This window comes from Carassius carassius, chromosome 7 (assembly GCF_963082965.1).
Source record: "Carassius carassius chromosome 7, fCarCar2.1, whole genome shotgun sequence".
Lineage (NCBI taxonomy): Eukaryota > Metazoa > Chordata > Actinopteri > Cypriniformes > Cyprinidae > Carassius > Carassius carassius.
The window spans coordinates 28,973,172-29,045,260 of NC_081761.1; the positions used below are offsets into that span (position 1 = coordinate 28,973,172).

General features: G+C 38.5%; 2 protein-coding genes and 1 pseudogene across 2 annotated transcripts in view; 2 read left to right on the forward strand and 1 right to left on the reverse strand.

The window, feature by feature from the left end:
* Positions 1 to 23,042: 23,042 nt before the first annotated feature.
* On the forward strand, positions 23,043 to 25,112 carry LOC132144236 (uncharacterized). The gene is made up of 7 exons (XM_059555019.1): positions 23,043 to 23,276; positions 24,181 to 24,251; positions 24,339 to 24,515; positions 24,606 to 24,661; positions 24,745 to 24,831; positions 24,919 to 24,960; positions 25,029 to 25,112. The coding sequence occupies exons 1-7, from the start codon at positions 23,119 to 23,121 to the stop codon at positions 25,110 to 25,112; spliced, it is 675 nt and encodes a 224-aa protein (XP_059411002.1). The 5' UTR covers positions 23,043 to 23,118.
* Positions 25,113 to 25,198: 86 nt separating this feature from the next.
* LOC132143144 (putative nuclease HARBI1) lies at positions 25,199 to 26,922 on the forward strand (annotated as a pseudogene).
* Positions 26,923 to 63,109: 36,187 nt separating this feature from the next.
* The window catches only part of LOC132143875 (catenin alpha-2-like), a 491,992-nt gene continuing 483,012 nt past the window's right edge, over positions 63,110 to 72,089 (reverse strand). Inside the window, exons 17-18 of the mRNA XM_059554471.1 lie at positions 65,261 to 65,395; positions 63,110 to 64,032 (exon numbers count right to left, since the gene is read on the reverse strand). Coding sequence (XP_059410454.1) covers positions 63,745 to 64,032; positions 65,261 to 65,395 — 423 coding nt within the window. The 3' untranslated portion in view covers positions 63,110 to 63,744. The remainder of the gene's footprint in view (positions 64,033 to 65,260; positions 65,396 to 72,089) is intronic.

The following is a 72,089-nucleotide window of genomic DNA, read 5'->3' on the forward strand; positions in this document are numbered from 1 at the left end:
CTCACGCAATGTACCCATTATAGTAGTGGGGTACAGCACTACATCGATAGTGCCAACATTCACTACCGGTACATAAACTGTACCCCCAGCTACTCGCACCAACGAAGAGGAGGCTAATAAACCCCCGGGCAACCCCGTCTCTAGGGGCTCAAAAAGCACTGTACTGCTCATATACTGGGAAGAGCACGTAGCTGCTACAAATTTAATAGTGCCAGCTGGAACTCGAAATGCACTATGTCCTCTTACTCTCACATTACTGCCCTGCTTTGTAGTGCGAATAGCAAGTTGGCATTCTTGAAAGGCCTGAATAATTGTAGAATCCTGCATTACGGACGGTAGCGTGTATAGCATAGACCCATAATGTCCGAAAAGCTCCTGGTAATAGCGACTAAGCACATTCATCCCCAGAACACCCGGGATATCAGCGCTGCCCCCAGGAGGATCACGGACTACTAACACGCCACAACTCTGAATGAGATTACCACAAAGTTCAACGTCTACTTCCATATAACCAATATAAGGAATCTCCAGCCCATTAGCTGCTCGGAGCTGCAGCCAATGACATGACCGCAAACCCTGGCCCCATGGTTCAAACCTGAGCCGAAAACAGCTCTCGGTAATGGTTGAAACCATGGAGCCAGTATTGACCAGACAAGACACAGGTATCCCTCCAATATTAGCAACCAAGTGTGGACATGAGGAAACCAAACTGATTACCATTAAAAACACATAAGCCACACGTTTCCCCTACCGGACTGTGGCTCCGCAGCCCGGCGGGAATTAGTTTTCCGGCAGTTGAGGGTCAGACACTGGCCTAAACCTGCCAGAAGCAGAAGCAAATGCTTGTGACAGAGGGCGAGGGGGATGACGTCCACCATCACAATTTCGAGCAATATGACCGGGTTGTTGGCACCTTCTACAAATTATGGGATTTAGACGAGGGGAGCGATCGCACACATTTTGATTACGCGTCACCACTCGGATGAGCTGATCAATCTGATGTTGCTGCGGACGCAGCAAATCCCGCAGTTCGGCCCTCGTAACACCTGGCATTCCCTCTCGCTCCCAACGAATGGCCTTGCCCCGAATATCCAACAACGTTGCAGTGGGTTGTCGTCGAATCAATTGTTTCAGTTCTCGACAGAGCGTACTATCAGACACATATTGAACAAACTGATCACATACAACAATATCAGAATTTGGAATAGCATGTGGCGCTTGACTTTTCACTTGGTTCAACAAACTCATCAGGCTCAGGGAAAACTCTAATAATGTTTCTCCCTCGTGTTGCCTTCGAGAAATAAAAGCTTACTCCAGTGCAACGTACGAGTCTGCACACCCGTACAATTCACGAAGGGCAGAAATAATACGATCCGGATCGCTCCTATCTGCGCTTGACCGATATTTAATTTCATCACGGGCCTCTCCTTCTAGATTATCATATAGAAAGAAGGCCCGTTCGGTAAGTGACATATTACGAGAGCGCATACATGCTTGGGCCTCTTCGACCCACTCGTCAATGCTAATACCAGCTCTACCATTAAATCTCGGACAACGTCATTCCCTTGGAACAAACATGAATCGTTCAGGTGCGCTACCACTCCTATCTGCCAACTGAGGCGCAATCAGTGGCGCCGTGCTAGTAGAGGCAGGACCAGGGTCAGGGACATCAGCAGGTGCCCTCTCCCGCCGCAGCCTCTCATTATCTGCCCGTAATCGGGTCACCAAATCTCGCAGCTCCCGCAACTCCTCTTCCATGATGAACCACTACAAAAAGGTCAATTACCCAAAATGGAAGGCCCGATCAAACAGTCACCAATGCTTTGAGAAAAAATGATAATAATAAAAAAAAAACACTCCCCAATGTCTCAGTCTCCCAAACAGCCGTAATCCTGCCGACTACACCAAAATGTGGCAAGATGCTAGTGGGCAAAGATATACAATTGACAGTTCGCACCAGGGAGGGAACTGCCTATACCTTTTTTAGACTCTACCCCTCTAAAATACCCGACTACGCCACCCCAGAGGCAAATTTACTGGGGAATCGCATTATAAGATTTTATTCAAGGCACACAGATTCGATTACAGCTGAGGTTGAGACCAGAGACAAAAGGTGGAATGTAAATAAAAAATTTTATTTGTAATACCCGATACACATAAATCTACAGATAAGGAAAATACATACACGCACACACTCACTGTTCAGCCTCCACCCCAGGGCTGAGACTATTCACCCATTCTTTTGTAAATGACACAACAAACACTCGTGCACTGCACCCACACCTCAAACCACACACGTGGAACACAGCACTCAGAAGGGACCACCACCAAGCAGAGAGTGAGGCTCACCACACAGACATGAGTCCTGGTCACCCCAACCGCTGGAGAGGAAGCAGAATTACAATTTTAGACAAATTATCATCTATATCCACATACACGTAGACACATCATTATAAAACTAGGCATTCAATAGAATGGCAGAGACATAGATCTGCTAGTCTCAGTATACCAATCCACAGAAACAATGGATGGCACGAAAACTACCACATCCCACACCTGATCAAAAGAAAAATATAATAGTCGGTCAACAAGTTCAAAGAAACAACGTTGACAAAAAAAATAAAAATAAATAATAATAATAAATTCAACACTGATCTGCAACAAAAGAAAAATACATTGTTTTTAAAGTAATAGGTTCACATCAACAAAGAAACCAAAAATAAACAAACAAATAAACTAGTTCAATGTACACAGGGATTCGATCATAAAGAGAGACCAGATAACGATGGTGACTGCTGGATGGTCAAGCCACTGGATGCGTCGGAGAGAGAGCAGGGCACCGTAATAGACCAGGCAGCTGATGTTATAAGTGCCCAGCGTTGAAATAAAACCATAGCGTAAAGCAAGCAACACCCCAGCAGTACGCCAATATAGTTCACAGATATTACACCTCCCCTCTTGCGGTCAAGTCAGCGCCGCCCCGCATAATGAAACCGTGTGCAGCACAACACTAATCCAAAGTTAGTAGTGAACGTCAGCATACGAGAATACGGCCAAAAACATCCCCGATGAGAAACCCACTGCAACGTCTCTCAATCTGTCTGTGAACTAGAAAAATAAAACTCTTAGAATGAATGATCGATCCCAACCCTTAGGGCAACTAACAATGAATTAAAACAACCTACCGGTTTAACTTGCTTGCCGTACACAGGGAATTAAACTCCAGGATATAAACTGACAATCTGGTATGACACGTGTTGTACCGCAGGATTCCTCAGTCCACACTAGTGAGACATGCGAGCCAAGTCAATACATAAAACCCCGTTAAATACAGACGTTCAAAAATACAGCCGCGACTGCAGCTCCTTACCGGACAAACACTCCCGCGAACACACCGGAAATGGATGATGTCACCCGGGACTACGAGACGCACCTTCGCACTACCACTTAAACGGTCTTTTTAAAGGCCATGTAAAATAAGGCACGCCTTATGATGATGATTACAATTGGCTACATAAATAAAATAAAGAGTCATGGAATATGTTTTAAAAGACTTTCTAATTTAAAACGTCATGTTTTATTTAAGTTTAAACTTACTGTTTCTCTGCAATTATGAAACTGACTAGCAATTTCTAAGATCAAATAATTTCTAAGTCAGTAGTTTTTCAGTGTAGATGATACCACACTGATATTGTAAAAAAAAAAAAAAAAAAAAAATATATATATATATATATATCATATTTTTGAGCTATGACTAAAATAGGGTTTATGCACAACAAGTGTCTGTACTCTGAAACATGTTGCATTGTTTTTGGTTCAGGTCTGTTGTATGTTCTTTGTTATATATGGAGCTGTTTTACTCAAGATGCCTTCAAAGGCAGTTCTAACGGTTTTTTATTTTTATTTTTTGGCTGCTCATTTATATTAGTATATTAAAATTAAATATAATCCCAAAAACAATTTACTAGGTTAGATAATTCCCTTAACATCCAGCTCTTTTTGTGGATATAAACCAACTTCTACCAATCAAAGCAGTGATTGACAAAATTCAAAGATTTGATGCTACCAACCTTTTTCTAATTAAAGTATGGACATTTTTGTTTTTAATTGGAAAAGGTGACTTAGTGTGTCCTTACTTTTAGAAGCAGTTTAAATCTAGCCAATTTCAGGCTGAGACACTATGGAAAATTGTAGATGTTTGGCTGCTGAAATACTCAGAAAAAAAAAAATCTGATATAGTTTTGTAGTTTTGTAAGGATAGCTGTCTCGAGTTGTTAGGCTTGCTCTAAGCAGGTCGAGGTTATGGAACAGTAATTTGCTCTGTAGGAGCTTAAATCTGGACTTTCTCACCTGTTTCCAGCTTTAATTATTGTGTGCTACACCTCTGGGGAATAGTGAAAGGACTCTGTGTTGGTCTGGTCATTTTAATGATATTAAAAGATGTCATGCTTTTTTCCACATCAGTAGTACCTGCTAGTGAGGTCTCTGGCTCTCGGAACTATTTTTTTTTCTTCTCTCTTTCTGAATGTGAATAAGTATATTCATTTTAATAAAGAATAAGAATCCTGTTTCCACATGTTATTAACCTATGAAACATTGCCTTGACGTGCTCTGTTTTCCTTACCACATATTCAGATTTCCTTTTTTCTTGAAATTTGCAACTTAAAATAGCACATTGAAATCAAAACCACCAAGATGCAGTTTAATTTATAACTCGCGTCTAATCGTAGCAAATGAGTCATATTTCATTTCACATCATACACTCACCTCTTTATGAACTTTTCACGAGACAAAGAATGCAAATGGTGCCTAAAGAAGTGCATTCAACATTAGCAGTAACATACTGCATTTCCACTTATCTCTTCTGCAGCTCTGCCCCAAGTTATGTAGAGCTGTTAGATAATGTAGGGAGATGACTATACTGTCTGCCTTCTGATTTAATGAAGACACTTTTTAACAGCTGTGCACAACGTCTGATTGGTAAATGGAATGAATATGCATAGGCGTTCCCATCTGCGCTTCGTGATTGCTTTGCCTCGATAATAATCTATGGATGTAACACTCCATAAACATGCTTTTAGCATCAGTCATTGTTACCATGCCTGAGTATATAACTTAATTTACCTCTCTGTCAGAATAAATATAATATAATATAATATAATATAATATAATATAATATAATATAATATAATATAATATAATATAATATCTGTAACAATAAATTTTGCTGTATGTAAAAATAGAAAATATAATATAAAATGATCTCATACAAGCCTGTTACAAGCTTGAAGTTTTATATATTTGACTTTCTTTGTGAAGCACTGTTTGTTCTCTTATGTTCTCTTTTGTCTGATTGAAGTTCTGTCTGGTGGAATCCTTCGGCGATAGTAAATGGCTTGGTTTCCTAAAAGCATTACCAAATCAAAACAAGAAGCTGGAACTAACCCCCTTAAGAGAATTGTGGCAGAGTTTTTTTTTTTTTTCACTTTAAAATCCACGCATATAGAATAACAAGCCTAGGAACTGTGCACACCCCCATTTCTCTACACTCTGGTTAACAGCCATACAAACTAGAGGACTTAAGCAATCCTTTGCAATAAAAAAAAATTATAATAATAACAAAATAAAAAAGAAGAAAGAAAGAAAGAAAGAAAGAAAGAAAGAAAGAAAGAAAGAAAGAAAGAAAGACTTCAGTCAGTCTCTGTGTCATCTCATTAACCTTAGATATTTCCCCTGTGCTAACTAGATGGAGAGCATGTTTGAACTCCACTTTGACCTCACTTATTACAATCGCTAATCAGCCAGTAAACTAGGCTTTTGTGAGAATGGCCATCTACTCTGGTGACCTCCATGTGTTTCAGCTGTTGCCTGGAAATATCTTGCTGCATAATGCATAATGTGCTTCTATAAATGCAAATCTTAATATAGTCAGAATCTGAATCAGAATTCCCTTTATGCACCAGGTGTGCACAAACACACTAGGATTATTATTATTTTTTTTAAAGGTACGTCTGGTACATAAAAAATAAAAAAATAAAGTGGATGTAATATGAATCTGGAACAGTAGATTGATGTATGTACAGATTTGTGCATTTTTACTCTATATGGAACTTTATAAGTAATAGAGATATGCATATGTATTTACAAAATACTTGAGAAAGGCAATAATTAAAGATGTACTGTAGACTGATTTACGGAAATTAATTACAGAACACAGGTAATGATTCATATGTTCATATGTTCATATGGCATGGGGAAAACTGTTTTTATGTCTAGATGTTCTAGATGTCAACGTTTCAACATAAATATATCTTTACTATTAGGCATATCAATAGGCAGATATTCTTGCTTTTTAATTATTTTCATTATAACTGTTTATCATATTCTGCTGCAATTGTTTCTACTCACACCAATCACATATGATGTTGTTGAAAATTTCCCTAGCCCTCTCAGCCACGTTGAACTGTGTAGAAAAGATGGATTTAAGCATTGTTACTGACTGTGAGGACCTTTTGGCCCACAGCCAAATACATATATATACATATACATATACAGTATATATATATATATATATATATATATATATATATATATATATATATATATATATATATATCACATCAATATATTGTCATAGTGTCTGGTCTGTGTATCCCTGGGTGTCCACTAGAGGTCTTACTTCCCCATTTCTTCACCTCACTTCAGTACTGCATTTCACACTAGCCTTAATCTGGACTAATCACTTCATTTCACACAGCTGTTCCCAGTCACATTGTTTGCACCTCTCTATATATACCCTGTTTGTTTCTTTCATTGTCATGGAGTCCTTGGTTTATGTCACCCTGCTTTTTCGTGTTCCCTGGTGTTTGACATGTTTCTTGTTTTGGACTGCTTTTCTGGATTTTTGACCTTTGCCTGGCTGATTTATAATTCTGGATTACCCAAATAAAACACTGCTTTTGGATCTTCTCGTTTGTGTGCATTTTGTGACAGAAGGACTCCATCATGCCCAGATCCAGCAGTGTGGGATTTTGAATCCGTTCCCCAGCCACCATGGAGGAGCGGAGGGGGAGACTCTTGAACTTAACCACCCTTTGTCAAAGGGGGAGTGAGGTGGGTGGTCTGGCTCAAGTATTTTGGACCATGGCAATAGGGCTGGGGTATAATGATGAGGAACTAAAGGACTTGTTTATCGACTGCCTGGATGACCCTTTGCCTCGTTGGGAGATGAAGGGGCTGGAGGTCCAGGACTTTTGGGGATTCGCCCGGTACCTACACTATCGTGGTCTATGGGATACACCAGCCACACCTGTGTCTCCAGACAAGATGGCCGAATCTACGCCTGTGTCTCCAAACAAGATGGCCTCCAGCCCAGCGCCACTGCACAAGATGGCCGAATTTGGTGTCCTCAGCGTAGCAGTGATAAGAAAAGCCATGCTTCTGAATGACAGATCCTAATGATGTCATGTAGATGGAGAAGAGATGTGGTCCAAGTACTGAGCCTTGAGGAGCCCCAGTAGCAAGTTGTTGTGACTTACAGTAGAAACATCACCCCTCCAAGACACGCTGAAGGATCTATCAGAGAGGTAGGACTTAACCCACAGGAGTGCGGTTCCAGAGATGCCCATCTTTCTTAGGGTGGACAGAAGAATCTGGTGATTAATGGTGTCAAAAGCAGCAGACAGGTCCAGTAAGATGAGTACTGAGGATTTTGAAGCTGCTCTTGCCAGTCACAGGGCTTCAGTAACCGAGAGCAGAGCAGTCTCAGTTCAGTGGCCACATTTGAAGCCAGATTGGTTGCTGTCCAGGAGGTTGTTCTGTACAAGGAACATAGAAAGCTGGTTGAACACAGCTCGCTCAAGAGTCTTTGCAATGAATGGAAGAAGTGATACCGGTCTGTAGTTTTCTAGAAGAGCTGGATTAAGAGATGATTTCTTAAGCAGTGGGCTTACCCGAGCCTGCTTAAATGCTGAGGGAAATGTTCCAGAGTGAAGAGAGGAGTTGATAATGTGAGTAAGTGAAGTTATGGCTGAAGAAGAGATAGCTTGAAGGAGGTGAGTGGGGATCGGATCAAGTGGACAAGTAGTAGGATGATTGGACAGGAGAAGTTTGGAAACATCCATCTCTGAGAGTGGAGAGAAGGAGGAGAAAGAGTGTGCGTCGGTCATTGTGAAGTTATCCTCAGTCTGCGGTGTGGAGAATTGGTCACTGGTGGTTCTTGTCTCATTTGTGAAGAAAACTGCAAAGTCATCCGCTGATGAATATCATTATGGATGAGATGTTCAAAACATCAATGTTTTTTTCCCCAATGAAAATAATAATATAGACCATAAGAATAGAGCAAAAGGAACCAAAATAACCTTGAAGAACTATATGGCTCCTATTTTTAGGTCTTTTTTATTTATTGTCAATGCTATTGCATTAGTCATATAGTAAATCAGCCAGCTAGAAGCTTTTCTTTTGGGATTTCATTCATTTTTTTTCTTTCTTAGAAGCAGAAATATATTCTTAGCCGAGAAGTGGAAATTGTGTATTAAGAGGTGTCTCTAACCTGACACTTGGATTGGAACATCTAAAAAAGAAAAAAGAAAAAATAAAAAAATAAAAAAAAATAATCAAAAGTAATCAAGCTACTATGAAATCTCACCATAAGAGCAAATGACCATAATATTTATAAACTGTGATTGCTGCTATAAGACATCAAATTAGAATTTTTTTTTCCCTTTGGAACCATATTGGAATTGAGTGGTATGCAATGAAGCAAAAGGTGATTTCCATCAGTGACACACTTTGATTAAACTCGCCTGGATGTCAGGCTTTAATATCGCCATTGGGTCTTGCCAATTGAACCAAGTTAGATAGCATAATATTCCTTGTGAAATTAATCCTCAGGCAATATTTTACCATGTTCTTTAGTTAAGCATACTTTAAGGACCTATATATATATATATATATATATATATATATATATATATATATAACACACCAAAAGGATTGATGAGCCATGCTTAATGTAATAGAATCAATAACCAGCATTGGTGAACACACACAGACCCAAACAGGTCTAATAGGAGGCTATGATAGAAGCGACCAACCTCAGTGGAGTAGCATAACACAATTAATCCTCTATTAGGTTATTTTGTGATGAGAAAACGCGAATATTTTATTTACTTGGGCAAGTAGTGACAGTGGTGAGTCATCTCGAGGAATTCTAACTGGCTTGCTTAAGTCATGCTTAAGGTAGAGTGGTTTGTAGGCCAGTAAGAGACAGAATGCCTTATGGAAATAGTCTAACTATGCAAATTAACCTCGTCTCTTTTTCTTCTCTTGTGTTTTCAATGGGCTTTATTGGAATGAGAGCAGAGAACTCTATAACCATTTTGTGTTTCCTTTGTGAATGGTAAATTTTAATGCAATGCCGTGAGGTATATTAACAATTATGCAAATATATGGGGACATGCGATATGGGAATGCTGATTGCTTGGCCACTGTTGGAAGATTAGAAGAGAGCTTTGTGGTGGTACATCAAGGTTGTAAAGGTAGTAAAACTTGTTTTAATATATATATATATATATATATATATATATTGCTCTTATTTTTAATGTTTCTATAAGAAGTCTGACATGCCATATATTAAAATCACATTACTATTTTCGTGTATCATTAACAGTGCCCATGAAAAAATATATAATAAATATATAAAATATATAATAAATAAATAAAATAAAAATGCTGACAACAAGCTAATCTGTTTATAATACACATAACAATTAGGTAACAACAGTTTAACAGTTAACAAATGTGAGTTGTCCAAAACTTTAGAAGTGTACGTTGGATGATTTTTGTCTTTTATGAGTAGTCCCAAGGTATCATAATGATAAAATACCTAAAATAAATAATAATAATAATAATAAAAGTAGTATAAAACTTTGTCTTTACTACACCGATGTTAAAATACAATTTGAAACAATACAATTTAACTGACCTAAATATTTACCAAAATATTGATGTGATGTAAAAAATAGTACAAAAATAGTTATCACCACACACTTACAGAAGAACACAATAATAATAATAATAACATTAATATATATATTTTTTTTTCATAGTTTGGCTGGTCCTGCGACTTATAGTCAGGTGCGACTTATTTATCAAAATTAATTTGACATGAACCAAGAGAAATGAACCAAGAGAAATGAACCAATAGAATACATTACCATCTCCAGCCGCGAGAGGCCGCTCTAATGCTGCTTGGTGCTCCTGTAGTCTACCCTGAAGACAAAGAGCGCCCTCTCGCGGCTGTAGACGGTAATGTTTTCTCTTGGTTCTTGGTTCTAAATAAATGCGACTTATAGTCCAGTGCAACTTGTTTTTTTCCTCATCATATATATATATATATATATATATATATATATATATATATATATATATATATACAACAATGAAATAAGCTTACGCAATTTTGCACTTTGAGCCACTATACTATATGGCAGTTTACTTTACAACTGACCGCCAAACCATACTGCAAAAAAAAAAAAAAAAAAAAAAAAAACTTTTGTGAGGATTGTGGGCTTTCCTAGAGTTATTGGAGACATTGATAGAACTCACACAGGAGACATACCAATAGAAAACAAAGCATCAGTAATAATTTGTGATAATTTTGCCCAATGCAAAGCATTTAAAAAAATAAAATATTTTTTATAATTATTATTTCAGTGTCTTAATTTAATGATTTTATTTTAGTTACATTAAATGATTGTTGTTGTGCTGCTGTGACATATGCAGGCTCACTACTGGCTGATTCAGGGGTCGAGGTCAGCCATTTTGTGTTGACATCAATGTGGTCCACAAGTGTCACCTCAGTCAACACTTAAGAATCAGTCTTAGACTTTACTGAAAGTTGCTTTTAGCTTCTTTATAAAAGTCTCACACTCTTAGAAAAGTACTGACACTCAAGTCAAAGCTTATTCTTAAGAGCATTTCTGAGAAGTTTTATATATACGGGCCCAGATCATGTAACAACAAAGCTACAGTCACCCACATGGTCCCTTCAACTTGACTTTATTCACATCAACTTTAGGTAAAAGTCACTTTATTGAGAAGTTTGTATAAACTTACTCTGGGTCCAGTGAGCCTTGCTTCACTCGATGTGAGAAGTTAAAAATATCCTCATGTCCCTCTGAAATTAAATGAAATGTTGTCAGGGGAGGATGTGTTTGCATGCCCTTTAAGACGTCCTCTTCCATTAATTTCCTGAGCCAACACCTTTCCAGTCCACTTAATGTAGAGCTAATTCCATGACCTTAACATTGATTTGCAGTTCTCCTCCTTATCAAGTTAATCAATTTGTACTGGAGGCTTCTGCAGATCAATATCAGCTTCAGATACAAAGTGGCATCTGCTAGTTATGGCGCACGCTCTGCATTTTGATGCTAAGTGATTCTGACAGTTTGACCAACTTCAAAAAGATATTAAGCCATCAAAAGGGAATCTGACACTCACAGAGGAATGTGTGAGAACTTGCATGTGTGCGGAAGAGCAATTTGAATGTTTGGTGCGATAAATGGTTTTGTCTATGTTTTCACACTGTATGCGTTTGCTTGGAAAATATGATTAGCTGAGAATAAAAACAATTATGGCTAAGGGGAGTGCCAATAAACCATATACAATTTGTTAACATATTTGTATATAAAACAGTCCGTGTGTATTCAAAGATAATAAAATGTGAAATAATTCAGATTGTGGGTATCTGGAGTTTCCATTTTGCATGAATGACAGCAGCACTTGAGCATGGGTTTGATTGATTGATTGATTGATTGATTGATTGATTGATTGATTGATTGATTGATTGATTGATTGTGCTAAAAAGTGTGTTGTGTGTAACTAATAATGGTTACACTTTATTTAAATTTTAAACTTTATTATAAGGTCAAATTCTCGCTATTAACAAACCATTAAATACAACTTTCACCTCAATAAACTCCTAATTTGATGCTTATTAATGGTTAATATGGTAGGTGTTAAGTTTAGGTATATGTTCTTTATAAGTGCTAAATAAACAGGCAATATGTTAGGTTTGCTAATAAGGAACTAGTTAAAAGTGAAAATTGGAACCTATACTAAAATGCTATAATAAAATGCTAACTCTGAAACAACATACAGAACTACCAAATTTTGCTATAAGTTTGATTGCAACATATAATAATTGCTGTTAATAGTGTTCATCATCTGTTTGATTATGTCTTTTGATTGATTTTTCATTAAATTTCTGCCATATGTACATTAACTGACAGTCACCACCGATAAGCTTATACTAAATATATAGTAAAAACTGTCGGGTTACGTATGTAACCATAGTTCCCTGAGTAGGGAACGAGACAGTGCGTCCTCTAGGGGCCGCTTTGGGGAACACTTGTTGGCCGGCGACAGCCTCCGACGTCACTACCGGCGCAACTATGAATAAACACCGGGATAGCACGTCACTATCTTCTTCATCTGAAGCTTGCGTCCGAAGCATGGCAGGGAGTTAGAGGACGCAGTGTCTCGTTCCCTACTCAGGGAACTATGGTTACATACGTAACCTGAGACAGTTCCCTTTCGAGGGAACTTCGAACTGTATCCTCTAGGGGCCGCTTTGGGGAACAGTATACCCACGCCATGCTGAGGGGAGTGCAGGCCAGAATCATGGCGAGCACTAAGTACCAACTCTACCATTTCCATGGGAGTTGCCCCTGGGACGTTCAGACGGCTGTCTGTGACAGTACCCCTTATGGCCAAAAGGCCTAAGCTACATACCCAACTTAATTGATAGGGCCTCGGCCCAGGGTAGAGCTGAAGGCTTGGAATCAGGAAAGATTCCTTTCAAGGGATATGGCTAAGAACCTAGCATTTCTACCAAGTCTTGCCTGTCACACAGGGGCTACCGCTAGCTTACGCATAAGCATGCTGAAAGAGCTGTCTCGACAGTTCTCTAGGTTTCAGAAAGATTTCAGAAAGTTTGCAGAGTCTTGCGTGCAAACTTACCACTTGTGGATTTTTAGAAAGTGCTCAAAGTGTTCACGTGCACACTGACCACCATGTGGTTTTGAGAAAGTACACAAAGCTTAGCGTGTGTACTTAAAGGTTCCTAAGCATAGCAGAGGTGCTGAATCTCACGGGAGAGGCAAGCTCAATTTTACAAACCTCGGGTGAGGGCAGCATCACCTGAGGCTGCATATACAAGAAGACTTCTGTAACTGCCACCTCCACTTCCCGCTAGATGCGACAGCACCTTTAAGCGGCCAGGAGACCCCTCGGGGTGACCTGGCTGGACATCCAATTAAATACACATAAGTATATACAGAGAGGTTACATTTACTCACCCACCCTCCTGCGGTGGAGCCCCACTCAAGGGGCGCCTCCTTTTAGTCTGGAGCATCAGTCAGGTGGTTGCTATGAACATAGAACCATAAAAACTTTATAGGCCCAGCATAGGAGACTGTTATGTGAGAGGTTTCCACCTAACCTCGATCAGGTGGAGAGCTGGTGGTTACAGGGGAATTAGGAAGGGGAGGATCAAAGCAGAAGTTAACCCTCTGAAGTCGATTAACGCATATACGCGTTATGAGGCTATTTTCTCCTGATAACCTCTTAGACTCCAGAGGGTTAAAAATCCCCAAAGGGAACGAGTAGATACCTTGGTATCACTCCGATTCGGACGAGAACGCTGCCTCGTCTAGATCATACCCCTTAGGTTCTGCTTACCTCCTCATGACCCACGATTCCTCTAACCCCTGCCCGCAGGTGGGGGAGGAGCGTGAGTTGCGACACTAGCCTTCTGTGCCCGTCTTTGATTCTCAGATCGAGACAGGCCAGGACCCCTATGTTGTTCGGGCTCAGACCTGGACCTTCGTGGAACGAAGGATCTGAAAACAGCAGAGTGCGCCTTCGTCTCCCTGAACTTCTCAAATAGCCGTCTCAATGGAAATATTGAAAAGCTCAGAAGGCGAAACCTGAACATCGAGAAGAAAGCATTTTCTTTCCTCCCGATGTCTGCCAGGTTCATCCACAGATGTCTCTCCGCTGCCACCATGGCCGCCATAGTCCTGTCCATGGCGGAGGCCGCCTGCTTGGTAGCATGAAGAGAGATCCGTGGTGCGGCGCAGCTCAGCTACCAGATCAGAAAAAGGCCCCTGCCTCTATCCAGGTCTCTTAGCAGATCAGTCTGATATGCTTGAAGCACCAGCATTGTGCTGTAATAAAGCCACAGCCTGACCTGCTGCTGCTTATGCCTTGCCATTTAAGCGAGATGATTTTCTGAAGGGGCTTAAATGGCAAGGAGGGAGATTAAGAGAGGATGTTTGCCCTGCAGAAAGAAAACATTTTCACAGGTAAAAATTATTTATAATTTTTTTTTGCTCTTTCTACAGGGGACATTCCCTCATAGCCATTTGGCGCATCACCTCGATGTCGGCAGATTACTTTAATGCCGAAACCGATGGATGCGAGAAGAAAACGGCATCTTTCATTTCTTTTTAATCTCTGTATGGAGATCATGCAGAAATAAAAGGCTCACCTGAGCTGGAGGGTTATGTTCAAAAGTTAATTTTCGCTCAATAACCTCAACAGCTCTACATACTGTACGCAGGGCAGGAGAATTGAGAAGGCTCAGCCTCAGCTTCTTCACCTTCATCCTCAAATATCTTCTTCTTTTCCTGGGTAAAAACCCAGCAGAGCACTAACCTAAGTATCAGAAAGTGTTAAAGATATAACATCATCCTCCCGAGGCTCTCGCTCGTCAGCCGCCCTTTTTTTTTTTTTTTTTACCAGCGCGAAAGGGAAAGTCCCTCTTTAAACCATTCAGACAGATCCACCTGTATTCTCACGAGCTCATTCACTTCCACGCCTCAACGCGGACAGGTCCTGAACCGTGGGAAGCAGATGGCTGCCTTCTTTCCCCTTTTTTTCAGAAGAGAGACGAACGAGAGCGGAGCTTTTTCCATTGAAAATACGCTCACAATGCATGCAGATTGCCTCCTCAAAGACATCGCGTGCATGCTCTTCACCCAAACAAATGACACAAAGATCGCGTGTGTCATCGGGTGTCAAATAACGCAGACACGGATGCACACATCATCTAAACGCTTGCTAGTTGTCGCCATAATAAACAGAGAAAGATCGCCCTTACCGGTTCTTTCAGATGCATGCTTCAAACAAAACGGTAAGTGAAGATGAAGAAGATAGTGACGTGCTTTCCCGGTGCTTATTTATAGTCGCGCTGGTAGTGACGTCGGAGGCTGTCGCCGGCCAACAAGTTGGTGTTTTTTCAATGTATGCTTCAGACACGGGTCACAACGAGGTGTTCCCCAAAGCGGCCCCTAGAGGACGCAGTTCGAAGTTCCCTCGAAAGGGAACTAGATTTTCTGTAAAGTTGCTTTGCAACTATTTGTATTGTGAAAAGCACTATACAAATAAACTTGAATATAGTAATTTTTAATGCATGACATTTTTGTGTTGATGTCCCCAAAATTAATATAAATTACTGTGATTTTTTGTAACTATTGTTTATTATTATTATTATTATTATTAGGTTTTTCTAAATTGTAAAACCTTGTTTTTCCAGAAAGCACGATTAACTTGTGCTCGTCTCTTTTCTAAACATACTGTGTTGATCACGATAAACTAGCTTTTTATTAGCCTAGTGTCATGGAGAGAGTTTATACTTGATTGTGTGTATAATTTCCTCATAACTACCAGTCTTGCCCTCGGCTGCCATCCTCAAATTTGTCTTATTCTGCTATTGTGCATTTTGAATACAGAGCTCTAATAATCACTGTTTCTATCCTCTGACTCTGAGATATGCCATGAATTCTAATGATCTCTCAGCCCGGTTTGAGATTGACCTGTAGGGCATTTGTTCAGGGTGAGAACAGCAGGTGCGCTATGAATTGGGCATCCTGGCTGAATCTCCTGCTCTCAGTTCTCGAGTGACGTCTACGTACAAGCCTTGAAAGGTTTGAAGCTGCGCAGCGAGGAGGAAACCGAGGTCTGTCTTTTTGTCTCATGCGATAGGTAGCAGAGCCTGGCTTTAGAGCCGGTTTGCGGTGACTGTTAATAATTCTCAGAGTGTAGCGTACTACACATTGTCAGGTTTCTCACCCTAGAAAGCAATGTAGGTGAGCTGGGCTTTGTGTGGTGAGACAGCTTGTGATTCTAAAGCAGTAAAAAATAGGAAGCAGGATAGACTGCGATACACTGGATGTTTACATAGTTTTTGTTTACAATTTGAGCAACATCTACTATCTTAAAAATATAGGCTCTAGACAGGCATGCTCAAAGAACCTTTCAGAAAAATCAATAAAAAATCTTAATGTAAAGAACATTTTAATAATCTATAGAACCTTTTCCCACTATTCCAATATATAGGACATTTTGTGGAATGGAAAGGTTCAGTGGATGTTAAAGGTTCTTCATGGAAAGCCATTGAAAGCCAATAAAGAAAAAACACACACACACACCATTATTAATAATGTAAACACAGAGTTTACTTATACTTCATGAACTAACCCCATGAACAGGCAAAACACTGATAGATGGGCCAGTGTCAATGTCCAGATTACTTATATTAGGTTACTTATATTTCACCCATCCTTCAGTTGTTGCATTTAAATGGCATTGTTGTGAGCTAGCTTGCGTCACTTCAGAGTTTCTACTGGTAGTGTGAATGCAAAAGGCCCTAGGAGAAATTTGAGTTTTTAGGGGTCCACCCTTGTGGCTAGTTCTCCTATAACTGCATTCCTATAAATCCCAGTGCAAAATCCCCTTATGCTGAGAGACTTTACACAGACTTCATAGAGTAACTCTGTATGAAGTTCATGGATGTGTGCATGCTCTTCTGCATTGAATATTTAATTATGGCCTATCTTTTCTTATCTGTACCTTAGTATGTTCCTCAGGGCCATTATGAAATGTGTGAACATCTATATTGCAATTTGTGAGTTTGCGTATGACAGAACCCATTGGGATGCATATAGCAGGTGGAATGCAGCAGGCAGTGCTTGTATGTCCTCCAACTATCCCCACAGAGCAGGATTACAACACCCCATTCTCCAGTGGGAAGTCCTCCAGCAAGGTGATGTAACAAGCCTCTGATACAACACATATGCTGGTAAGAAGAATGGGTGTTAGTTTCACAGTCAAAGATAACTTAAAGCTTCCTGCAAAGCAAAGCCTTGGGCAACAAGCCTAGCGGGATCGCAAACTGTCAAACCATACCCAGCCGACAATCCGTCATGCCATATCTTCACCCAACTTTAGCTTCTGACTTGAAGTCAAAATTATGTCACATTTTTAACAAGAGCCATGAGATGCCTTTTTTTTCACGTAGAAAGTGTTCTCGTGTGATGCTTTTGACACTTTGTTCTTATAAAGTCAAGTCAAGTCACCTTTATTTATATAGCGCTTTAAACAAAATACATTGCGTCAAAGCAACTGAACAACATTCATTAGGAAAAAAGTGTGTCAATAATGCAAAATGATAGTTAAAGGCAGTTCATCATTGAATTCAGTGATGTCATCTCTGTTCAGTTAAATAGTGTCTGTGCATTTATTTGCAATCAAGTCAACGATATCGCTGTAGATGAAGTGACCCCAACTAAGCAAGCCAGAGGCGACAGCAGCAAGGAACCGAAACTCCATCGATGACAGAATGGAGAAAAAAAACCTTGGGAGAAACCAGGCTCAGTTGGGGGGCCAGTTCTCCTCTGACCAGACGAAACCAGTAGTTCAATTCCAGGCTGCAGCAAAGTCAGATTGTGCAGAAGAATCATCTGTTTCCTGTGGTCTTGTCCTGGTGGTACTCTGAGACAAGATCTTTACAGGGGATCTGTATCTGGGGCTCTAGTTGTCCTGGTCTCCGCTGTCTTTCAGGGCAGTAGAGGTCCTTTCTAGGTGCTGATCCACCATCTGGTCTGGATACGTACTGGATCCGGGTGACTGCAGTGACCCTCTGATCTGGATACAGACTGGATCTGGTGGCTACGGTGACCTCGGAAAAAGAGAGAAACAGACAAATATTAGCGTAGATGCCATTCTTCTAATGATGTAGTAAGTACATAGGGTGTTATGTGAAGGGTTCCCGGTTCTGGTTTACCTAATTAATGCAGCCTAAAAATCCTTTAACGCATTTGGATATTAAAAGCATATTAGTATGTGTAAGCCAGGTTAAAGAGATGGTTCTTTAATCTAGATTTAAACTGCAAGAGTGTGTCTGCCTCCCGAACAATATTAGGTAGGTTATTCCAGAGTTTAGGTGCCAAATAGGAACAGGATCTGCCGCCTGCAGTTGATTTTGATATTCTAGGTATTATCAAATTGCCTGAGATTTGAGAACATAGTGGACGTAGAGGATTATAATGTAAAAGGAGCTCATTCAAATATTGAGGTGCTAAACCATTCAGGGCTTTATAAGTAATAAGCAATATTTTAAAATCTATACGATGTTTGATAGGGAGCCAGTGCAGTGTTGACAGGACCGGGCCAATATGGTCATACTTCCTGGTTCTAGTAAGAACTCTTGCTGCTGCATTTTGGACTAACTGTAGTTTGTTTACTAAGCGTGCAGAACAACCCACCCAATAAAGCGTTACAATAATCTAACCTTGAGGTCATAAATGCATGGATTAACATTTCTGCATTTGACATTGAGAGCATAGGCCGTAATTTAGATATATTTTTGAGATGGAAAAATGCAGTTTTACAAATGCTAGAAACGTGGCTTTCTAAGGAAAGATTGCGATCAAATAGCACACCTAGGTTCCTAACTGATGACGAAGAATTGACAGAACAACCATCAAGTCTTAGACAGCCTTAGATCATTTGTAACTCTAAGGAGAGCAGTCTCAGTACTATGATATGGTCTAAATCCTGACTGGAAATCCTCACATATACCATTTTTCTCTAAGAAGGTAATAATTGTGAGGATGCCACCTTTTCTAGTATCTTGGACAGAAAAGGGAAATTTGAGATTGGTCTATAATTAACTAGTTCTTTGGGGTCAAGTTGTGTTTTTTTTGATGAGAGGCTTAATAACAGGCAGTTTGAAGGTTTTGGGGACATATTCTAATGACAATGAGGAATTAATAATAGTCAGAAGAGGATCTATGACCTCGGAAGCACCTCTTTTAGGAGCTTAGATGGTATAGGGTCTAACATACATGTTGTTGGTTTAGATGATTTAACAAGTTTATACAATTCTTCCTCTCCTATAGTAGAGAATGAGTGGAACTTTTCCTCAGGGGGTCTATAGTGCACTGTCTGATGCGATACTGTAGCTAACGGCTGAATGGTTGCAATTTTATCTCTAATAGTATCGATTTTAGAAGTAAAGTAGTTCATAAATTCATTACTGCTGTAGTGTTGGGAAATGTCAACACTTGTTGAGGCTTTATTTTTCATTAATTTAGCCACTGTATTGAATAAATACCTGGGGTTATGTTTGTTTTATTCTAAAAGAGAAGAAAAGGAATCGGATCTAGCAGTTTTTAAAGCTTTTCTGTAGGATAGGTTACTTTCCCGCCAAGCAATACGAAATACCTCTAGTTTTGTTTTCCTCCAACTGCGCTCCATTTTTTGGGCTGCTCTCTTTAGGTTGCCAGTGTGCTCATTATACCATGGTGTCAAACTGTTTTCCTTAACCTTCCTTAAGGGTAGAGGAGCAACTCTATTTAAAGTGCTAGAAAAGAGAGAGTCCATAGTTTCTGTTACATCATCAAGTTGTTCTGAGGTTTTGGATATGCTAAGGAATTCGGATACATGAGGAAGATAACTTAAAACACAGTCTTTTGTGGTAGAAGTGATGGTTCTTCCACACTTGTAACAAGAAGTAGAATTTACCATTGTGGCTATATGAAGTTTGCACAAAATTAAATAATGATCTGAGATATCATCACTTGGCTGCATAATTTCAACACTATCAACATCAATTCCATGTGACAGTATTAAATCTAGAGTATGATTTCTGTGGCACAGAATAGCTGAAAAATGGCACTTGATAATTGGAATAGCTGTATGGTACTTGGGGGTCTAATGTCTTAAATTCTGGTCCTAATCCAGTTCGCTTCCATATGTAGAAGAAAGTAGTATCTCTCTGTGGAGAGTTCATATGTTGTATTGCCAAATTAATCTACAACACCATCATGTTGTGTTAGGATCCAAATAAACTGGATAAAAGAATAATTGTCTTGAGGTCTGAAGTGAGCTTGGATGCATGAAATACCTAAAGGAGCAGTTCACCTAAAAATAAAAATTGTCATTATTCATGCAAACTCAATGTTGTTCTAAACCCACTGTTTTAGCATGAACAATTGAGAGAGAGAGAGAGAGAGAGAGAGAGAGAGAGAGAGAGAGAGAGAGAGAGAGAGAGAGAGAGACTTCATCTTATATAATTTGTGTGTTTATATTCAAAGTTTTAATTTTTACTATCTTTTTAACAAGAGCTTCAGGAAACATGAAAGATCACAAAAGTCCATTAAATATGACACCTTTGGTGCTCATCAGTTAGTAAATAAGCCAACAAGAAACATACATGTTAAAAATTATTTACTTTAATTGCATAAAAATTATGAACAACCTTAAATTTGGGCTCTAAGGAAAACAGGTATAATAGTGCTCTAGATAAAGTCTGGGTTGACTGATAATGCAGCAAATTGTGCTCTTGAGATAATCTTAATTTGCATCACTTATTCTGTAATGATGGAGAAGCACCCTTTTCCCCCAAACCAGTACACAGATCATTCTTTATAACGTATAACTGATAAATTTGTGCAGTGTAATGCTTTGCTGGACAGGCTGCTGCCGTTTTCCCATTGCCATTTTGACATTATACATACTTAATGGCTGGTTGCACACTTGCATTTGTGTTTTATGAACTGATATTTAGTCTGTTTATTTAGCCAGAGAGCAATTAGGTCCTTAAATGTTCAGTTAATTGAAGATTTTATAGAGATTCATCATCATTATTATTATTATTATTAAAAATGAAAAAAAAAAATATATATATATATATATATTATTAATGAAAAAAAAAAAATAGTTGCATAGCATATGACTACAAATTTTGCAGGAGCACTAGGATGCAAAGTATGTTGACATGGGCATTGACACTACCCCTGGGCCCTTAGAAGCACCCCTGGTCCAAGAGGCTACAAAACCAAAGCCTGCCCTACTTCTCCAACTAATGGAATTAATTTATTATTAAATTAATGAGTAATTGGTTAGAAAAATATGTTGAGTGTTCATGTGTCAGCCATTTCCAGAGGCTCTGCATTTTACCCGGCCTTTTTATTAAAAGTTCCTTTTACTGTTCTCTATGAACTCTCCAAACATATCCAAAATGTAAAACCCATCTATTCAAACCCATCAACTTTTGATTTTGCAAACTATCCAGCTGGTCGCCTAGTCGGGGTTGGTCAATTTTTCTTCATTACCTTTTGTACAGCACCCTAATACAAATCTAAGAATGACATTTAATCTAAACTAAATATTGTAGAATAATACTGCAAAGGGTATTAATACAGGAATATGTATATCATTGTAGTAATAGAATAATACAATGCATACATGTGCATTTAGTGTACTTTCCTCATTGAAAGTGCAGTAGCACAATGCGTTGTATTATTTATATTTCTATTACATTCTAGCTACATTCAACAAACCTGGCTGACCCAAACCCAAAGGCAGCCTTTTTTTTTTTTTGATTGCCTGAAGAGTGCATTGCAGTTATCTTGGTATCAAGTTAATGCATGTGAAATCACACCTGTGTATGTGAGTGCTTTTCATTATATGCCAAATATCAGTACATTTCACTAACTGTTATATAACTTCCATTGTGATGCCACTTCTCTTTTTCTTCCCCTTGCACATCAATCTGCCAAAAGCTCAGTGAGAAATTGCATACACAGTAGCCTTTTTAAGTGTTGCCCTTTTCTTATATATGGCAAAATGAATTTTCCCTACTTCAGATTGCATTTTTCTCATGCTATGCATGACTTCTCCTGCTTTTTGGGAAATCAGCCAAAGCAAAAAATAGATATTTTTTGCCATCATATACCAATTATGGCCATGCACGTTCTTCTATTTAGAGCTTATTATTATTATCACTATCAATATCACTATCGTTATCATTATCAATAATAATAGTGATAGTTATAATAATAATGATAATCACTGTCACTAGAATTAATATTAAAACAATAAAAAGTAACTGAATAAAAAAAAAAAAAAATCTGGTCATCTGGTATTTAACAGATATTTCTGGCCTTACTGAATCAGAATTCAGGCTTATTAAGAAATGGACTGAGGTCACCATGACTTCTCTTTCACTTCAGGCCACATGTTCTTTCTAGCCTTCCTGCTTTGAAGCGAGAGGAGGAATGTGCAGGACACAGTCTGATCAAAGCAAAAGTAAAATAATTTGGCCCTCGGGACTCTACGAGATATCTTAGCGACCTCATCTTCAGACAGCACAACAACAACAACAAAGACAGGCCTTCAAAACAGTCACTTTCTCCTATATCCAAACATTTCACAAGTCTTAAAGGAGCAGTTCGCCCCAAAAATATATCATAATTTGCTGACCTTTATGCCATTTCAGATCCATATGACTTTCCTCTGTGGAATACAAAAGGTAAATTATTGAAAGATTTGAATGAACTTGGCATGCTTTTTAAATATAATGAATAAGGCCTGGAGCTTGGATCCATTAATGGACTCTCATTAAACGTTTATTTTTGAATTGTTTTTAAGTTTACCTTTTGTGTTCCACAGAAGAGAGAAAGTCATATGGACTTTCTACATAAAAAAACTATGTCTAAATTAAACTACTGTGTTGTTGATGATCTCTGCCATCATAGTCCTGAGGCCTGTTGCACAAAAGTAGAATTAAGACATCCGGGATAAATGACTCCGCTGAGTTCAATGAAGCCAAAACATGTGCGTCCAGGCTTAATTGGTTGCACAAAGACCAAGCCAGGATGAGCAGACACGGATTCATTAAGCAAGGTGAAACCAATCCTGGATAGGTGCGCGCTCACGGCTCACTCAAATAGACCCCGCCACAGATCACAGATTAACTGATTTACCATGGCAACTAGAGCCGCGTACTTTTCCCCGTCGGAAGCACAAATCCTCATGGAGGCATACGAGGAGGTAAAAGATATAATTAAGAAGAAAGGCAACACCGCCACAGTGATAAATCAAAGAGAAAAAGTGTGGCAAAGTATTGCAGACCGCCTGAATGCGTAAGTAGTGCACAATTACACACTCACCGCTCCGCTGAAACATCACAATTACAATTCAAATATTTAATTCACATCTCCAAAAACGCAGTTGTACTGTAATTATGAAACGGTTAAATTTTTAATTGAAATGCACTGCAGATATGAGTGAAATTGTGTAAAGTAACTCCATCACACTGTATAAAGCTATGATAAATTATTATTAAAGCCTTACATTATTATTTAACGTTACTACGCTCAGTACGGTTTAATCTTAGCCGTTGTACTCTGCTTCTTATGTTGTCCACCGTTTTTTTGTGTTTCTCCTGCTTTTATTAATGTAAAGCTGCTTTGACAGAATGAAACAATTGTGAAAAGTGCTATATAAATAAAATTTAATTGAATAAATAGATGAGCTATAATAATAATCACTTTAATTTATATAGCGCCTTTCAAAGGACCCAAGGTCGGTTGCTCACTGCACTGCAAAAATGTCTTTCTTACTTAGTATTTTTGTCTTGTTTTCAGTAAAAAAAAAATATCTAAAAAAAAATCTTAAATATTTTCTTGAGCAAAATTACCTAGGAAAATAAGCAAAAAAATCTGCCAGTGAAACAAGAGAACTTTTCTAAAATTAAGTGTTTATGGAAAAAGTAAACTTATTTCAAGAGAATTTTTCTTATTATATTGACAGATTTTTTTATTTTTTTGCTTGTTTTATGCACACATTTACTTAAAGTTTATATTTTTTGTCTAAACTATACTTATTTTGCTAGGTCATTTAGCAAATCAAGAAAATACATCTTTATTTAAGATTTTTTTATTTTGATATTTTTACTGAAAACAAGACAAAATACCAAGTTTTGCAGTGTGACTCCATTAAATGTTCTTGTGATAAAGAATGTGTGTGTGTGTGCGTGTGATGTAGATTAAACATGAACGGGCCAAAACGGACATGGCAGCAGGTCAAAATCAAATACAAGAACATTCTGCAGAATGGTATGGTCCCTGACTAATATTTAACAAAGCACAAGCATATATTGTACCCAGAAGGTGCCTGCTCACACATTGTCTGTACTGTTTTAGCAGTGAAAAAGAATACCCACAGACAAGGCACGGGTGGTGGGTCACCAAAGGCTGACCTTACCCCAGCAGAGGACATGGCCTTGGAGCTAAATAAAGGCAGGCCCGTCTTAGAGGGGATCCCTGGGGGGAAAGAGACGAGCATAGGTTCCTCCCAAGATGCCACCCGCTTCATTCAAGGTATGTCCTTCCATCTCTACATGGGATACAACCACATTCATATTGAATCAATTTGGACTGTCTGACTTTGGTTTACCTATTGCCTTGCAGTGTCTGGCAGCACTGTGTTCCTGTTAGAGCCACAAGCACCAGACGATGCTGATCCAGTGAGTACTCCCATCAAAGGCATACTGTAGGCCTGGCATGTCTTGTCTACTAGCTTCAATATGAATCCGATTAAATGTGATAGGGTGAAAGCCCCAGTGCAGCAGCAACAGCACATGATGGAGACGATGATGAGGAGGAGACCATCTCTCTGGATTCCAGAAGGCATGAGGTATCATGTTAAGACTGTGAAAGTACTATTTACTCTACAATGGTGAGGAGTCCTCATCAAAATCAAAAAATCTAATTTCTTTTACAGGACCCAGATGCTATACAGTGGGAAAACCAGCCTGGCAACATAGTGCGTATTAATAAAAGGACACCACATCCTGCCAAATTCCAGCTGCGCTAATATTATTGTGTTCACAGAGCTCACAAGCTATCAGAAAGTTGTATGGCAACCACCTCCGGCGCCAAATAGAACTGGCAGACATAGACATTCAGTACAAGTAGAAAAATATGGAAAATCTTGCACTGGAGTCCGAAATAAAAAAAGAGGACCATTAGGAAACTGGACCTTGAAATAAAAAAACTTGAGAGGGAGGTGAGATATGCCTTCAATGTACACTGTATGCTAACTGTAACACAAATGTATTAATCATTATTTTTCTTTCCTCCCCCAGCTCCAAGAAGATGACACAGCTCAAAATAAAAATTAGGTATATTCTCGTAAAGTCAAGTGAGCCATGACATATGAGCTCTTATTGTGAGCACACAGGACGGTGGCATCTTTCTAAGGTTTTTTTTAATTTTCCCAGCAATCAGTACAACCAAGTCATCGTTATAAGGCACCGGCCTCTTTTGCCCACCCCCCCAGCACCAGGTGTGGCCACTAGCCTAAATGAAGGCCCAAAATTGTGTGTTCCTTTCTGCTCTGACAATGGCATGCCCATTCTTGCGAGATGTGGTGGATGAAGAAGCACTTGTGCTGAGGAGAGCCTTCAGGCGAGAAAGGGTCTTCAGGGACCGGTTGGACCCACTGGCCTTCCCTGATGACCATCTATATGAAAGATACAGGTTTTCTGCAGATGGCATCAGGTATCTATGCAGACTACTGGGTCCCAGGATTAAGCACCGCACTGCACGGAGCCATGCACTGAGTGTGGAGCAAATGGTTTGTGTGGCCTTGCGCTTTTTTGCTAGTGGAGCCTTCCTGTACTCAGTGGGGGATGCAGAACAGCTGAACAAGGCCACAATTTAACCGCACAATAAGGAGTGTGTGTCTGGCTATCAAAGCATTAGCAGATGTCTTCATCTCCTTCCCTGGCCACAGAAGACTCTGTGACATCAAAGAGGAGTTCTATAGGATTGCAGGTAAGAGGATCTACAAATTGCAGGACAACTGTTAACACCTAGTAGGATACTCATTACTTTGTGTGACAGGTTTCCCCAATGTCATTGGTGCAGTGGACTGCACACACATAAGGATAAAAGCCCCCTCAGGTGCCCATGAGGCCGATTTTGTGAATAGGAAATCCTTTCACAGCATTAATGTTCAGGTGAACATAACTTTTTGATATTGTCCATTGACGGACACTCTGCATTGCCAGTGATGTGCATTGATTGGTGTAATATTCCTCATCTTATGATTTCAGATGGTCTGCAATGCTGACTGTGTGATCAGCAATGTTGTGGCAAAATGGCTCAGTCCATGACTCCAGAATCTTTCGGGCCTCTGAAATCTACCAGTGCCTATCACAAGGTAAGCCACACAACCCCTATTTATAACCATCATGGCTGTGTCAAAAATATCACTGTGTTTATGAGGTAGTAATGATGAGATTTTGTGTTGACAGGTGAATTCTCTGGTGTGTTGCTGGGAGACAGGGGGTATGGCTGCCAGCCTTTTCTCCTGACACCTTTCACAGACCCCCAGGAAGCACAGCAGGCCTACAACCATGCCCATGCCAGGACCAGGGCCAGAGTTGAAATGACCTTTGGCCTCCTGAAGGCACGCTTTCACTGCCTTCACAAATTAAGGGTCAGCCCTGTTAGGGCATGTGATAGTACTGTGGCTTGTGCTGTCCTCCACAATGTGGCCTGCCTGAGGAAGGAGAGGGCCCCCAGAGTGCCACCAGCCATGGACTGGGACAATCCGGCAATCTTCCCTGATGACGACAGTGGTCAGCTGCTGAGGGACCAATATGTGTTGAATTATTTTAGTTAGTATGTGTGCTTTCAATTTTGGTTAAATATGTCCTGCGGTGGCAGAGGAATTTGGGTTTTTTTGGGTTCGTTTTTTTACGAATTTGGCCTCTTATGATGTTTGTGTGGTATACTGTGTGTAATACAAGGCTGCAGGGAGGCTACTGCATCCATTCATTTGTCTGTTCAGTTGATGTGTATGGATTTGTCCTGCATTTATTTTAGTGTTCAGACATGCAGGGTGTGTTATATACAGACCTTTGAATGTGTATGTATCATTTTGTATAGTATGCTTTGATTCTGTGCTTTCCATCTTGTAGAGTCACTGTGACTTCAGTTTCGAAAGGAGCTGATGGTTTAGCTGCTTTGTTTTGTCCTTATTCAATAAAGGAACATAATGTTACACATTGTGTTTTTATATTCATATGGAATGTGTATTTGTTTATATGACAGAGTACTAGGGCCACACTGAGGAAAAAGGATAGTCATAAATTTATGAGGCTGGTTCTTTCTGCAGAAAAGCTACATATTCTTTTTACAGTTTTGATACTTATGACAATGTGATACTTAATATTCTGGCACATCAGCACATCGCAATTTCACGAAATGCCCCACATCTGTCATTTTAACAACTGTCCTCCTTTAAAACAACTGGTTACAATATTATGACTCGTCTTTTTTTTCCCTCGGTGGCCCTAATATTCTATCATTTTATATATAGCCTTATAGTCTATGGGAAACTGTAAATTATCTAATGATAGCAACATCATCTAAAAATCATTATTTATCCAAAATGATTGAAATTAATGATCACAAACGTTTAAATAATGACAGTGGGTCTAGTTATATGTGATAACAATGTATAGTGAGCAGTGAAATAACTATTGGTTTCCATTTGTGGTGACTGCTGACTGACATTAGGGATGAGATTAAATAGATCCTGGAATTTAGCCTGGTCTGGAGCAGGCTAGCTCCACAGAATAAATCTCCATGGTAATTTATACCATAACATATCCTCCTGCCTCCTATCCAGCTTTAGTGCAACCAGATTACGGATCAATTGAGCCAGGATCACCAAGATATCCTGGCTTAATCCCTTATCCTAGTTTTGTGCAACAGGCCCCTGCTCTTATGAAGCAATTTGAAAATGTTGTTGTTGTTGCTGTTGTTTTTGCAAACAAATACATTGTATGTATGTGCATTGTATCAGCCATCATCTATGGCTGACAGATTTGTTTACCAGGGCCTCAAATATTAAATTTTACTTTGACTTCTCTGAAAGCTTACAGCTTTGTCATTTCAACATCATATTTTATTCTGAAAATCTAATTTTAGCAACCTCAGTGCTTGACAGATATTGTCATTTAATATACAGTGTCTATAACAAGTTAGCATGCTCCCAAAGGCATCTCATTTCCAGCTCTTGGATGTGTTCTTGACAACCACTAATTGAAGGCTATTGATTGAAAGTCAACAATAGGCCCTCTGTGAGTGTGAGTGTGGGACGTAACATCTCTTTCACATTTCACACTGATACTACTGTGCTTTATCTGACTGATGTGTTATAGTGACTCATCCAGAACACTTGAATTACTTCATTAATCATTCATTAACCCATCCAACTTACAATTAGGCAGAATATACCTGTACTGTTTGTTAAAACTTTTGTGGAATCTTTCTCTATATTTCTTCCTCTTTCTCTCTCTTTCTCTCTCTCTCTTTTCTATTTATTTATTTACTGGTTTAACAAAGCTGTAGGTTGTTTTAAGTAAAGGGGTTGTACTCAGGCACATAAGAGGCCCTATCATACACCCAGCGCAATGCGACGCAAGGCGCAGCGCAAGTGTGTTTGCTAGATTCAGTCATTATTCAGTAGATTCAGCATTTTCCCATCCAGCGTTATATTTTGTTATATAAGAGTAAATGACCACATGTGGCGGCTTTCTGCATCACCGTGTGGTGTTGAGTTCATGTCTTCCATTGTCATACTGTTCGGCAAAGCGTGTGCTTTGTTTACCTGGATGATTGATTTTAAGTTGAGTTATGTACAGAGCGCTGTGAGAACAGGACTGCAGCTCTTGTACTTCTCAAACCCAATGGTCAAGTTACAGTCATCTCTCGTGTTTATACTTTGCAGATGCTTGGCCCTTGTGAATATGATCACCCCTCCTAGACTTTCAGTTATTTACTTTCTCCATTATTTACTTCGTAGGGATCCATGCATTTTTCTTGCTTCCATGCTTAACAAGCCACATGTTTCACTATTTTATTTGTTTTTTCTTCAATTAACTTTTCCATATCTGAAATAGATTTATATTCTTTTTTCTTAATGGGATAGTTCACTACCTGAATATACTGAATGACCAGGTTATTCCATCAATTCATTTTTTCTTCCCTGATGTCACGAGCATATTCCAAGATGACAATGCCAGGATTCATTGGCTCAAATTGTGATAGAGTGTTACAGGGAGCATGCAAAATAATTTTCACACATGGATTTGCCACCACAGAGTCCAGAGTCAGACCTAAATCCCATTAAGAATCTTTTGGGACTGGAGAAGCACAGCTGTCCGACTCTCCCATCATCAATACAAGATATTGGCAAAAAATTCTGCAACTCTGAATGGGAATAAATGTTGTGACATTGCAGAAACTTATCGAAATGATGCCACGACTAATGCGTGCCACAATCAAAGCTAAAGGCGGTTCAATGAAATATTAGAGTGGGTGAGTTTTTTTTTGGATGGGCAGTGTATATACAGTATATAACACTTTTGAGACACTTTAATCTTCATTCACAAATTCTTCAAGGTTTCACCTTATGTGTCCCACAGAACTTTGGGCTCATTTGGGGATTAACTATTGCTTTAATGCATTTCATTTTTAGGGTACATTTATACGTTTTATATATTCTAGGCTTCATAGGGAGAATCATTAATTTGGTTGCCATACCTGATCAGTCACATTTTCAGGTAATATTTCTGTGAACTTTTCCATATAAATACAAAATTAGATTTTGTAAATGTAAAATAAGGTTATTGATATCCCCATCGTTGCTCTTACCCTCCGTTTTACAGCCACCCTGTCTCCCCTGGATAGTTCTACTACTATGTGGTTATTTAAAGCCTGATTGGTTGCTAAAGTGACCCATTGCTCTGTTACCTGCTCTCTGGCTTGTCTTGAGATTTACAGATGCATTTGTGCCAAAGCTCTCCTTTCTGTCTCACTACACACACACACACACACACACGCACACACATAGTTTGGAAGGGGAAAAGATACTGCATTACGTACATTGGTTTGTTATACATCAGACACATTTGTGTGCTCATTTTTTATCTCTCTCTAACATCCACACGCACACACACACACACACACACACACACACTGCATGCACAGCAAATACATTCTTGGATACACACAGGATCTATTATGCACCTGTTTTCAGCCCATCTCCTCTCACTATCTTCTCTACCTCGCACACTGATTTGCTTTCTCTCACTTTCACACATTAGGCTGTATTCACTGGCCAGTCTGACAGCTGAGCTCTTTGATGCAGAAAGAGATGAATGTATCTCTAAGGTAATATTGCACTCTGCTGCCAAGGTGTAGGGGGGGGGGGGGGGGGGTATATGGGGTATGTGCTTTTGGACATCCACACTTAATCGTTTTCACGCCAGCTGAAGGGCAGTTTTGAGGACATAGATGATGGGTATTTGGTGTGTAGCATGAAAGAGTCAGTCGGTCATTTTGTGAATTTAAAACACTGTGATCCTCAAACTGCAAAAACATCATTTATCGTGCCAATGTCTAATTCGTACCATATGTGGGCAAAGAATTAAGCAATATCTAGGACACGCTTCATAAATAAAAGGAGGAGTTACAAAGAATTGTATATAATGCATTCTTATAACCCTAAACAGTTGTGACAAGAATATTGAATTAGTAAGTGGAACTATCTAATTTGCGATTCATCAAATGATTAATTTAAAACGACCGTGCTCAAATTAGGCTAAGCATTTGTTTACATATCAGACATTAACATGTTTCTTAAACACCAAAGCAAGCTGGGAAAATGTAATTATTTAAATGTTTGACAATTTCAGTGTTTTCCTCACACAAAGAAATTGTACAAAATGGCTTCAGAAGACTTTATCTTCTTTAGACTTCATCTTTTGTGAACCCAGCTATCAGGAAGTGTTCTCATAGCTTTTACCATTCTTAATTAAACGTACTTAAAATGTATTATTGAATCTATGTTCTTATAACATTGAGAGAAAAAATTCTGAGATAAGCAATGGGAAAGAGGAATGGGGGGTGAATTTAAGGTAATTTTGGGGTAAACTATTCCTTTTATAAGGGTAATATTTTGGGTATATCAATAAACTTTGTGAGATACACTTTGTGTAGTAAATTTTCCACTGAGGTAAAATTTGTTCTGAGAGTTCTGAAAATCTTCAGTTACACAGAAAGAATTTCCACATCAGGAAAGATCATTGAGGAACTGTGTGCATATGTAAACACAAACCCTTCCATCAGTTTATAGACTCACTTTAGTCTAGAATGCGTTTGATTCTGGTTTGCGTGCATCACTTAAATAAAGTGTTCAGCTGTCTGTCTTTTAGTTCAGAAAGCCAAATGATAATTGCTATTTTGAACTCTCTCTATGTGTCATAACAGGTTATTTTGCCCAGACTTTTAAAGGGGTCATGTGACTTTGGTAAAAAGAACAATATTTGGTGTATTTGGTGTAATGCAATGTGTTTATGTGGTTTAAGTAAAAAATAAAAATAAAAAAAATAAACGTTTCCACATACTGGTCATTATTGTTGCGCCTCAATGCCCCGCCGTCATTGTGATTGCCCGAATTCCTCAAGCGTGTGACGGAAATGTTACGCCCTTACCGTATTATGATGCTGTGTGTCCCAGCGCGGCAATACAAAAATAATAAAACCCATTATAAGCTATGCATTTGTAGCATCCAGTGGGGACATAATTACTGATTATAATGACTTATTATGCATTGCGTATCATGAAGCATAAACAAAAAACCATATCTGGAGAAATGACAAACAAGCAGCACTACTCTACACTGTTTCAAACTCACATTTGAATCGTCTGTGGAAAGTTCTTTAAATATGAAAACATACTTACAGACTGTGATTCAGAAGTGCCAGACTGTCCTTGCAAAGTTAGAATTGCCCCACTTTATAGAAACAGACTCTGGTGTTGTAGGCTACTCTCCCAGGAAACAGTCCTCGTCCTCTACAAAATGTGTTGTAGTTCTGGAATAGTGTTGTAAATACAATTTAACCACTGATTTCTAGTTGTGTCCTCTTTTGGAAGACCAAACAAAGTAGTTTTGCTGTCACAATGAAACACACAGCATCTCCATGACATTGCGGCTGCAGCAACAGCAAGAATACAAGTTACACCTTCTTTACATCTGAGGCATTTAAAGACTCCATTTGTCCATTAATTATTTCTAAAGAAACACGAAAATGTATAAAAGGCTCCATTACCTTGTATCTTACGTTATGGCCCCGAAGAAGCAGTTTTTGTAAAAATAGGCTAACAATTGGTTCATAACCTGCGACTCTCTGTCGCACAGTAGACTCTCTTGGCACAGCGTTTAGAAGACTTATAATTGTCAGACAGGTTGCTCATATCACATATATGTCATCAAGCTCAGTTTGAGCTTCTCGACCCCAAGGAAGTATGTGCTTCTAATTGACTTCACTGGTCTCCGTTGAATCCAATGGGGTCGCTGTGTCCATTTCTTTTCCTGTCTATGGGTAGGAGTGGTTACGCTTAACTTTTATAAAGAAAATCTTTTTGGATTTGAGACTTTAGTCTTTGAAACATTACAGATCTTCTTTATGCACTAAGAGCTTGTAACACTCCAAAGAGAAAGGACAATTTTATATCGTATTATATGACCCCTTTAATTCACAAATGCTTGGACTGTAATCAAAGTGTTCAAAATAATGGTGCATATACATTAGTATAGATGTGCAGTGATTTTCATGGCAATGCAGATGCAGAGTGGGAACATGGATAGACTGAGATACTGGTCTCCATTTATGTCACAATAATATGAATAATTAAACAAAAAAAAAGTGATTTATCTTATTTAGATGATCACTCAGTGATTGCGATTCACGTCATTTCGCAAAATAATGCAAAACCTTTAGCTTGGAGTACTTGAATTAGAGGGCTTCAAACAGGATATATGTTCACACATAAATATTTTTTTGGCTAATGCTTCACCAAACAGCTTCTCTCAACCTCGTCTAACTCTCTGACTCTGAGGACCAATTTCCCTCCTCATCGATCGATGGTCAATTTCAGCCAGCGTGAGAAATATCTCTTATTCCCCATGGATTTTCATGTCATCCTGATGACAAACTGCAAATAGTCAGTCGCCAATCATGTCCCACTTTTCCGCTTACCATAGCCTGTCGGGACACTGCTGCTGCCCTGAGGTGGCAACGTACAGATGGAATGAGGAAATGGCCTGCATGTGTTTAAGCAGGCCGGGAGGTCACGACATGCTAAATATGCTTGTCCCAAAGAAATTTTTGTTTATGTGTGGATGAGTAGTTAAAGGAATAGTTCATCCCAAAATTTGTATTATGTCGCTCCAAACTAATTTGACTCAATGCAGTATTTTAAAACATCCCATATTGGCTTTCTCTGAAAATAATAAATAATAATAATAATATTTGATTGATTTATTTATTTTCAACTATTCCTTTAAGCTACTGGCTGTAGAGGAAAGACAGTAAGTGGGAGGCGGGCTGAGAAGACAGGAGACATCCTTTTGAATGTTCCAGCAGAAATGAGTAAAATTGTTCAGGGTGTTGGCTATGCTCTTGAAAAATGATTGACGTGTTCCTCACAGAACTTCAGGTTCACTCCTCAATGAACTGAGCTGATTATGCTAATAAGACTTCATGAATAAAATGAAGCCTCACTCTTCCTGCAGCGGTGGTCTGGCCTATGCAGTGCAGTGTGTTAGCACCTAATACTGCTATGTGACCTGCGCTTGAATTAGCTGATCTGGGATCTGACAGCTGTTGTATCTGACAGGCTATTCTCTGGCTGTCTGTTTCTTAAGCCCGATACTTGTATTTGCACCATAGTTGCACGGTTCTCGCCATAAAGACCTGTCTGTCATTCTGTTTCCAGTATTCTGCATCTAACAGAGCTTAACTACATGCCTTTTTTATTTCTCTACATATTGGGGTGTTAATAAGAATGGAATACTACATAATAAATCTAAGAACTGTGAAAATGTATCTCTTGCATTCACTGAATGTTTCAGTTAATTTCTTTTTTATTATTTTCTCTCTCTCTCTCTCTCTCTCTCTCTCTCTCTCCTATTTATTTATTTTTATACATTTTTGTTATAGGATACATATAGACATTTTGAGATTTTGAAATAAATAATAATAATAAAAAGAAAATAGCATAAGACATCTCACTGCATTGTTAATTATTACTGCATTATTTAAATTATTACATTTCCTTAATAAATTTACTTAATTCTATAAATTATATATAATTTACTGTCTGAACTTGTTTTATGTTGGCTAATGTTGTGAAAAACTTTTCATTCTGAAGCTAAACTTAAAGTTGTGATTAAATGGAAGCAACAGATCTTTTGTATTGTGATGTACGTACTGTACATTCAAGTGAAATGATCATTGAAAAAAAAAATTACAGTAGCATGGAGACTTAGATCTATTTATCAATTATTAATTGAAGGGAGGCAGACCTGAAGGTGAGTTTAAGGTCAAGCAACTAAATGTTATGTCATCAATAACATACCCATGTGGTTTTTGTTGTTGTTGTTGTTTTTGTTTTTTTTCCTCATTAAGGATATTTTGAAGATATTATTGCTAACAAAAATATAAAACACTGATTGACTATATATAAATCTTTTCCTGACAATATCTTGTCATCACTGTACTAAAAATATGTAAACAGTATAAGGGCCAGAACATCAAATTAAAGATTCTCAGAATAGTTTGAATCAGCTGATATGTTTTCATAGTATAGAGTTAGTAGAATTATCGGGTGCCGTTTGTAAAGCTGCTCATGCTGAAAATAACAGCAACATTTTGTCACATTTAGCTTCAAACAATGTTTAAAAAACTGGTGTGAATTTTTGACGGTCACATTTTAGCACATTTACAACAATATTTGTCAACTTAGAGGTATTTTAAATAGTTAAACATACATATTAAATGTTACACCTAAATGTTAAATGTTAAATCTTAATGCTAAATATAAATATAAATATTAAATCTAAATCAAAATCTAAATGTTAAATCTAAATGTTAAATCGAAATCTAAATGTAAATATAAAATCTAAATGTTAAATCTAAATCTAAATGTTAAATATAAATATAAATCTAAATGTTAAATCTAAATGTTAAATCTAAATCTAAATGTTAAATCTAAATGTTAAATCTAAATCTAAATGTTCAATCTAAATGTTCAATCTAAATGTTAAATCTAAATCTAAATGTTGAATCTAAATGTTAAATCTAAATCTAAATCTAAATGTTGAATCTAAATGTTAAATCTAAATGTTGAATCTAAATGTTTCGGTTGAAACTAAATATTTAGCTAATATGCAAATTAAAAATGCCGGAAGTGCCAAAATAAAAGCTGGATGAAGTCAGTGTGTGTTTATAGCATAGTGTTAAATAAGGAACGAATAAAAATCATCTCATCCGAGGAAATTGACTCTTGGACATTAATTATCGTGATAATGACTACCTAAAATAATAAACACGTTTGGAGAAACTGTATTTGAAGAGTACGCTAGTGTATGTAGATATTAATGTTAGGGAACTATGTGAGTGATGTGTACGTTTAGTAGGAAAACATCTGATCCACACTCTGGAACAGAAGAGGGCGGTATTGCGCCAATAAGCTGGATGCCAACTGCCGTTAAACTGGGAAGAAGACGAATATGACGGCTTGCTGTGTTACAATGGTGAGAATATTTTTTTTTCACATTTAAATTTAAGAGTACAAGTTATTTTCATACAGTGGTATTGATTTTGGAGTTAATAATCTATAAAATCTAAGGTGTAAAGTCAGCAACATATAAGCAAAAGGTGTAAAGACGCTATCCTCTGGTTTCACAGGCAAGACTAATTGAGCCATGGCCTGATCCTGGCTTAATCTAAACCCTGTTTGTTACTTACATAATATAGCATATTTGTGATTGTGCTGTAAAAACACGTTTTATAATGAATAACTAACAGGGGAGCTCCATTAAGTACACGACTCAAAAGTGGATTTACATAAACCATATATACATCTTGAATACTATTACTAAATGTCTATCATCTGACAGGATAGTCTTTGATAAGTATTGCAGGTGAGCACATTTAACAGACATGAAACAGGCATCTGAGTTCACTCATTGTTGTCAACACTGCTTTAGATGAGTGTAAGTCATGTAAACAAACAAATTTACATACAGTAACTAAACACAGGTTATCTATTTTATTTGTTCATTTGCAATATTGATAATTTTAGGAACATTTGTGTTGGATAAAAAGCGAGTTACATAATTTACTAACTCAATGTGCAGATGCAGTATATCACAGATAAATCACAGAGGAGACTGACTCTTGTCTGGATGTTACAGGAACAGATTATGTTTATCTGCTGTAGAGTGACTGATGAAGGAATGCTGCCATCAAAGGATTTGTGTAAGTACACTACAAAAATAAATGAAACATTTTAATTAGTGTAATTTCAAAGAGTTATAACAGCACTTTTCTTATTGTTGATTTCTGTGCATTTGCTGCAGATCTTTTGTGGTGGAGCTGGACCTGCAAGGAAAGGGGAAAAAAGGAAATACCTGAAACAAAAAAATAAAGTAATTACTTTTTGTATTGTGTGTGTGTGTGTGTATTTGTGTAGGTTATGAAAATGTCTGCAGACTGGTGTGTGCACTGAGGATGGAGAAGTCCACTGCAGCATCCGGAAATGGTCCAGAGATATGGATGAGATGCTCCACCACTCCAGCTCTCACTGTCTCACCAGGACCAGATGCTGCTGTGGTCTCTTCCTCATCGGTGGCCCCAGAGCAGCGAGAGCATCTAGAGAAAGACCAAAAGACACAGAGGATTTGATTTTGGTAAAGTTTGTTCTGCTGGTTTCTGTTTATACAATGAAGGCTGACTTTCAGAAGCTTCAAAAGCATCATCAAAAAATGTGATGGAGCTTTTATCTGAAGTCATTGACATTGCTCTTATTACAGGGGCCTACAATCCTCTGATCCACCTGGAGAAAAGAGCCGTGCTCACAGACATACTGCTGGTTTTGAACCAGTTCAGTGGTTTAGCCCACTACAAAAATAATAAATTAATGCATGTACTTGTAAACTATGTGTAAATGTTTTAAAGGTAGTGGTGCTCATGGAGAGCAGGCACACGATTGTTTGGAGCAGACACAGCAGCAGTCAGATTGTCCTACACGTGTTCTTCTGCTCTCGCTTCAAGGTTGTGTTGTTCAGAGAGCCAACATCATGGTCTTCCTCATCCTGTTGCTCAACGACATCCCCTTTGAGAAGAGTGAGACTGTGAATCACAGCGCAGCAGCAGAATCAGAACAGCTGTGTTGAGATGATAGTAAGATGTGGGGTTCAGCATCTGTAAATACATGATTGTTAGAACAATAAGTTTGAATGAAGCTTTGTTTCATGTGTTGTTGACTTGTACATGTATGCATTTATTTTAATGCTAACATTTATACATTCTTTTAATCGTTTAAACATGTTTCTTGTTGTCAGTAAATAAAATATTAATATTTTATCTATTCGTGTATTAATTGCTTGACTGAAAACTGATGCATTCACATCAACTGCATTAGTGTATATTCATGTATAGCTATGTCACGACAGAAAACACATTTTGCTTCTTTTACTAAAATGTAATTTTAAGGAAAAAAATTATTGGTTGGCATTTATCATTATTATTGCATGTAAGTGTTGGGGTGGGCAAAGGATGCAGTTCATTATGGGGTAATCTTCATTTTTGAGTAGTAATTCTTACATTTTTAGAGTATAAAATCATCAGTCTTCTCCAAAGGTGAGATCTTCGAACAGCTCTTCGACGTGTGCAGACATTGCAGAGTCGCTGAGAGAAACTGTACTGGACTGTGGAGTTAGTGATGCTGTGAAGTGGTAGTAAACCTGTACCTCTTTTTATTATTATTGCCAAACTTATAACATAAAAGATCAGGGTAAGACGGTTTTATTTAACAATAACAATCATAACGCCATAAAACAGTAAATAAAAATTTAACGTGTTCATCATATGAGATCCTATACAAGAAATAAAAATCAACATAAAATAATTGAAAAAATATTATAGAGATAACGATTTTGGGTTTTCTAATTATATAAAAAAAAAATCACATTAGTGGAGTTAAAAATATAAAAACTTCAGGATCATTGAGCAGCATAGAGTGCCCTCTCGTGGCTATAGACGGTCATGTTTTCTCTTGGTTCATGTCAAATTAATTTTGATAAATAAGTCGCAGGACCAGCCAAACTATGAAAAAAGTGTGACTTATAGTCCGGAAAATATGGTAGTCATTATCACGATAATCCATGTCCAAGAGTCAATTTCCTCAGATGAGATGATTTTTATTCGTTCCTTATTTAACACGATGCTATAAACACACACTGACCTCATGGAGCTTTTATTTTGGCACTTCCGGCATTTTGAATTTGCATATTAGCTAAATATTTAGTTTCAACCGAAACATTTAGATTCAACATTTAGATTTAGATTTAGATTTAACATTTATATTTATATTTAACATTTAGATTTAACATTTAGATTTTATATTTATATTTATATTTAGATTTAACATTTAGATTTAGATTTAAGATTTAGATTTAGATTTAGCATTTAGATTTAACATTTAACATTTAGGTTTAACATTTAATATGTATATTTAACTATTTAAAATATCTCTAAGTTGACAAATATTGTTGTAAATGTGCTAAAAAGTGACCGTCAAAAAATTCATACCGTTTTTTTTTTTTACATTGTTTGAAGCTAAATGTGACAAAATGTTGCTGCTATTTTGTGTACATTGCCCGAGAGCAAGCAGTGTCGTCCCAGATCTGGTCCACGTGTGGCCCGCATGGATTTTACGCAGGCCAGATGTGGGCTGGATTTGGACCAACACTATGTTGCTGTCTGGTTTACCAAAGCATGTCACAAAATGAATAATTGTGATTATAGTAATATACAAGGCAATAAAATGATATTTTAAGATTCTGTTTGGGTCTGGGCTATATAAAGCTCAGGTGTGTCTCAGATTTGGGGATTCTGATTTACTTAAGGCTGAGAATTGGTACCAATAATAAAACCTCTTTTGGCCCAGTTCAGGGCCAGTTATAGGTGATTAACTGGCTGAGATTCAGGCCGGTTATGGCCCATGTCCTAGTCTTTAATCCAGTTCTGGGCCACTTCAGGGTCGTCATTCTTTACAGTACTTGGGCCGAAGGAAGTGATTGTGTGGCCCGGATCTGGGCCAGAAGACATTTGCTATGTGGGCACATATACACACACACACATATATATATATATATATATATATATATATATATATATATATATATATATATTAGTCATATTTTTCTTTCTTTTTTTTTTAAATACAAATGACAAAATCACAAAATCTATAAGTAAAAATAGATCTTTTAAAATGCAGTTTTAATCACATTGTATTAAACATACAACTGCAACAACTGAATGGATACTAGCAATGCACTTTAACTAGGACATGGCCTACTTAGGGGAGGTATAGTGTTTTATTATTTTATTTTATTTTTTATCTGGGACAAACAGTGAAAATGTTCTACTCTTGACAGGATCTTCATGTGTGAGGGGGAAAGTTTTGCACGTGCAGTGAGGTTTTGCCCTCCAGTAAATGTGCTGTGAGAAATACTCCCCGGAGGTAAGAAGCAGTACTGCAACTCAACCACAACCATGATGGCAAATTAATTATTAAAGATACGGGGACCCCTTGTAGAGAAATGCCTAATGCCTGAATGGAAAAAAAACTCCAAAATCAGACCAAAAGTCAGTCTGCTGCATCATCAACTACCCTTATATATTTCTATTTTTCAGATTGAGGTCAGAGTTTGGTACAGAAAAATTACGTTCTTGTTTTCATTTCCAACTGTGTCTCTGTAATGAGAGCACCATCACTGATGATATCAGCACTTGCGCCGGGAGTGATTTGCATTCGGTCCCTCGAGCTCTTCGTGGCGGTGACGGAGAAGATTTATGCCCAATAGTGGATACATCACTGTCACCATGTAATCATAATAAACATAGCAGCCCATCCCAGCTGATACCTCGCTTTGAATTTAGAGTATGGGAGAGGACTCGCATTTATAGTCATCTTGGAAGTCATATACAAGCAGTCATCTCAAGATTATACAGTTCGAATACATAGGCACACTGTCACCTGATAGCTAACGGATTGATTTATGTGCAGAAAAATAACCTGGGACACTGACCATTTAAAAGCACAGTGAGTGGGGTTACTGGCACACATTAATAAAGGAATAGTTCTTACATCATTTAGTCACCCTTATGGTGTTAATCTTGCTATATGCTGTAACTTGTGATGCAATTTATAAACTTTATTCCAAGTCTTCTCTATCTATCTATCTATCTATCTATCTATCTATCTATCTATCTATCTATCTATCTATCTATCTATCTATCTATCTATCTATCTATCTATCTATCTATCTATCTATCTATCTATCATTTAAAATAATGGACTCTGCGTTAGTTTGACAAACTATACTTGAATATTACAAAATGGACTGAGCCCACATCTTGCAAGCATGTGTTGGCATATCAGACCTTTTTAGAGATGCAACAAGATTTGAGGGTTTGAGTTGCTATTATAATGACACACGTGTCTTGGGTGTCTCATTAAAGCTGTGCCGTGTTGAAAGGACAGTGTGCGGGTGTGAGGAGACTGTGTCACATTACTGTAAACCACATGGAGTTTGTGAATATACCAGGGCAGTGCCTTGTTGTGTTATGTTTTGTTTAATGATGCACTCGTGACAGGAAGAAAAAAAAGAAAAGCCTTATACTGTACATTTTTTGGAGGGAAAATCAATTTAAGATCATGTTAATCATTATAATGCACCGTACATGTTAAGAAAGTTTAATGTTCTATACCTGTATCACTTTATTTCTTCTGAGTAACACCAATGCCATTTTTTATAATATTTTGTTTCAGTGAAAGTCAAAAGGGTCCAGTGTTGTTTTGAACCCAACTGATTTTAAAGCAGATGATGCAAACTTCACCAAAAAAGAGACACATTCAAATTATGCTTTAAAGCAGCAAGACAATGGTGTCATTAATCTGCTCCAGTCAGATGTTCACTTCAATTTCTGTTAACTAAATTCATCAATTATTAAACAAGTTTAGATATGCTTTAAGCAGTTCTACAAAAGGAAATAGTGTGGCTATGTGGCTATTAGCTGGAGTCAGTTCAATGTTGATTCAATGCAGTTCAATAACAGAATCGATACTGCAAAATTTGTCAATTATGAAACAAATTGGATTCATGTAAAGCAGCTCTACAGAAGACAATAATATCATAATCCAGCCCATTTCAGTTCAAGTTTTGCTCTCATCCAACAGTGTAAGTGCAATCAAACTGATAATGTTACTGGATACTAAGTGTTTTTTAAACCCCAACTGAACAATCCGCAGGCAGCTTTCTTTCTTTTTCTTTCTTTCTTTCTTTCTTTCTTTCTTTCTTTCTTTCTTTCTTTCTTTCTTTCTTTCTTTCTTTCTTTCTTTCTTTCTTCTTTCTGTCTCTCTCTCTCTCTCTTTCTACATTTTACATTTATAATACAAATACATATAATAACCTTTCAAACTACCAACCAGTCTGCATTATGAATCCCCCACTCCCTGAAAGAAACCACTGTGAAAGTCCAGTTTCTCATTAAGTGGAATTGTTAACAAGTGAGCTACTAATGATAAGGAAACCTGAACATGCAGGGTGTGCTGTCATGGACTGATGGGCTAATAATGCTTTACTTACCTGTACCTTTCCAAAAGATGTCAGCGAAAAAAAAAAAAAAAAGAAGAAGAAGTAAAAAAACTAATTATAGCTACTAAGATTTAATGGATGTTCACCTCCACACTCTACAGTCTTCTAAAATACAGCAAGAATCATATAAAACAATGAAACACATTTTTATACACCTAAAGTGGCCTTTAGATTTTAAAGAATGATTCAATTTGTTGTTTCAGTATGAACAATGAAAACAAACTATTGATTGCTATACTGGGACAAAAAATAAATAAATAAATAAATTAATTAAATAATTAATCATTAAATGCTTTTGCTACTGTATAACATGCAATGCAAATAATATATTATAATATTCATTATATTAAAGTAGTAGTGATAAATATAATAGTACAGTTTCAGTTGATTCAAACTAGACTAGAAAGTGATTATATTTTTTTTTCTGCATATCAGATAAATGTTGAAAGATGATCATTTATTACAAACTTGTATCGATTTAAGGCGTTTTTTATTACTGTATGCATGAGCAGTGGGAACATGTCTTTTTAGGGCAGCTTAACTGCAACATTTGACTGAAACAGATAATAGAAAGATTAGCCTAAATCTATACTGGAAACCACTGTCGAGTACAGAGTTGTTTAGTGATATATCTCTGAGTGTTGCTAAGTGTTTTTATAGATACTGATCTCTTGTGCAGTGGAATGGTGCTCGATGCATGATGGCATTGATCAGAGTTATTGATTCTAGCAGAGCTATTGATCAGCTCAAGTGTCATCAGGCTCTTCCCTATTATTTCCCAAGCAGAAGGATTCTTATTGAGCATGCAATATCATATCAGTAACATGCCTAAGTAAGATTATTAAGGATTTATTAATCTGTTTTATTTGGCATTAATTTTGATTTTGGTTCAGTGACAGCATGGGACTCAAACTAAGTAATTTGCATTTAATTTCTCAATGCAACTTTCAAATTTGTACAGTATGTAAATATACAAATGCAAAATAAAAGCATTTTTCACAAATGCTCCCAGAATTTTGGACTCTATTGTATCTTCGACCCTTTTGGGATATTTTGAAACAAGCCCATGAATGCTTAATGGCCAGCCATTATGCTAGAAATTGATCTTGAATTAAGCAGGCCAGTGAATAGGGCTGTAGTTAACTCTGTTGTTCTGTTCATGCTAAAACTGTCCACTTCTGCAGACACAATGAATTTGATGAGGACTTTACCACACACAAAACATTGCTGCTCACCACGAAGCATGCATCAGGAGGGGCCAGCAGCAGTCCCGCTTTGCCTGTCTTAAACCCGTTCAGAACAGACTGCATTTGTCATTTCCACAGTTCCACATGCAGTGCCAGCCTGTGAAAAGCATTTTCTCTCACTTCCAGTAAATAAGGGGCTTGTGTGAACCCTGCACTTTTCAGAATGAGACGCAGCTGAAGTACTTAGCGAGGCACATGCATTAGATAAATCAAAGCAGGAAAAGATTTTGGCTAGGTAGAGAAAGAGAGAGGGAAGTGAATTCTGTATAACCTCAAATTCACCATTCAGTTTTATGCAAATGTGAAATAATGGCTTAAGGAGAGACTCTAAGCAGTGGGCAACCTTTTGTTTTTCTCTTTTGATTTTGACGGTTCCTGGTTTTTTTTATCCTGTTTTTAAAAAAAGAGGTTATTTTGTGAATAGAGGCTATTTCAATGAGGTTCAGTGAAGTATGTTCTGTTTTACAGCACAACATAAAATATTTGATGGAACTACTTGCCCATTTTACAGAGAGAAAAAAAAGAAGGTCTGTTGGACTTGACGCAAGCTACAAACTCACAAAATGTTTCTACTCAGTATTGCTTATAGCCACAGTTTAGCATTTAAGTTCAGTTCCATGTAGATTAATTTCCATTTGGATATAAATGTAGCCCCTCTTTTCATGCAAATTACATGATGATGAGTCGGTTATAGTTATTAATGTCCAATTCATGAAACCCATTTTACAGTTACATTCATGTTATTAAAGAAAATAATAAATTTAGTGACCTGAAAATTACAGCTTTTGTGTAGTCCGCTGCAGATATGCCTTGCATGTGTGTGAAACAGACAAAAATGACATGAGATGCCGATAGCCTACATATAGTGCCATTGTACTACAGGTTTCTCGGGTTCGAATCCTGACTTGATGATCTTTCCCAATCCTGCCCCCCACTTTACTTCCTGTTTGTGACGAGTGGGGCGGGGCCGAGGGACATGGGAGCGAGGCCGGGGGAGTGATTGGAGATGAACTACACCTGTTCGTCCCACCGGTCTCGAGGCCCATGGAGGAGATGGAAGGATATAAAACTGGAGCGACGACAGTGAAGGACGAGAGAGGACCAGGCCTGGGCTTTTAGTTGTGTTTTGGGTTTTATTTTTTTTTTATTTTATTTTTTTTTTTTTTGACAATCAAAAACATTTTAATAACAAAATAAACACAAAAACAGCGCATCAGCCCCTCACGGACGACTGATGCGCGCAAAATAAAAACCAAAACACAACTAAAATCCCAGGCCTGGTCCTTTCTCGTCCTTCACTGTCGTCGCTCCAGTTTTATATCCTTCCATCTCCTCCATGGGCCTCGAGACCGGTGGGACGAACAGGTGTAGTTCATCTCCAATCACTCCCCCGGCCTCGCTCCCATGTCCCTCGGCCCCGCCCCACTCGTCACACTGTTACTCCTACACTGTCCTAGACTAATAAAGTCAAACAAACAAACTAAATGTTTCTTGGAGTGTCAAGTCTCTGTTGCAACATTGGCAAAACACCGGCAATTAATATGAATTCAATAAATTTGCCACTTTATTACTTGTCTCAGTGACAGACGGCAAAATATTTTATGATCTCTGACATGATTACACTTTTTAAGATAGAATATAATACATTTGAATGTGCTTCGTCAGATTGTGGCATATTTTATTATAGTTTAGCCTATCTGCTGTTTATCAAAGCATGTAGGGAACTAGCAAAGATGAGAACAGTTTCTAACAACATCTGTGCATACAGATTTGGGTTTGACATCATACATGCTTCTTAGTAGTTCACACAATATCAAAGAGACACAGATCCACCTGCTACAGTTAAATGCACTTGTTTGGTTAAGAGACTTTTCTTGTGATATCTAAGATGTGACCTTTTGACCTCACACAAGCTTTACATCACTGATTAATCACGTAAATAAATGGTTTTAAACTTACTTTCACTTATTGTCTGTTGTTTTAGCAGCAAATTCAATTCCACAGGATCGCAAAATTGTATTTTAAGAAGCCATCCATTTTTATTTATTAAGTGTAAGACCCTTCATACTCAAAATCATTTAATGCAGTCACTAGTCTATTCTCATAAATTTTTATTTTTTTTACTCAATGTTTTATTCACACTATTTTAATAAAATCTCAGTCATTCGGTTCTCCCCGTGCCCTCTTTTTAACGGGGCTGCTGTTTGCCGTGACCTTGCAGCTCTTGTTGCGCTGCTGCCAGTCGTCTGTCCAATTACAGCATCTTTTTAGGGTCCGCCTCAAAGCATATCAGCTTGGTAATCCTATTCTCTGTCCAGATCAAAGCAGACAGCAACTTCACAAAGCCTCTAAGTTTTTTTTTCACACACACTCTTTTGTGTTCTTTGATGTTCTCCGCACATGTATTGCACTGAACAGTGAGAATGATGAAATCCAAAACTCCCCCCACAGCACACAAAACATCTGTCAGCTATTGTTAGGATCTTAAATGAGTCCTCATGCCAGGCTTTGACATTCTGCTATTTGTTTTTAATTTTTATTTTCTTTCATCACTTCTAAGCAATACACAATCCTGCCGTGCAGCTCGCTTGCTAACATAATAGTTTCTTTAATGTCAATGTGTTATGCTCAAACTGAACACTTTGTGTGGTGTTTTTGTGTGTGGTTATCTGAGTTTCACACTTGGTATGCTGTGATTATTGGAGGGAACAGAGACGTCACGTTGGTGACCAACGAATTGGGATATCGCAATTCTAATTCCAATTTGTCAGGCAACGACGTGACGTCAAGAGTGACCGACTGAAAGGGAACTGGACCTTGAGCTTGACCTTGACCTGACTTAAATATAACATAAAATTACAGACATCTCAGGAAATAAAAAATCTTTCGAAGGCATGAAGAACACAGCATGCAGTTATTAATGCTTGAAAAAAAGAGACATTTCCAGGAACACAGAGAACAGCACAAAGAGAAGACTCAATCAGTTGTGCTCATTTGATTAGGTGAATCTGCTTAGACCTGTAATTGACCTTGCTTGTTGAATTGTGTATGGAATCCCTTTCTGCCACACAGTCATGATGTAGGTGGAATTTATGCAATATTGAATATTAAATAATGCATAATTATGAGACAAAAGGTCAAAATTACGATATACTAAATCATAATTATGAGACAAACATGATAAGATTCTATCATAATTATAAGTTAATGTCACAATTGATAATAAGAATTTAAAGTTGATGAATAAAAAGTGAAGTCATTATGAAAATCATCTCTCTCTCTCTCTGCACCAGAAATGGCCTTCCAGTGTATAATATATGCCATGCATATTATATTATATTAATGAATCAGCAAGTCTTTTCAGAAGAACAGCAAGTAATTACAATTTGATTGACGATTACAAAGACAAACATTGTTTTCTTTGGAACAGCATGAATCGCTCGCAATAAGATCAAGAAATGCAGTTAATGAAGGTCTGTTTTGATTTCATCTCGACTTTAAGAGATCACTTCTGCAAACAGCATGAAAACATAAAAATATAAATAAATCTACATGAGGTTGTTAGATAGAATCTACCAATTTACCATGTCAAAGTTCCATCCAGTCATGCTGATAAATGGAGTGTCTCTGCTGTTTCTCTCATTTGAATGTTCCAGGCGTTTGCGCATAAAACCTCAGTATTGCTTTATTGATCTGACACTCCATCAAAGATGGTAAACGAGCATCACCTTCACCTCCTGCTTTGAGCCATAATATTCAGAGTGGGATGAAAAGGTGAAGAGGCGTCTATCACTAGACATCGCTCACGGGCATTTCCCCTCGAGGCTGATAGAATGACACTTCAACAAATTGAAATTGATGTCCATTTGACTAGTGGCAGAATGACATTTGCAGTGTTTGGTGTAAATTTTGACTTTCACGGAACTAAGATACAGTATTTAAATCTAATTTCTTTTGGTTTAAACTTTCCTTAATATTATATATATTATTACATACCTGATCATATGACCTGCATAATGCATTTTTCTTGTTTTATTGGCTCTACCATCATGAGAATATATATCCCTTGCTTTGCTTAAAGTAAGATTCTTCCACAATGAAACCTCTCATTGTGTCATTTACTTTCTCTTGCAGTCCTGGGCGGCTTGTAATTTCCTGAGCCAGTAATCAACAAGTAGTCTGGCATACTGTGCTTGGCTCTATCTGCCGCTACACATAGTTGAACAGATTGGCATCACTTTATGAAAGAGAGAAAGAGAGAGTGCATTTGTCTGCATTTCAAATGAAGCCCAGCTCTATATCATGACTCACCAGCATCTGCAATATCACAGCTAACTATACTTAGGTTAAAAGATCTTTCCTAAATGGAACCATAGAAAGTAAGAAATTTGCTGACTTCACACACATAATAAAAAAAGAAATAAAGAGAACTGAAACACCATATAATAATTTCTATACGTAGTGTAGTGCAGTGTTTATCAAAATGTGGAATGTTTTAAAGTGAAAGTCGTGACATTTGCCAAGTATGGTGACCCATACTTGGAATTGGTGCTCTGCATTTAACCCATCCAAGTGCACACACACAGCAGTGAGAAGTGAACACACTCCCGGAGCAGTGGGTAGCTATATATCCAGCACCCGGAGAGCAACTGGGAGTTCAGTGCCTTGCTCAAGGGGACTTCAGCCATGGATATTGAGGGTGGAAGAGAGCACTGTTCATTAACTCACCTCCACCTACAACTCCTACCAGCACCGAGACTCGAACATACGACCTTCAGGTTACAAGTCTCTAACCATTAGGCCAGAGCTGCCCACTGGTATTGTAAGACAAATTTACATTATGCTGTATATGAGAGCTCCTTCACATTGTTCAAATGTACTATGCTTATAAACAAAGACATTTTGGACTTAAGATAAGAATATAGAGCATTTGTCATATGGTCTGTAAGCAAAACTGATGCCTTTTTTGAGGTTTACAGTTAAAGTTACCATCCGCTTATCCCTCATCCATCTACCATATTTTCCGGTCTATAAGTCACACTTTTTTTCATAGTTTGGCTGGTCCTGCGACTTATAGTCAGGTGCGACTTATTTATCAAAATTAATTTGACATGAACTAAGAGAAATGAACTAAGAGAAATGAACCAATAGAATACATTACCGTCTCCAGCCGCGAGAGGGCGCTCTATGCTGCTCAGTGCTCCTGTAGTCTGCTACTGAAAACATAGAGCGCCCTCTCGTGGCTGTAGACGGTAATGTTTTCTCTTGGTTCCTGGTTCTAAATAAATGCGACTTATAGTCTAGTGCGACTTATATATGTTTTTTTCCTCATCATGATGTATTTTTGGACTGATGCGACTTATACTCAGGTGCGACTTATAGTCCGAAAAATACGGTACTTGTGTTCCACAGATGAAAGAGAAAACATTATTTTAATATTGCTCCTACAAAGCAGCACGTTTTTCCCATAACAAAGCAAAGCAAACCAGCATAACAGAACATTGGGCCTCATTTATCAATCTAACATAAAAATGAATGCAGATCTGTGCACAGCAAGCATCTTATGGCAGGGTTCACATGTGATTCATGGAACATTTTTATATAAATATATATATATATATATATATATATATAAATTTAATATATATATACAGTACAGACCAAAAGTTTGGACACACCTTCTCATTCAAAGAGTTTTCTTTATTTTCATGACTATGAAAATAGTAGATTCACACTGAAGGCATCAAAACTATGAATTAACACATGTGGAGTGTGAAACAACTGAAAATATGTCATATTCTAGGTTCTTCAAAGTAGCCACCTTTTGCTTTGATTACTGCTTTGCACACTCTTGGCATTCGCTTGATGAGCTTCAAGAGGTAGTCACCTGAAATGGTCTTCCAACAGTCTTGAAGGAGTTCCCCGAGAGATGCTTAGCACTTGTGGGCCTTTTTGCCTTCTGTCTGCGGTCCAGCTCACCCCTAAACCATCTCGATTGGGTTCAGGTCCGGTGACTGTGGAGGCCAGGTCATCTGGCCAGCACCCCATCACTCTCCTTCTTGGTCAAATAGCCCTTGATGCCTTCAGTGTGACTCTACAATTTTCATAGTCATGAAAATAAAGAAAACTCTTTGAATGAGAAGGTGTGTCCAAACTTTTGGTCTGTACTATATATATATATATATATATATATATATATATATATATATATATACTCACCTAAATGATTATCAGGAACACCATACTAATACTGTGTTTGACCCCCTTTCGCCTTCAGAACTGTCTTAATTCTACGTGGCATTGATTCAACAAGGTGCTGAAAGCATTCTTTAGAAATGTTGGCCCATATTGATAAGATAGCATCTTGCAGTTGATTGAGATTTGTGGGATGCACATCCAGGGCACGAAGCTCCCGTTCCACCACATCTCAAAGATGCTCTATTGGGTTGAGATCTGGTGACTGTGGGGGCCATTTTAGTACAGTGAACTCATTGTCATGTTCGAGAAACCAATTTGAAATGATTCGAGCTTTGTGACATGGTGCATTTTCCTGCTGGAAGTAGCCATCAGAGGATGGGTACATGGTGGTTATAACCAACAACCGCAGGTCAGACAAGAGGAACCCAAGGCCACGTCTCAAACCACAGCGCTGAGGGATCCACCGTTGCTGTAGAAAGGCAGGTGGAGGACACAGGAGGGCCCGCGATGGACGCCAATGCCTCTGAGAGTGGTACCGACGAAGACACACACTGAGCACAAAGCAACCCCAACAACCGCGTACAAAGCCATAGGACAGAAAGGAAAGAACTCGGAAAGAGGCAGATGGTCAAGTGGCCAAAAGCCAACGAAGTTGCGGTCTGGCAGAAGCTGGACAAGGACCTCAGCCTTATCCTGGAGCACTCATTGCATGGACAGGTGGAAACCAAGCTGAACCGTATCGGAGACATCCTGTATGATGAATGCATAGGCAGATTCGGAGTAACTGCTGGAAAGCGGAGAGCTTGCCCAGTGTGGAAGGGGAGGAGGGAGAGGGAGATCGAACAGTTGGTGAAGAGGCGACGTCAACTCCGAAAACAGTGGAGGAAGGCAAGCAGAGAGGAGAAGGAGGGCCTGAAACCACTGTGGGACGAGGTGAGAAAAGAGCTTGCCGGCCTACGGAGGGCAGAGCGCATCCGTAAGCGCAGAAGGCGGAAGGAGAAAGAGAGGAGTAACTTCTTCAAAAATCCCTTCAAGCATGCCAGACAGCTGCTAGAGGATAAGAGAAGCGGAAAGCTGGAGATTACCAAGTCTGAGCTGGAGTACTACATAAAGGAGCAGTACAGTGACCCAGCGCAGTTAACTCCGCTGGGATCCCCTGGGTATGTTCCTCGCCCAGCTCCCCCAAACTCCCTCTTTGATGCTGCCCTCCCCAAACTCAGCGAGGTAACAGAGGTGGTCCGGAAGGCAAGAACAGCCTCAGCCCCAGGCCCTAACGGGGTACCATACAAGCTGTACAAGTACTGCCCAGGGGTCCTGAGACACCTCTGGAATCTGCTGAGAGTGGCTTGGAAAAACCAAGTCATCCCGTCAGAGTGGCAGAGAGCTGTCACAGTTTTCATCCCAAAGGAGCAAAACTCCAGTACGATCGGCCAGTTTAGGAGTATCGCCCTCCTGAATGTCGAAGGGAAGATCTTCTTCTCCATCCTAGCCAAGAGGTTGACCAGCTACCTCACAGGAAACGGGTACATTGACACCAGCTGCCAGAAGGCAGGTGTGCCAGGCTTCCCAGGGTGTGTGGAACACTCAGCAGTAATATGGGAGCAGATCCAAAGGGCGAAGAGAGAGAGAGGTGACCTGCACGTAGTGTGGCTCGATCTTGCTAACGCATACGGGTCAGTCCCCCACCAACTCATCGAGTTCGCCTTGGACTTCTTCCACATCCCAGTCGGCATAAGAGCCCTGGTGGCCAAGTACTTTGGAGACCTCCAGATGTGCTGCACCCACCAGGACTTCACAACAGGCTGGCAACAGCTGGAAGTAGGCATTGCCATGGGATGCTCAATCTCGCCCATCCTGTTCATCGCAGCCTTTGAGATCATCCTCATAGGGGCTAGGAAGATGGTCGGAGGAGTGAAACTGCCGTCAGGACAAAGGCTACCAGCAGTTAGAGGTTACATGGACGATATTACCACCATACTTCGGACAGAAGCATGCACAACAAGGCTGCTGAAGAGGATCGACGAGCTTGTGGGCTGGGCGAGGATGAAGATCAAACCCTCCAAGTCACGCAGTTTGTCGATCAAGAACGGAGTCAGAAATGACAACACCATCTTTGTCGCAGGCGGTGAGAATATCCCGTTGCTGAAAGATCAACCTGTCCGTAGCCTGGGTCGTACCTACACAGCAGAGCTCTCAGACAGGCAGATGGGGGAGACGGTGAGGAAGCCGCTCGCAGATGGCCTGGCCAAGATCAACCAAAGCCAACTTCTCGGAAAGTACAAAGTTTGGTGTTACCAGGCCATACTGTACCAAAGGGTGATGTGGCCACTGAAGATGAGTGAAATCCCCTCATCAGTGGTAAACAAGATGGACGGGCTGGCAAACTCGTTCATCAGGAAGTGGCTGGGTCTACCAAGATGCTTCTCGGAGGTAGGCCTCTTCGGGAGGAACACGCTACAACTACCACTGCGATCCATCAGCGTGGGATACAAGCAAGAGAAGGCTCGGCTGGTGCTGGAGCTGAGGGAAACCACTGACCAGCTGGTGAGAGCAGCGGGCACCCAGATAAGAACGGGAAGAAAGTGGAAAGCCCAAGAAGAGGTCGACATGGCAATCGGCAGGCTGAAGCACCGCGAGGTGGTCGGCAGAGTCCAGGAGGGTCGAGCAGGCCTTGGGAGGGGCAATATTCCCTTGTTCTGGTCAAAGGCTTCCAAAGAAGACCGGAAAGCCATGGTGGTGGCAGAAGTGGCAAGAACTGAGCACAAACGCCTTAACATCAAAGCGGTGTCCCAGGGCCAGCAAGGACGTTGGACGTCATGGGAAGGTCTCACAGACAGGTCCATGTCATGGTCCGACCTATGGAAGATCCCCCAAGCTAGGCTCAGCTTCCTGATCAGAGCAACCTATGACACCTTGCCTTGTCCCCGAAACCTCCACCAATGGTTTGGTGCTGAAGAGACCTGTCCCCTTTGCAACACCAGCAATGCAAGCCTCCAGCACATCCTGTCGGGCTGCACGACGGCACTGTCCCAAGGCCGCTACAGGTGGCGACATGACCAAGTACTGAAAAAGCTGGCAGAGGTATCAGAGTCATGCAGAAAGGAGGCGAACAGTAGACCTTTCGCTCGAGGATGACATTCCATCCAGTTCGCGAGGGCTGGAGAGAGCGTCAGACCCTCCCGCCAGAGAGATACAGCAAGGCTCCTCCCACCGGGAACTGAGTGGACCATGAGGGTCGACTTGGGAAAGCAGCTCCAGTTCCCCAGGGAGATAGTGGAAACATCCCTGCGGCCCGACATCGTCATGTGGTCAGAGGCTTGCAAGACCGTCCTCCTTGTGGAACTCACTGTACCATGGGAGGGAGGGGTGAAGGCTGCGTATGAGCGGAAGCGAGCCAAGTACTCTGATCTGGCGGCAGAGTGCAGGGAGGCGGGCTGGAAAGCCGTTATATGCCCTGTAGAAGTGGGGTGTAGGGGTTTCGTAGGTACCTCAACCGCTCGCCTACTCCGCGACATGGGATGCACAGGAGCGAGGCATCGGAAAGCCATGAAAGAGCTGGCAGAGGAGGCAGAGAAAGGCAGCTTCTGGCTGTGGCTAAGGAGGAAGGAGAAGGGTTGGGGGGTAAACACCTAGGGCATCAGCAGGGTGTGGCAGGAAGAGATCCCTGCCATCGCTCCGCCACCATGAGACGTACTGGGGTTAAAGGAGCGAAACGTCGATGAGTGGTGGTCCCCAGCTGACGACCCGCTCAGGCTTACAGAAGTGTTCAGTGAGGTGTCACGGCACACCAGTTCAAAAGGCACTGGAGGAGGTGCGTCAGGCAGTGATGTCCAGCAGGAAAACCAACACCTGTATCTTGATATGTTATAAAGGGATGGACATGGTCAGAAACAATGCTCAGGTAGGCCGTGGCATTTAAACGATGCCCAATTGTCACTAAGGGGCCTAAAGTGTGCCAAGGAAACATCCCCCACACCATTACACCACCACCACCAGCCTGCACAGTGGTAACAAGGCATGATGGATCCATGTTCTTATTCTGTTTATGCCAAATTCTGACTTTACCATCTGAATGTCTCAACAGAAATCGAGACTCATCAGACCAGGCAACATTTTTCCAGTCTTCAACTGTCCAACTTTGGTGAGCTTGTGCAAATTGTAGCCTCTTTTTCCTATTTGAAGTGGAGATGAGTGGTACCCGGTGGGGTCTTCTGCTGTTGTAGCCCATCCGCCTCAAGTTTGTGCGTGTTGTGGCTTCACAAATGCTCTATCAGCTTGAATCAGTCGGCCCATTCTCCTCTGACCTCTAGCATCAACAAGGCATTGTCGCCCACAGGACTGCCGCATACTGGATGTTTTTCCCTTTTCACACCATTATTTGTAAACCCTAGAAATGGTTGTGTGTGAAAATCCCAGTAACTGAGCAGATTGTGAAATATTCAGACCGGCCCGTCTGGCACCAACAACCATGCCATGATCAAAATTGCTTAAATCATCTTTCTTTCCCATTCTGACATTCAGTTTGGAGTTCAGGAGACTGTCTTGACCAGGACCACACCCCTAAATGCATTGAAGCAACTGCCATGTGATTGGTTGATTAAATAATTGCATTAATGAGAAATTGAACAGGTGTTCCCAATAATCATTTATGTGAGTGTATAATAATAATATAATAATAATATCTGTTTTTAACAGGTGGTGAACATCAAATTATGACTGTTAATCACAAACTCTTCTATAAGCTGATGAGAAAAACTACTTATATGTGACCCTTGACCACAAAACCAGTCATATGAGTCAGTATTTTGAAACTGACATTCATATTTGAAAGCTTACCATTGATGTATGATTTATGATGGGACAATATTTTGCTGAAATACAACTATTGAAAATCTAAGGGTGCAAAAAATATAAATATTGAGAAAATTATCTTTAAAGTTCAAATGAAGTCCAAATGAAGTTCTTAGCAATCCATATTACTTTTGTGCTCCAAGGTTACATACAGTATATAGAAAGTGCATTGTGCCATTCACACAATAATAAACATCATCAAGGTAATGCACATGATACTGAAATAAAGCATTAAACATAAATTAAAAAATAATAAATTTAAGATAAAACAACCGATAAGGAAAAAAAAATAGAAGAAACAGTTATTTCAACAAAAGCATAGAAAATGTAAAGTGTTATGCAGATAATTCTGGTAATGTCAATAAAGGTTTCTCATTGTAAATTACTGTATACAATATCTTTTTTCTTCCAAAAATCATATTTTTAACATTGTTTACATTGTTTTAGATGTAATTACAGTTGATGAAGTTTACCCTCAAAAGAGGGTGTTAGAATAAGAACTAAAGGCCAGCTAAATACATGGGTAGTGTGTCCCGGCAATTGTTCCCAGGTCGCTAGATTTTGCCCCTTTCACACTGCCAGTGATTACTTGGAATATGTGCGTGCGTTCACACTCAACCCATTAAGGTTCCATAAAGACAAGTGACATCAGGATGTGACGTGTAATGTACGAGTAATGTACGAACGCTAACGTTAACGTTCACTTAAGCTGGCGAACGATCTCAGCTTCAGCGCAGATAGTGAGGAGCTAACTGTTCTCTGCTTCTTTACAGTTTGCATATATTTTTTTGTCACGAACATTGATGTGCCTTCAAAACACCTGGTAAAAGGTCACATGATTACGATCATCATCACTACGACACACCCTTTATGGCATTGGTTCTGGCTTTTGTTCACACAGCGCTCGTTCCGGGACTGAACCCGGCAATGTTACTAGGTCCCCGACCTGGGATCAATCCCTGAACATGTTTGCGTTCACACAGAAGGCGACCCAGCAATGTTCCAGCAATTTTCCCGCTTCAATGTGCAGTGTGAAAGGGGCTTAGCTGATCTGCGTTCTCAACTGTACCTGTCAATTAAAGAACTGGCTGAGTGCCTGGATAGTGCTTCTGGCGATCTACCCTGAAGTTTTGATTAAAGCCCTTGAGTCTAAACTGTTTGCAGTGTATGAGCCAGTGTTTGCCCATAACAGAATGCATCTTTAAGGCACTTTGTGTGTAGGAGGAAATACAGGGTTTCATGGTGGCTCGGTGCTGGGATCTTTTTGAAGTAATTTTTTTATCAGTAATTAGAGATAGACAGACAGAGAGGGAGACGGTCTTGAGGGAACTGATGCGTGGCACAGGGTCAAACAGGCACATATAGCTCTAAGCATCCTGAATTCATAAACATTCTTATGAACCCTCAGCAACAAACAAACAGATGACTCTCTGTTGCCCCCTCTCTCCAAGTTTAACGGCAGCCATTAATTATTTGACTGCTTAATTTTGGAAGCGTATTTCATTATGCAAGGTTTGAATGGAGGGACTGAACCTCTGACCTGCGCTGAGAGAGTGTGTGTACCTAATGTTTAGGCAGTCATAAACAGCCACTTATCTGCAGTACAACCTTTCGCGGTGATGACTTGGAGCAGAGCAAGAGTTGGACAGTAATTGTGTTCTCATTAAGGGTTCGTCTGTGTGATGTAATTATGGACCTCACTCAGGAAATAATATGAAGTGTTAATAGGTCAATAGACATCAAGTTGTTACTTCAGGTGTGAAGTTGAACATTTTTGGAGTTTAATAAGCACTCTGCTTTTGTGGTGAGCATTTTGAAAGTGCTATATGTGAGAATTTACAGATTTATCTTGGGGTAGAGATGTACTAGATAGGGATGCACTGAAATCAAAATTCTTAGCCGAAGCTGAACAAAATGAAACAATAGGCCAAAAGCCAAAGGCTAAATACCGAACACTGTTTTTCCAATATTTATTTTCCCCCCATGTAGGCAATATTTTTTTCAATTATTAATAAATTACAAAACAGCAATAAAAAAAAAAAAAAAATATATATATATATATATATATATATATATATATATATATATATATATATATATATATATATATTGGGCCTGACCTTCAATATATATATTTCTATAGTTTTTTCCAGTTTTAGTTGTTTTAGTAATTGTATTACTTGGCAACAGTTCTAATTATTACTGAAGTTTTTAATCTAATATTTACTTTGTTTTATTTAGGTATTATATGGAAGAATCACATTTTAAAGCCAATTAAGTTCCCTTCAGTATTTTCAATATACAGTTGCAAACATGCCTTTGTATAATTTATCAACTGGAGTAATGGCTATTCGGTTCAGTTTTGGCATCACATGAATAATTTTCATTTTAAAATACATTAAACTGGAAAACATTTCTTCTAAAGTGGAAAACCATTTCACAGTATAATTGTTTTTACTGTATTTTAATCAAAAATTCAGCATTGGTGAGATTTCGAAAGATTGACTGTGCCTAAGGATTTTTTTTTTTTTTTTGTTACTCGTTGGAATGTGTTATTTGTTCTGAATTGATTATTCGTGCCTTTTTGATAAAGTTTTTGGTTTTTATCACATCCCATTGAAAAGCTGTGTAAATTTAATTGCATTCTTGTCAGAGTCAGATCCAGTGACATATGGATTATGTAAAATACCTATATGTCACACTTATCAGAGCCATGGCTTAGTAGTAGTTGCATGTCCTCTGACATGTTAAACCATGGTGCATATCCAGGCAGTGTGAGTTCACACTCAGCTCAGATTCTTTTTTGATCCCATTCCCTGTTTCCTATCGTATCCCACTGTCCTATCAGTAGAAGTGATCCACATGATCCACGCCTGTCTAGAAAACAACTGATCAACCCACTTTCCAATTACTTTTGGGTTGTGAATTAATGGGAGTGTAATTCCTACATGCTTCACAGTTTATGGTTGTAAATTAAGTCAAATTAAAGCTGGCCACAGGTGCACATTTCAAATGGACCACTGTCCTAACACTGCTGTCAACTATCCACAACAAGCACATTCAAGCTATTTCACTGTTTTCACTCTTATATATAATCTCATACTGTTCTGCTAGCATATGGTCGATACGCTAGTTTGGTGCACTTCTCAACCTCACACCTGTAATAGTATAGTAAGGCCTTTTCTCAGTCTTTACAGCTTTATTCTTGTTCCATTGTATTTAAATCATTTGTCTACCACCACAGTCTCACACAGAATTGAATCTCACCTCATGAAAGCGAGCGAGTGTGTTGGGGAGGGTTTTACACTGAGATTTGTGGCATGTTGTGAAAGCTCATAATAGATGTTTTTTAATATCCTTTCCTCAATTCTGAAGGGGATAGCGCTTGATTTAACAAGCCCCTGTCTCTGCACCGCCTTATCTGCAGGCAGCAAACATTTAATTTGAATTTGCTTCTTTCTGACATCCATTGGATGTACTGTAACAAGTCCTCCACAGCCAAGTGGCAAATCATCTTTTTCATGGCCCATACACAACAGGGCCCCAGGCAATCTAGGTGGCTTCCTGATATTTTAGTCATTTCTGGAGCTTGCATACATCGCTCAATGTGTTAAATACACCTAATTTAGAGAAGGTCAGCAAGTCTTTGGCTGCAGAAACAGTCCCAGCTGTGTACTGTCAAATATATGGCCATTCTTATTTCATTCTGTGTTCTTACACCACAAAAACGTCTGTAACTTCAATGCAAAAACGAATAAGCGTTAGATATAGTAATTGGTAGTGACCTTTATCTTTAGGTTGTTTCACTTATGGACTTGACAATGTAATGCTCCCCTAAGAATAGGTTTCAATAAGAGTGATAAGAAAAGATATAAATGACATGCTGATAAGGAGCCTCGTATCTCATTTATGAGAATATATCATCTCCGCAAATACAGTGGTGCCTCCGCTCAGGAACTGAGAAGCTATTAGAGCTGTTTACAGAGTGTATTTCTGTTCATAATACAAAGGCAGGCCTAAAAAAATAACAACTGATTTTAGAGCATACTAGTAACTCAGTCACACACACACACACACACACACACACACACACACATATATATATAGCAGCTCTAAGGCATGGTGTCCCTATGGTCTCTTTAAAAGCCATTTTAAACCAATTAGAGTGTGATGTTATAATCAAGATGCAGTAGATGATTACATTTGACCTTAAACATATTTAGTATGACTGTCCTCTCTATCTGTTGTTGTGTGCATTGACATCATTTTTAAAATAGCACACGGACATGGGTGATGCATCAAGTAAAATCACAGGAATATGTAGTACTAATGTTAACACTTTACAGCAAAGGTTCAGTTTTTAACGTTTGTCATCTTGATAATGATTATCATTGCAATAGGCATTATGAAATAACCATTTTAATAAATAGATACTACAAAATAATAATTTCTACATTTACTGATACATTTTAAAATTAACATTTAATACATTTTGAATGCATTGAAAGTATTTTTTTTTTTTTTTTAATAGATTATTATTCTAGGGGGCTGTAGAATGCTTGAATTTCAGTTATTTTAGAGGTCCTTACAATTTACAAAAATAATCAAAACCCACAAACTGACCAAGTAATTAAATATACTGTAGTACACAACAAAATAAAAACGACAAATTGTTTACATGTTTTTGCCACAAAATGACATTTTATGGTGTATAGACAACACACACAATCTCTCTCTCAAATGCACAAACAATAGTACAGTCAAACACTCACACACATGGAAACATACACGCACACAGAAATTTGTTGTTAGTGCTGCTCTGACTTTTACTGATAAAATAGTTTAGCAACTTAAAAGCTACTTGTCATTTCTCACTTATTGCTGTTCTTGAAGAAGATAAACTTGCCAAAAACTGTTGAGATACACAGACTAAGGTAATTCACAAACTTTAATCTATCTCTCTCTCTCTCTCTCTCTCTCTCAACTGCATTAATAACTGCATTAGTCTACTATATACATCTCAAACATCCGCTGCTAGGTTTAAAATTACATTTTGGAATTAGCAACGGAGGTGTTTAATGAGATGCATAAGATGAATCCTACACACAAGAGTGTTTTATGGCACTAAATCTGACAGAAGTCTTGAAATACAACATCTGAACAATGTTGTGACCATGGCATAAGCCTAGTATAACCATAGTATAAGCAGAATAATTGACTTAGGTCCATTTAATTATTAGAAAATAATGCACACTCGAGGAGTTACCCAGGTGAGAGAAAAAAATTATAATAATAACTACACGTTGATAATGTATCTTAAGTGCTTTATTTCCACACACTAATTGTGTACGTAATATACTAAAAAAAAAGAAAGGAAAAAAAAGGAAAAGAAAATATTTAGTACTTCTAGAGATAAACATAAGTGTACTCGGTGCTATTTTGGGACACCATGCAAATGAACTAAAATGCACTTTTAACATACTGTCTCTATTTGCATAATATATGTATTAAACACCACTTGAGTGTACTAGTGTACGAGAGATGGTTCAAGTGTACTACAAGTGGTAACTAAATATATGCTTTTGTATGTTAAAAGTGCATTTTAGTTCATATTCATGGTGTGCCAAAATAGCACAGTTGAGTACACTTAGATTATAATAAATTTATCTTAAGAAGTACTAAATAATATATTTTTTATATATTAAAATTAGTACAAAGTTAGTGCAGGAAAAATAGAGCACTTTAAGTATATTTTGGACCTCCAGTGTGCATTATTTTTAAATAATGTTCCTGTGGCTCAGTGGTAGATCATTGCATTAATATAGCAAAATGTTGTGGGTTTGATTCCCAGGGAACACGTTAGGTAAAAAAAAATAAAATAAAAATAATGTATAGCCTTGATGCACTTTGGATAAAAGCGTCTGCTAAATGCATAAATGTAAAATAATTAATTGGACCTGAGTTAATTATTACTTACTTAAATGGTTGTAATAGCAAAATTATAGTTGTATAATGAATATTTAAAAAGAAAAACAGACAACTGAACTGATGAAACAAGATATATATATATATATATATATATATATATATATATATATATATATATATATATATATAAACCTTCTAAGAGAAGATTTTTCTCCAAATAAACTTTATGAGCCATTTTCTAAATTACTTTACAGGAAATAACAAGTATTGTCAGACCCGCTTCTAATAAAATGCACCTACTAAATTGTACCATTGCGTAAAAATAACCCAGAAGAAACACAGTCAACTTATTTGGCCTTCATGAAGGTCTATGGGAAAAAGCATCATTAGATGAACTCAAATAATGTGAGTTCTTGAAATTCTTGAAATGTTATTGTGCAAATGCATTAACAAAAGGTACACATTTTCTAATCCAGGAGCTACAGAGTTCTACCGAGTTCTTCCGAGAACATAAATATGTTTAAACCAGACGTTTGAGGATGTGCTCGAAATGCACTCACTGTACTGTAAGTGGCCAAGAACATTTGGGCAAAGTAGAAGAGATGGATTAAACAAAGAAAGGCTGTGACATACTTCTCATCTGGCTCTGGAGTCTGCAGCGGGAGAAGAATGGTGCTTCTATGGTTGTCTCAAAGATTTGCCATGAAGGCTAGTGGTTGAGTGAACTCCCTGAGTCCGTGAGAACTGGATGTTCCACTTCTTTTGTGAGTGTAGTGGCATTAGTACTTTGTCCTTTTCAGTTGTAAATAGAGGACACCATGCTGTGGCCAATCACTGATCTGTAAATGTCAGCTCTGTGGTGCTCAGGTTGTGGTTCAGTATAATAGCCTTTCATCCTGATTTTCACTCCAATCATTTATGGTAATGATAATTTAGGTAAGCACTTCCCACAGCTGCTGTCCTTGTTATCATTATGTATTTAATTTCTTTTTTTTTTTTGCAGTATGACCGAAGCTTTAGAACATCTTGTTAGCACTTCAGTGTTTTTTGCCAACCTGGGTGTTTTTAAAGGCTGCCTCTAAAATGTTAACATGGACCGTGTATACAAATTAACTTTGTAAAGGCAATAAGGGAAGACTCTTAAGCAGCCTTGATATTTGGCCTGGCCTGTATTTTAGATTCTGGACCAAGATATTAATGCACTCTAAAGTATTATGTTTCCCTTAAAAATGTGTGTCTTAAGACATGTCTACATTTCTGCTGGGCTCTTCATGTACAAGTAGGTACAGTGCTGTTCATTTGAACATCAAAGCTTTGCTATGAGCTGCATATTGTATTATAAAAACAAAAGATGTGAGTGATTCGATGAAATAGTAATTGAATCACTCTTATGAGGTACGAATGTCTGGAGAAACATCTGTGAAACAAGTTGGCCATTAAATATGCAATGACATATTCAAAAATTCCTTTTGCATTAGATGGCAGTGCTTTAAAGAGAATTATCATGGCCTGAAGCTCATTCAAGTGCTGCCATTTAGCATGTGTGAATTTGATTGTAATGATCCCCATAATGCTTTTGTTCATGACTAGTGTTGAGGTAAACTGATCCCTGATTAATATCTTCTCTAAAACCACCTGACCTTCAAAGTTAAAAGTGAAGTGTGCAATAAAAAAAGCCAGTTCTATCAAAATTAAAGTGCTCAACAGAGTATATTTTTTTATATTTTCAGTTTTCACATATCAGATTAACTAATTTGGTCACACTTGTATTTACTGTAGGTGTAGTGTTAATTACTTGTTATTGTGCATAATTTACTGTTATTACTATAGTAAAGACATATTACACATTTATTTATGTATTTTTTAAACAAGAAGTGAATGTTTCTGTCTGCTGCTTTTGAGGTCTCCGTGTATCCACTAGCAAAGAGTTTGTGACTGTTTGTTAGGGTTAGGGTTAGGGTTAGGGCAGAGCCATCAGCCAGCCAGCATCTAAGCTCTGAACATAGTCACGTATAGATGGAGGGTTTTGTTTTTGTTTGTCTGTTTCTTCTTTTTTCTTCTCCACGTGGTGTTGCAAGAGGCCCACAAACATCACCTTAACCTTCTGGATTTATGCTAAAGATATTGTTTCTGTTGCATGTTTGTTCTGAAAGCCAACTGAATTATTGAACACAGAACAATGCCTTAAAAAAAGAAGAAAAAAAAAAATCTTAATGATGTTGTGACATAAGTGGTGGCTAAAGGAGATTTTAATTAAGGTAAATGGCGGATACTGGCAGAGCAGTCTTGCAGCTTATCATTTGGCAATGAGTTTCATTAGGCACAGGTCACTGTATTAATCCGAGAGAAACGGCTGGAAACTCTGCAGCACACATGGAGTCAGGAGAGGATCGCAGTGTGGCATTGACGTACTTGCCTTCATGTCAGTTATATATAAAATCCTGTTAACAAGGCTCCGACTGTGAGCTGGAATCTTGTTTCTGTCATCCTGGCCAGCAAATTGTAGCCCTGAGATAATTACATAAAATAAGGAGCACCGTGGACCACTTGAGACACTGACTCCAAATTGTCATTCCTAATATAATCATTGTTGCAGACTTTTTAGTTTATTTAATTATTAAATAATGCATTTTTTTTGCTTATTTTTCATCTCAAAGTTACCAATCAACAGCAAACTTTTTATTTGGGATTACCAAAAATGTTTACAGACACAGATAAGTCATTTCAGAACACGGCGTGTGGCAAACACAAAACTTGTTTGGTGACGGATATGAGCTTGAAAGAAGATATCGCTTGTCAAACACACAGCAAGTACCATTCATTAATTAGAAAATGTGTTTGCGGCATCAAATATAATACATCAGGTGCTGGTGCAACTGTTGCTTGTTGTCCATCATGAAGCTGAATGGAACAAATAGAAAATAACTTGACTCCACACACACAATTGCAAGGTTTATTAGAGAATCAGGACTATAAAGGTATGCAGGTTTCTACTAGTCTCTGAGCAAACCACACAACTAGTCCATTTCTAAATGTAATACTATAGCCAACCTGGCTGCCATGGTTAGTGATACAATAATAATACTAAAGAAATTGATTTTTTTAATGCAAAAACTAGTGCATCAAGTCACCATATGGATAACTGGGAAGAAGGAAGAAAATTGTTTCAACATAAGTTATTCCTATTACTAAGGTTCAATATTCATTTAGAAAAAAAAAATCAGTAGGAAAGAAAGCAGCACCTCTGCCTTGGTTAGGGCTGACACTACTATACCATAGATTATATTCTTTAATATCTCTGTGTATATATGGCCAGTCAGCGAGAATGAACATCACATGAATTGTACCCCAGCCTGCACTGTAAATGTTTCCTTCACAAGTTTGTTTCTCATTTACAGTGAAATTTGGTTTGAAGAGGATGAGTGGCCAAGCCCCTCCAACTCACAGACATTTACTGGGCACATACACATGTGTCTGCATGGAACAAGATACAGCTCCAAGAAAATAAGCCGTAACAAGAAGAGGGGAAGAAATCAAGAGAGGAGGAGGAGTTTTGGGTATCTGTGGTGCGCTATTAAAAGGAGTCCATGGCCTTGAATTCGCTGAGGGCTTGGACGGGGGAGATGTGTTTCTTCTGTGAGCCTCGTCTGACACGGGTCTGGCACTCCTCTGGTTTCTCTCTCTTCACCAGGGGTTTCTTCTCCGGGGCCTTCATGCGCCAGGACACCACCGGGGAATTGACCGCCGCCGTGCCGTACACCTTCTGGTACTTGGTGGAAGCCACGTAGGAGGCCTTGACTGTGAGGACCACGGCATTCATCAAGTTCTTGGCTGCCTGGATGAGGGATGTAGCACTGTCCAGCTAATGCAATGGGGAGGAGAACATTCAAGTAAGCATCTTTTGAGGATTACTATGGATATGTATGGAATGATATAGTAATGAATGCAGGTTTGGTCCTAATGCATAGTATTAAAAAATAAAATAAAATAATGTATGAAACAGTACTTAAACAACAAATAGGCAATACATAAGAGCAGCATAACAAAGTTAGCAACAGTGCACAAGTAATAAACAAGCTCTAGCTGTTTTTTCTTTTTTTTTAATAATTGATATAGTGTACTGAACTTGTTTATCTAGTGTTTTTTTTTTTTTTTTGTGATAGTTGTTTGAGTCCCTTGTTTGTCCTGAGGAATTAAACTGCCCACTGTTCTTCAGAAAAATGCCACAAATCCCTTTTTGTGTATTTGAACCCTTTTCCAACAACAACTGTATGATTTTGGGAACTATCTTTTCACTCTGAGGACAACTGAGGGACTCAAATTCATCTATTACAGGTTCAAACGCTCAATGCTCACTGATGCTCCAGAAATAAAAACCATGCATTAAGACCAAAACAATTTTGAACAGAATGAAGATTTTTCTTCTTTTGCCAAAATATTATATTTTTTGTTCATTTAGGTCTGCCCTTTATAAGCTACAGAAGATACTTACATGTTTCCCAGAAGACAAAATAAAGTTACTATCACCCTGATCTTCAAATTCACCCCCCCCCCGCTCTTAATGGTTCATTATATACCAACACAACAACAACAAAAAATAAAATAAAATAAAAAACAGTAATATAGTGAATATTGTTAGAATTTAAAATAAGTTTTGACATTATAATTTCAGAAATCATTCTAATATGGTGATTTGCTGATACTATGCTAATATGCCGATTCAGCTGATATGCTGAACAAAACAGCAATACAGTGAACATTATTATAACATTATTACAATGCTGTGAATATACAGCTTCAAATATGTTATTTCAATTTAGCTTAGCAAGCTGTGTGTATTGCTCTTCCAGTGGTCAAAAGTCGTCACATGATACTAATTCACAGGTTAGTACTTTGGAGCTTTTGTTGCTGCTGTCCCATATTTACAAATGCATGAATATATATCAATGAAACAGTAGTATGACTGTACTTTAAATCCTTTACATGACATTTTAAAAAGACAACATTATTAGTTTAGTCAGTCTGAAACCAAACTTTTAAAGTGCATAAATCAAACATGGTCAAATTATGTACGCCTAAAATCGCCTTACCCCTGAAACAATGAGTTCTCCTCCCAGGTTCTGAACCTCAGCCTTGACCTTGCTGCAGATGTTGAGCTGGTGGCAGTAGAGGGCGATTCTCTGGAGGTATGCCAATAAGTCCTGCTTACAGGCTGAGTCTGGACACTAAAAGAGATGTGAACACATAGCAGAGACTTGACCCTTACATATAGTCACTATGTAGAGCAAACATAAGGTGAGGAGAGTGAAGCCATAATAACTGAAGATGAAATTAGCTACATCTTGAAGATGACTCAAGGGATCGTCATCATCACATACTGGCTATGTAGACTCATTCACAAACCTCCTGCAATTGTTTAATTTGGTAATAGGAAAACTGTATGTACACATAAATATAAAACACAGAAGTAAACAAACAAAATGAAATGCAAAGTACAGTACTTCCCATCCCTGAGGGTTTGAAGATACATTTCATAATGGACACCAGCCCTCATATTACAGTAAATAAAACATCATTAATTTCCTTTAAATGTTTTGAAGCCGGTGGGGAGTGATGCATGGACTGTTTTTTGATGTGATGACACAGCGATTGCTTATCTCATGAATATTAATTAGGCCATGATCATGTTGCTGTGTAACTTTCCTGCTAGGGTTGTGCAAAAAAATAGAATGCTATTTTCATGCGCATCTTGTCAGTAAAGGCACTCCTGTGATTAGTGGTATATCTCCAGCACGTGCGTTCAGATTTTTTTTTTGCACAGCACTACTTCCTGCAGTCACAAACTACTTAATATTCATAAACTAAGACATTGGCTAATAGAATTGGTAATGTGTACATACTTTGAATTGAGATCAGACCAGTTTTACTTGCCTTTATTTATACCATTTAACTGACTTTCACTGTTTTGATAACTATTTGTAAGCACAAAAATCCTACATGTGTTAGCATATGCACATCCTCCAACTATTTCTGGTATATAGACCAGTTGCATTTAAAATGTCAAAACTGTAATATGAAGAATTTGTCAACAAGAAAATATTTCAGGTTCATTCTATGTAGTGTATTTAAATGTAAAAAATGACCCCTGTGCTGTTGCTGGACTTTTTGATAAAATACTAATTTTGCACATGCAGCACCTTGCATGCCAAGACAAGATTACCACTTTGACACACTTCTAACACAGCGGTTAACTCTGGGACTTTGCTTTAAGAAATAAGTCCTGTCAAAAGTTGTTAAATAGTTGGCTACAATTTTTTCTCCCTTAGCGTCACTTGAATTTTGAATGAAAAAGACCGATGAGACACATTTAATAACTGTTGAAGCTGCTTTATCTTTGACACGGCTGAGCAGCTGTAATGTCCTTAGCATTCAGCGATCGAGGGTCTCTCTTCAGGAGGCAACCTCTCGCTGTGCCGGAGTATGGCAAGGGGGAAATGGAGAAATATAGAACCCTCTTTTCTCGCCTCCAGGGCCCAGCAGCTTTAGGTCTGCTGTGTCAAGTGCAGCAATTGCAGGAGTTAATAAGACTGTGGTTTCTGATGACCACACACCACTGCAGATTTAAAAATAAAAAAAGCTTTAAAACTTATTTAAAATATTATTTAAAATATATTAATACCAGCTGAACTGTAAGCATGGTCAGATTTTCTTTCCAGTTGCATCCATGTTAGTCTTTTATTTTGTGGAACATAACCAAAGTAGGCAGATATTTTCACTGAAATACATGCGCTTCCTTTTAAGTTCTTCTTTTTAAAGTCTTGTTTCAGCTGTTATATGATTAGTTGCAATTAGCATTGTTTTTGACAACCACAGCTGTACAATATTCCACCATTTTACATTTAACTTACTGTGCACCGGAACATCCAAAGCTTTATTTACAATAAATGAAGCAAATCCTATGATGCTATTCTTTTGTTTCTGAATTGTTTTGTCTTTTCCAGCACTGAGGAGCAGCTTGATTATTGAGCACCCGGTTCTGTTTTATACCGCCTACTCAAAGATTCTTTCTGAAATGAATACAGTCCCTTGATGAGTCCTGTGAGCCCCAGGTGGCCATTAGATGTAAATACTGTGTTAGTGGGAAAAGGTTCGATAAGGGAAAAGTCAAGCCACCTGTTCAGAATACCCAACAAACACAACATGTGGCAGTAGAGAGGATGGATTGCTGCTATGGGCGGAACACAATGGCCTGAAGGGAAGGGAGGGGAGTTCTGATTTGGAAAGCAGTAACTGTCTGACCATCTCCGATGTGCTCGTACACTCGGATTACACTCTGATCAGCAGTGTGATCAGGTGCCCCCTCACTCTTTCCCTTTATGTAAGGGGGAAAAAATATGGCAATAAAACAACAAAAACAACAAGAAGCCTGGCCAGTGGTGACACAGCAGGTTTCAGGCTTCTTGTATCTTTTTGATCAGTCTCCCAGCGTTGATGACAACAAAAGGTCCATTCCTGTTATGTAGTAGCAAAAAACAAATGTAAAATTCTTTGATAATTGCAATGATTGTTGGTCTGGGTTTTGTTTTTCCTATAAAAAACTGTCATTCATTAAGTTATATTAGGGAAAACAGGTAGGTTTTTGTAAGGTAGGAGTGGCTTATTAGTTAGTACTGTAGTATAGTAGAGCTGTCCTACAGAGTGCTACAGTGATGACTTTTTTTTATAGGCACCCTGGTTCCCAACAGGATCTCTGCACTTCCATTTAGCCACCTGTTAGCAACTGGTTTTAAATAAAAGTAAATAATAATAATAATACAAAAACTAAAATAAAATTTATTTTATTGATATATTTTCTGTTGTAGAATAATGATAATAAAAAAAAGGAAATTTATTGTGCTTATGTTAACCAGAAGTCTTAAAATGCTAACACGTTTCTGGGTTTTGGCCTACAAAAAATATGTCATCCATGTAGCTCCATTGGAGTAGCAGTTCATTTAGTCTACACTGTTGAAAGTGTTCAATAATTTTTTTCTAGGTCTAGATAAAGTAGTTGCTGGATCTCAGTGCAGCATTTGACATGATTGACCATAATAGCCTTATTTCTCGTCTGGAACACACAGTAGGTTTAAAAGACACAGTCTTGAAATGGTTTAAATCCTTTGTTATTGATAGATATTTTTCAGTACATTTTGGAAATAGAACTTCCACCAATAAATGCCTGTTGTGGGGTGTGCCACAAGGGTCTATTTTACCTCCCACACTCTTTTCTTTGTATCTGCTCCCACAGGGTAGCATTTTTGAAAGCACGGAGAGACCCCTATAGACCCCTTAATCGCCTACGTCACTGTGATGTCACCGCTCTAGCTGGAGGCAAAACATAAGGCAGAACTCATAGCAGGTGCGCTAAAAGTTTGAGGTTTTGTCTTTAAAATGTCTTCTTGTTGTGTTTTTGGCTGCCAGAATAGAAGGAACAGCACATTTGTTTCAAAACTAAAGTTTGTTGCAGACATTCCTTCACAGAAATCAAGAAGACAATTGTGGTAGAATGCAATACGGCGTACAGACTGGACGGAGATGATCATAAATAATGCTCGTGTTTGCAGTGCACATTTCATATCAGGTAAAATAATCTATGCATATGAACTGGTGTGTTGGTTTTATCTAGTAAATCAGCAAGTTTCTGTTTTATAGGTGAAAAGTCGCCAAGCACACTATAGTTTAAATGTTAAACAAACATACAGCGATAGATGTGTGTGCCATCCTTTGAATGGTCTCTTAAAAAATACACATTGCTAATCATAGTTAGCCCTGCGGTAGGTTACATTAGAAAATAAGCCTTGACAAAATTCCCCAAACCACCCAAAAGTAATTCATATGGCCATGTGGCGTACGGATCAGGTAGCCTGCTTCCATCCGCGAGAGTTAATTTACAAAAATAGCTGTCACGGTCCCGCAGAGTCAGTGACTGTACATATTCGGACAGTTCCGAACCTTCTTCTGCATCCATGTTTAATAAATCCCTTCTAAAACATGCTAGTTTACGCTTGTCAACATTGCGTCCGCGCCTCTTTTTGCCTCCAGCTAAGCCCCGCCCACCCGGAGACGTTGCAATGTTTACAAACTTTTAAAGGGGTCTATATGGTGGCATTTATGATGGCATTCTCTATATGGCGGCGAGGCTCTTAAATAGGATCAAGAAATCTGAGTCCATTTCACCAGCTTTAGCAAATTTGCGGTGGCTTCCCGTTCATTTTAGAATCAAATAAGATTTGTAAGTTTGTATATAAAGTTTTAAATAATAAGGCCCCTATGTACCTCACTAATCTGCTGATCCCTTATAATCCCCTTACAGCACTGCAGTCAGAAAACCAAAAACTACTTACAGTTCCAAGGACAAACCGCCTTCAAAAAGGCGATCGTGCTTTTGCAGTTATGGGACCAAGATTATAGAATGAGCTGCCTTTATCGATTACATCTGCTACATCCTTATCAGTATTCAGGAACCTGGTGAAAGATTTGATACTAGTTTGGATATAGTTCTGAAAGTTTTTGTTCTGATACTATGTAAAGCACTTTGGTTCAACCTCAGTTGTTTTTTTATCAGTGCTATATTAATAATCAAAACCAAGCCATAATTCAACATGTGTGACGATAACATGGCAGCATTCCTTTTATTTTCTCTCCAATACTATCGTGTTTCCTGTCATGTGCTCTCACTTAATCCCCACTGTATACCAAAGACAGAAGTCTAAAGATGTCTGCACACAAAACAGTTGCACTCCTGGTTAGCTGTGATCAGTGGCGGATCTAGAAAATTTTGCATGGGGGGGCAAAGGGGTGGCAAGAGGTCTTGGCAGGGTGGCAGGGGTACATGGAATCCCTATATATGAATTGCTTTAAAAAAAAAAAAAACACTTTTAAACTACAGTAGTTATTGTTTAATCATGCCCTTACACACTACAACGTTTTTTAATTCACAACACACACACCAGTTATGTTTAGACTACTTAATTCTATTGTATTTGTTATTTCCCCAGTTGTAACCTGGTTTCATTGCTGTGATATCTGAGAGGAATTGGATTTAATAGGACTGCTTAGGCTTAGCTAATCAAATGATCGATCTCCTGACTGGCACTGTATTGTGTGTTGTAACGTAACAGCCCAAACTAAAATTGGGTATTTTTATTTAAAGTAATAAATTAATTATTAAAGCGATTTAAGGGAATAAAGAAAAAGAAAGGCTTGTTGTATTAGTGAAATAATTGTAACTATTTGCAACTAATATTTTATTTTTAATTTACATAAATGAATCAAGGAAATTATAGCATATTTTCAATTCAAAAAGGCAAAATTTAATAAATAAATAAAAAAAGTTTAACTTTTATATTGTAAAACAGTCAAATATTAAATTATCTACTTACATTTTACCAGGCATTTGTTAACTTATATAATAATTTTGACATTGATGAGCTAGACCGCTGAACTTTTAGTCTTCCTAACAACAAACAGAGTGTTGCGTAATGTAGTGCATCAGAGCAGCATCAATAATAATATCAAGTGAATCTCTTATCTGCATCTTAAGTTTATTGCCAATAATAATGACAGGTTTGCGAACGTGAACTCGGTGAGCTCGCGCAAAACGCATCTTCAGCACAGCGACTCATTTAAACGCCTCTGATTGGCCGATGTGATCAACAGACATGTCTGTGATTGGCTACAATGCTCAACGTTGCAAAAGCACGTCAAAAGTACCTTTAATGCAAAGGGAAAATATAAATAAAAATGTAATATGCACTGTTCATGATTAGTTAATCGCGGCCGCTGTAATCTTATTCACATTTGTTTTTCTGATGAATTGTTTTGCTCTGTGAGAAAGACAATTTAACAAAATATTCGGGGCTTTACTAAAAACTTTCGGGGCTTAAGCCCCATTAGCCCAGCCCTAGCGCTGCCCCTCAATATTTTATATTTTTTATTAAGCTGTTCTTGTCTTTACTAAAATCAAAATCAGGCTAATCAAAGAGAAGAGTGCTCTTACAAATCACGAGGGAGCGATTTGACCGCTGATTTTGCCTAACGTAATAGACTCGCTGTTTGTGCTGATGCTGAATCGTCTTTAGCATACAATACATTCATTACAAATGTAACTTTAAGTTAAACGTGTGTTTAAACTACACCTGGGGAAACTCACTTCACCTTCAGAGGATCTGACCGGGGCAGCTCAGTCTCTGGTTGCAGGGCCACCCCACCGAAGCAGACTCGCTGTGTGTATGAGCCAGACTGAGCGAACGCCGCTCTGCACGTTTGAATCAGGGACGTAACTAAGTATTTGAGGGGCAGGGGGGAAGGGCGAATAATACATTTAAAATTAAAAATTAAATTGTTCACTTTTGGTAAATGTATTGGACATAGTGGTGGGTTGTTTTTGTAAGTACAGTTTTTGGATCACTAAAGTTAGGGGGGCAGCTGGGGGGGCAAGGCTCTAGAGTGGGGGGGCACCTGCCCCCCCCTGCCCCCCTGTAGATCCGCCCATGGCTGTGATCTCTTGCTAGTCCCTTACCATGTTCTGTCAAATGGACAGCAACAAAGCTGACTTCATCCCTGCTTTAAAAGTCAGAACTCTTTTTTTTTTTTGCCTTTGACTAAAACCACAAAAAACTCTGCAAAACCTTCAGCCCTCACTACCAAGTTTGTCTTCTCCCCAAATAGGCAGGGTGGTAGACAGGTTTGCTACTTTCCAACAATTTCAAGTTTTTCAAATTTTTAACACTTGTCAAATTTACATCCAATTCTTTCAAAATCTACCCCTATATGGTTACTTAATTATGAGCAAATAAAACTATGACTTGAAAAAAAGTGCATAATATTTTCTGAAAACATTAAAGTGCACTACATACTGAATGAATGAAGATTGTGCAT

Coding starts and splice junctions, on each gene's coding strand:
- LOC132144236 (XM_059555019.1), top strand. CDS start 23,119: ATGGCAACTAGAGCCGCGTACTTTTCCCCGTCGGAAGCACAAATCCTC. Junction 24,252..24,338: donor CAAGAACATTCTGCAGAATG/GTATGGTCCCTG, acceptor GTACTGTTTTAG/CAGTGAAAAAGAATACCCAC. Junction 24,662..24,744: donor CACCAGACGATGCTGATCCA/GTGAGTACTCCC, acceptor TAAATGTGATAG/GGTGAAAGCCCCAGTGCAGC.